The 72,089-nt window shown below is 38.4% G+C and overlaps 3 protein-coding genes and 1 long non-coding RNA gene across 5 annotated transcripts; 3 read left to right on the top strand and 1 right to left on the bottom strand.

The window, feature by feature from the left end:
- Positions 1–16,577: 16,577 nt before the first annotated feature.
- Positions 16,578–17,218, bottom strand: LOC110910138. Of its 2 annotated transcripts, none has more exons than XR_002575889.2 (2): positions 16,850–17,218; positions 16,578–16,743 (listed from the first exon to the last, which is right to left on the bottom strand). It is a non-coding gene; the product is annotated as an uncharacterized LOC110910138 (long non-coding RNA). The 2 variants fall into 2 exon arrangements; XR_002575888.2 differs by having other exon boundaries at positions 16,867–17,218.
- A 14,126-nt stretch (positions 17,219–31,344) lies between these two features.
- LOC118479410 (protein transport protein Sec24-like At4g32640) lies at positions 31,345–32,330 on the top strand. Its single transcript, XM_035984795.1, has 4 exons — positions 31,345–31,488; positions 31,652–31,740; positions 31,850–31,881; positions 32,182–32,330. Exons 1-4 carry the CDS (start codon positions 31,441–31,443, stop codon positions 32,286–32,288), a joined length of 276 nt encoding a protein of 91 aa, XP_035840688.1. The 5' UTR covers positions 31,345–31,440; the 3' UTR covers positions 32,289–32,330.
- Positions 32,331–37,564: 5,234 nt separating this feature from the next.
- On the top strand, positions 37,565–42,980 carry LOC110914070. The gene is made up of 4 exons (XM_022158890.1): positions 37,565–38,294; positions 38,586–40,793; positions 41,188–42,492; positions 42,664–42,980. The coding sequence occupies exons 1-4, from the start codon at positions 37,565–37,567 to the stop codon at positions 42,978–42,980; spliced, it is 4,560 nt and encodes a 1,519-aa protein (XP_022014582.1).
- Positions 42,981–48,870: 5,890 nt separating this feature from the next.
- LOC110912257 lies at positions 48,871–50,208 on the top strand. The gene is made up of 3 exons (XM_022156937.2): positions 48,871–49,079; positions 49,156–49,553; positions 49,640–50,208. Exons 1-3 carry the CDS (start codon positions 49,007–49,009, stop codon positions 50,042–50,044), a joined length of 876 nt encoding a protein of 291 aa, XP_022012629.1. The 5' UTR covers positions 48,871–49,006; the 3' UTR covers positions 50,045–50,208.
- The last annotated feature ends 21,881 nt before the right edge of the window (positions 50,209–72,089 follow it).

Here is a 72,089-nt window from a genome sequence, read left to right as displayed (position 1 = left end):
GGTGAGAAACCCAGATGCAAGTTTTGTAGGAGACACCACTTTGGGAGGTGTCGGTTTGAAACAAAATCCCAGTCTTCGGAGAAGCGATGTGGAATCTGCAAGTCCACCGATCATAAGGCTGTGGATTGCAAGAAGATGAAGGATGCAACGTGTTTTGGTTGCAACGAAAAAGGTCACATTCGGCCCAACTGTCCAAAGTTTGCGAAGAAGGCCGAGGAAGGGAAGAAGACTAATGCGAGAGTCTTCAAAATGGATGCAAAGGAAGCAGTCCTTGATGATAACGTCATTACCGGTACGTTTCTTGTAAACGATATTTTTGCTAGAGTATTGTTTGATTCGGGGGCTGATAAGTCGTTTGTAGATAATAAGTTTTGTAAACTGTTGAACCTTCCTGTTAAAACCTTAAGTGTGAAATATGAGGTGGAATTAGCCGATGGAACCATAGAAACCGCCTCGACTGTTCTAGATGGATGTGTTATATCCATTAGGAATCATTCTTTCCCGTTATCCTTGCTTCCCTATAAGTTAGCTGGATTCGACATAGTAATAGGCATGGATTGGTTGTCGAGTAACCAAGCCCAGATTCTGTGCAACAGAAAGCAAGTAATAGTTAAGACTCCGTCTGGTGAGTCACTTACTATTCAAGGAGATACCCAACATGGATTGCCGGAGCAAGTGTCCATGCTCAAGGCATCCAGATGCATGCAAAAGGGATGTGTCATTTATATGGCACAAGTTACCATTGATGAGCCGAAGCCGAAGATTGAGGATATCCCTGTTATATCAGAATATCCTGAAGTGTTCCCTGAAGAACTACCCGGTTTGCCACCGGATAGGCAAGTAGAGTTTCGGATAGACATCATACCAGGTGCAGCACCTGTAGCAAGAGCACCATACAGATTGGCACCAACGGAGATGAAGGAGTTGAGGACGCAGTTGGATGAGCTTTTAGCCAAAGGTTTTATTAGACCTAGCTCGTCTCCTTGGGGAGCGCCAATCTTGTTCGTTAAGAAAAAGGATGGTTCGATGCGTCTGTGCATCGATTACCGTGAGCTTAATAAGGTCACTATCAAGAATCGGTATCCGTTACCCAGGATCGACGACCTGTTCGATCAGTTGCAAGGAGCAAGCTATTTCTCCAAGATTGACCTAAGGTCAGGATATCATCAGTTGAAGGTCAAGGAGGAAGACGTACACAAGACCGCGTTTAGGACTCGTTATGGACATTACGAGTTCCTAGTGATGCCGTTTGGGCTCACTAACGCACCAGCCGCGTTCATGGATCTCATGAATCGCGTCTGCAAACCCTATTTAGATAAGTTCGTTATCGTCTTTATTGATGACATTCTTATCTACTCGAAGAGCCAAGCTGACCATGAGAAACACCTTCGTTGTATTCTCAAACTTCTGTATCAAGAGAAGCTTTATGCCAAATTTTCAAAGTGTGAATTTTGGCTTCGAGAAGTCCAATTCCTTGGACATGTTGTAAGCGAGCGTGGTATCCAAGTAGATCCCGCTAAAGTAGAAGCAGTCATGAATTGGCAGGAGCCGAAGACTCCTACGGAAATTCGCAGTTTCCTCGGATTGGCAGGATATTATAGAAGATTCATCGAGAACTTCTCAAGGATTGCTGCGCCCCTAACTTCGTTGACCCGTAAGAAGATTAAGTTTGATTGGGGCCCTAAGCAGCAGGAATCCTTTGACATTCTGAAGCAGAAGCTGAGCAATGCGCCAGTGTTGACATTGCCCGATGGTATAGATGAATTTGTGGTGTATTGTGACGCATCACATACTGGCATGGGTTGCGTACTCATGCAGAAAGGCAAAGTCATTGCCTATGCTTCTCGCCAGCTAAAGGTGCACGAGAAGAACTACACCACCCACGATTTGGAATTGGGTGCGGTTGTATTTGCATTGAAGCTATGGAGACATTACTTGTATGGAACCAAGTGTATCATTTATTCGGATCACAAGAGTCTTCAGCATCTGTTCAATCAGAAGGAATTGAACATGCGTCAAAGGCGATGGATGGAAACTCTCAATGATTATGACTGTGAGATACGATACCATCCAGGCAAGGCAAATGTGGTTGCCGACGCCTTAAGCAGAAAAGAAAGGGTTAAACCGATCAGAATCAATGCCAAGCGCATTGAAATAAGGAATAATTTGAATGAAAGGGTGTTAGCTGCACAGAAGGAAGCTGTGCTGGAAGCTAACTATCCTGCAGAAAAGTTGGGAGTAACTGAGGAGCAGTTATCCCACGACAAAGATGGAATGCTACGTCTAAACGGACGAATATGGGTTCCGGTATATGGAGGACTTCGGGATGTTATCCTCCAGGAAGCCCACAGCTCTAAATATTCCGTTCATCCTGGAGCTGATAAGATGTACCAGGATTTGAAATCAAACTACTGGTGGATTGGTTTGAAAAAGTCCGTGGCCGAGTATGTGGCCAAATGTTTGACTTGTGCGCAAGTCAAGGCTGAGCATCAGAAGCCGTCAGGTTTGCTTCAACAACCTGAAATTCCCGAGTGGAAATGGGAAATGGTGACAATGGATTTTATCACCAAGTTGCCGAAGACGAAAAAGGGAAATGATACAATATGGGTCATAGTTGACAGACTGACTAAGTCAGCTCATTTTCTACCCATCAAAGAGACGTATAGCTCAGATATGTTAGCTCAATTATACGTCGATAAGATAGTAGCGCTACATGGTATACCTATATCTATTATCTCGGATAGAGATACTAGATATACGTCACATTTTTGGAAGAGTTTCCAACAGTCGTTGGGCACTCGTTTGAATTTTAGTACGGCTTACCATCCTCAGACTGATGGTCAGAGTGAGCGTACTATTCAAACCCTGGAAGACATGCTTCGTGCATGTGCGATCGACTTAGGTGGTAGTTGGGATAAGCACCTACCACTGATTGAATTCTCCTACAACAATAGCTACCATTCCAGCATAAAAGCTGCGCCTTTTGAGGCCCTATACGGTAGGAAGTGTAGATCGCCCATTTGTTGGGCAGAAGTTGGAGATGTCCAGTTGTCTGGACCGGACATCGTCTTCGAGACGACAGACAAGATCGTTCAGATCCGTGATCGTTTGAAAGCTGCCAGGGATAGGCAGAAAAGTTATGCGGATCCTAAGCGCAAAGATTTTCACTTCGATGTGGGTGAAAAAGTGTTGCTCAAGGTATCACCTTGGAAAGGTGTGATGAGATTTGGAAAGAAAGGCAAGCTGAGCCCGCGATATATTGGACCTTTCGAGATAATCGAACGTGTCGGGGCAGTCGCTTACAAGTTAAAATAGCCTGAAGAGCTTAGTGCTATTCATAATGTGTTCCATATCTGTAACTTGAAGAAGTGTTTCGCTGACGATTCACTGGTTATACCGCATACAGATATACACATAGACGAAAGTCTAAAGTTTGTCGAAAAACCTTTGTCGATCGAGGATCGACAGGTAAAGAAGCTTCGAAGGAAGCAAGTGCCTATTGTTAAGGTCAAATGGGATGCCCGTAGAGGTCCCGAATACACGTGGGAAGTGGAATCCACGATGAAAGAAAAATATCCCCAATTGTTTGAATAAATCTCGGGGTCGAGATTTCTTTTAAGGGGGTGAGGATGTAACACCTCGAAAAATTTCGTCCAATAATGTCTTGACACGTGTCATAAGGTTCCGTTATGTGAAAACATACTTTAGAGGGACTAAAAGTGACAAACAGTGAAAACTATGGAACGTAAGGGTCCAAAGTGTCAACAATGGATAAATAGGCTCCAAGATAACCCCACATAATGTTTATAACCTTTAACGGATGGTTCATGGATCATACGACGCGGAAATTGCCCAAAAGTGAAGTATTGTAAACTATAGGGGCCAAAAGTGTCAACATGTTTAATTTATACCTCTGAGTGAACTTTTGGCAGACCCGAAGCTTTGTATAGCTAAAATATACTCACTAGAATATGTGGTAAAAATTTCATGAAGTTTCGTCAACGTATGAGAAAGTTATGGCCAAAACCGTACTTAAGGGACTAAAAGCGTCAACGTCGAATTCAGGGCTTTTCGGTTGAGCGCAAAGTTATCCGAGGGCATTACCATGTTGGTAAAAGTCCTAAGGTTCATAAAAACCAAATTTGGGGGTTTACGGATCAAGATAAGTAGCCAAACCATCGCATCTAAAGTTCAAGGACCAAACGTGCAACAAATGAGCCAAGTTTGACCAGCTGACCCCCAGGCGCCCCGCCTGAGGTGCCACGCGGGCCGCGACCCAGTGCCCAGCGACAACAGTCGCGAATTGGGCTGTTTTGGCTCCGATTTTGAGTGGAATCCAGCTCACTTGCACCTCCAATCGACCCAATAGCATGCCTTGCATGCCTACAACTACAGGAAGCTCGAAAATACTGATTTAAAACAAGAATTGATCTCATTTTGATCATTTGCAAGTGAAGAACAAGGAGCATTCTCTCAAGAGCTCTCAAGAACACTTCAAGCAAGCTTTCTGGAGGGATTCTGATCAACAAGGCCGACTCCTAGTGACCATTTAACATCTATAGGACTCTTGTAAGCCTTCAATTCGTTATTTAATCCGTTCATGTTGTGTTAATTGCTAAAAGTCAAACTGGGTGTTCATAACCTTTGACTTTCTGATTAAACGGATTTCTTTCAGTAATTTCTCGAATTGAAACTTGTTATAGATTAGTATTTATGTGGGAAACAAACCCTCTAAAGGGTACTAACTGATTCCCACTACATGCATGCTTAATGTCGAGTCAAACCTAATTCTAAAAAGTCAACAGAAGTGATTTTTGCGAAAAATGACATGATTAATGATATAGATGACATGCAACCTGATTGATCATTGAAAATAACTTGTAACATATATATAAATGTGTTTTAATCATCATCAACTCGACGCTCTATAGTATAGCCACGAATCGGAACCGAAAGTCTTGTAAAACGATTATTTCGTAGACTATCGATTCGGATTCATACATGCATGTACAAGATCTGTATTGGAAAGTATTTTTGACCACTTTTATTTTAGTTAAACTTTCTGGAATTTTCGTTGATTGAGTCTATGTTTAGCCTATTCGAATGCTTGTTTCCGGTTTATGCATAAAGTTGACTATTTTGCCCTTTTTGATTTAAAACGGGATTTTTGGAAAAGTGAAAGGATAGAAATCTTTATTTTATTTATATGAACTTGCACCGAAAGTTTCGGATCAGCTGGTGGTCCAGATTGTGAGTTATGGCCATTAGCGTAAACTATGTTATAAATTTACATAAACGGTCCTTTTTGCGTAGAACCCGTTTCTGGCCACATTTTGACACGAAACTTTTTACCAACTGATTATATATAATATTCTGGGAATTTTGGTGATTTTTAATTAATTTTTGGCTGAACGGATCCTAGATCACCTCGTCATTTCGGCTTATGTCGGTTTTGACCGTTTTAGCTATAAAAGGAGTTTTACACATCCGTTTGACCCGAAACCTTTTTCTACTGATTTTGTATGATGAATAAATTATTATAAGACTTCTGGAAATACAAAAATCTCAGATTTTATTTGAAAACCCGAAAACGCCCTTAAATCGTATTTTTAGCGTGTTAAGCGCATAGTAAGCGTTATACTTGTATTAAACCTACAAGACTTATACCTACTGATGTAAATCACATATTTTCATATAATAACAGTAAGTATGATATTTTGAACTCAGGTTTCCAGTTTTGGCATTTTTAGCCCTTGTGAAATTACTAAATTACCCCTATGGTGCATAGTTTGGTTTTAAATGATATATTTGACATATGGGTCATACCCTACTGATATAATATGTTATATTAAGTATATTTACTGTATAAACCAGACCCGAAACTCAGATTTCTAATTTTATCCATTTATTATCTTTTAAATGACCAAAATGCCCTTCTAAGGCATAAATTGGGTTTAAAATTATTCCGGGCAATATAGGACATAACTTACTGATATAATATCATATTCTAAGCATATTAATTCAGGAAACTTGCATTTGAATCTTTTGGCTACCCGTATCGCCCTTATCGCGTTCGGTTCGGTTTACGTAACTAGTTTGCGTAAATTGACCGAAACGGGTCAAACGATATCGTTTTTACTTCAAAATCCAGAATGTATTTAATATACCCATATTATACAAGTATTTGAGCTTGTCGGGTCTAAATCACATTCTATCCGGTCTTTCGCTTAATCGTGCGTAAACCGTATCATTCCTAAAACTAACCGGTCAAAGCTTAAGCTTAAATAAAAGGCCGTTAGGAATCTAATAGGTTAATTATAAACCTTTGTTCCAGATTAGGAAGCCCGGTAAAAGCTACCACCACTTATCGTTTGTGACTTATACTTGCTCAGGTAAATACATTTTGACTTATTTTCCCTATACGGGCTTGGGGTACGGTATTTAAAATACCGCTTGATCGGGCGCACAAGTCCTGCTCCCTATGGGTGTTCAGTCTTGAATAGCTTGTGTGATCTCGTTTAAACAGTTTTGTCTTACTTAAAGGCTTTGGGGGGTTGTTGACCATGTCCCGGATATCCTTGGCATTTTCTTACGAGATGGCCACGACCAGAGCACGGGGTGTAGGCGTACACCCGTCGTGTATAACTCTTTGATGTGGTGTGTCAATTAAATCTCTAGCCCGGACAGTAGATCCCGGGCCACCAGAGATATAAGTGCATGTAATTCGTTCACAAGTTTATATTGAATAAATATCCCAAGTTAATAAAAATATTTATGCCTTGTGCATTTAAATAAATTTTCAATCATTTTCAAAATGAGTCAGTCGATTTGTATTTACCAGTGTAAACTGACGTATTTTCCCAAAAGATTAAGTGCAGGTACTATACGGAAATAGGCTGGCTGTTTCCTAGAGAGCGTCCACAATAGTCTCGCAAACTCGGACGACATTTATCTGTTGAACTATTTATTTCTATTTTTATGTGATCCGCCTGTGGATCCATTTCAACTACTGTGATATTTATTATTACACTTTATTTAAAAGTTGAAATGTTTCTATTCTGCTTCCGCTGTGCATTATTATATTGTGTTGATTGTCTATGACGATGCCAACTACGTCACTGTACCCCACACCGGGCCCACCGGTGACACGTGGAAATGGGGGTGTGACACATTAGCGGTGATGTCGTTTGATAACACTCAAAGGATTTTAAAATTGTTGTCTTTCGTAATATTAAAACTCACCTAAAATCAGTTTTAATATAAACTTTATAAAAGCCAAAAAGATTTTCTTTCTACTTTATTTTCGATCGTACGATGTTGGAGCTCGAGTCTTCGTTACATGAAACCTGAACGAAAACCGAATTGACTACATCTTCATAAACGGTCAAAATTTGCATGTTTTGAAAGTTAAAGACTAAAATTGACAAATTTATTAAACTTTCAAATTGTCGGACGGTGTTTGTTTGTGACATGGTCATTCGTGTGTCATTTGGTTATACTAACTATTCCAAGCAGTTGTTCTCATTACGCGTTTAGATTTCTTGCATGTGCAGATTCTAAAGGCTAGGAGAACATGGTCGATGACAAGCTTTGGAATGAAGACACGACGAGAAGGCGCTCAAAAGATGAAGATGATCGAGTTGCCGCTGGCCATCATCAACACCACAAGGATCTCACTTCATAAAGATAAAGCCCTTTCACGAGCATAACTCAAGGGGGAGCTTATGTTAAGGGGGAGTTTGTCAACACACTTCCTACACGATACGGGTAGTTTGTTGATACACTCTCTGCTTTCAAGACGTGAAGACTTTGAAGATCCTCCGACATTGAAGACTTGAAAGGACATCAGAGTTTTGAGAACTCGAAGACCAAAGACCATCGAAGCTCGAGACAAAGCTACAGCCAAGGGGGAGTTTGTTGGTGCACTTGTGTCTGTACTTTGTCTGTATTCGGTCACGATGTAAACGATGTCCTTGTCAGTCCTGTAAGTTGACCAAGTCAACCGTCCTCCTGGTTTGACTTGGCCAATCTGTTAGAAATATGGTTGTCTATGTCGAAGGATAAGGCATCGAAGGATAGTGTAAATCCTTCGATGCCCACGAAAGATATGCTTCGATGGAAACTAATAGAACTCGAAGGATACACCATCCTTCGAGGTGCTTGTGAATCCTTCGATGGCTTTGACATCGATAGATGATCCTTTGACCATCTATCGAATCCTTCGGACAGACAACCAATGCTGGGTATATATATACCAAGTAGTGTGTGTTCAAAGTAGGACTTGAGAGACTTGTGAGATAAATGCACACCAAGAGATAGAGAGAGTTGAGAGCATTCTGTCCGAAACACACACACATAGTGAGAGTTTGCAATACAGATTTGTAAACATTGTGCTTGTAACCGAACCCTTCATTCGTATTAATACAAGTAGTGTTAATCGGTGAATCTTTGTGTGTTTGTCTTTCTACTTGTTTCATCCCGGTTTGCTTGCTAGCTTGGATTCCGCACTCGCTAGTGGGTTAGTATAACAAGGTTTAGGTTCGTCATCCTCAGATAAGGGACCTACAACATGTTAATCAAAAGTTTTAGTTTTATTGTTTTTTCCTATTTTTTATCCGGTATAATGTTTGGTTTCATACTTTATGCTCATTTAATTTTGGCTGTATTTTTTAGTTACTAATAAATTTGGTATTGTATTAATTTCCGGAAAATTTGTAGTGTTTCTATAAATAAATTCATTTACGTTTTTCGAAACCCCTCCTTTTGTTTGCTTTATATTTTTTCCCTCTCTTATGAGTTTGTTTCTATGTCGGTTGGTTTTGCTTGGCAAGGTTAGGCTTTCATAATAAGTTTGCTTGATTTACGGGATTGGATAATAGTGATTTGATTTTCAGATTTTAAATTTTAAATTTTGAAATCAATCATTATTTTAAATTTAAATTTTGAAGTAAACCATTATTGTGTTTGATTTTAAATTTTCAATTTCGAAGTCAATTATTATTTTAGATTTAAATTTGAAAGTTTGCCATTAATGTGTTTGATTTTAAATTTCGAATCTGTAAATTGAATTTAAATTTGAAAAGTTAGACTTTCCTAATAAGTTTGCTTGATTTACGGGATTGGATATTAGTGATTTGATTTTCAGATTTTAAATTTTGAAGTCAATCATTATTTTAAATTTAAATTTTGAAGTAAACCATTGTTGTGTTTGATTTTAAATTTTGAACGCTTTGAAATCTTGATGTTTTTTTATGAGATGCTTTGACTATATTATTTGTAAATTTAGGGATGCTTCAAGTCTTCTTCGACTATTGTTTTTGTACTCGAGTTGCATATCTAATTCAAATTGTGTTTTGTAATTTTAGGTGATGAGCTTCTTTCAGACTCCTTCCCCTACAAGGAACTCTTGAATGAGATCCTATGAGAAGTTGAAGAAAAGGTATATATCTTACACCTTTCTTTATCTATATCTATATATCTATATATCTTAAATGGGATCCTATGGGAAATTGATCTTATTCGATTCACTGATGTATATTCTTCTCCTCACCATTTTGTTCCATTAACCAACTCATGTGTGCTCTTATGTTTGATACCCGATCTTATTCCAGTGATTAATATCCGCTTGAGTAACCCAATCTGAGTCTGATTTTTTCGTTAACGATTCAGGTAAACTTTCCGATTTGGGTTTTCTGCAAGGCTAATCATCTAAATTAATTTGTTATTTTTATGGTTTACATCCTAAACCCCAGTTTTACAGTATCTCATGATAATTTTTCTTCGTTTTTTAGAATCTGATCAAATAGGGCCATAATTTGAAGAAATGTGTTTAAGCTACGACAAGGTGTGTATAACATTATGATTGATATTATAAAAAAAATAACTATAACAGTTTCTCTTCCTGTAATTTTGTATAGCATTATTTATAAAATGATTACAGGTATGATAAAAAAATATAAAAGCTGCTCTTCCTGTCTTTTGTTCGCTTCACGTATCTTCGCTAAATCAATATGTTGGAAGGTTTGTGTATGTAGAATTAGTCTGCATACGCCCACGAAAAAAAATGTCGATTTATATTGTATTTCTCATGACAGTATGAAGGCTATGTTTAAGGATAAATGATAAGATCTTCAAAGGGGTCGATGCTTTTCAAACTAAAATATTGCAAGACATTAAGGAGGCTACTCTCTGGTGGGTGGTTAACAGATCGATAGGCGTCAATCTCTCAATCTGGTCCACTTTCTCTGGTTTAGACTTTGGTTAGTTTATGTGTATAGAATTTTTTTTTAAAGTGATTGGATGTGTAATGGGGTAAGAGTATTTTGGATGTATCTTAGTGTGTTTTTTTCGAAGCTTAATTGTTGTTTGTATGCCTCTTTTGGTGATTAATTAAGTTTGGTTTACTGAAAAAAAAAAACGCAATTTCAACCGTTTTTACCTAACGGGTGATTTGCTTTATATTTATCTCTAATTGCTCAAGTAGGTAAACTTTGAAAAATTGTTTAAAGACGGACTTATGATTAGTTTGTTTGTATTTATTTTATGTATAGATGTCAAAAGATATTTAGAGGATAACCTGTGATAAACTCGATTAAAACAGGTTGTGATGAAATGAGTCTTTTTTTTTTTTAAATGGGTCTTTTCAAAATTGGTGAGGTTGTGGTATAAATGAAGCTTTTCAAAATCATATTAGATATTACACACTCAGAATAATAATATTGAGGGTTGAATGTATGTGTCCCTATAAATATAGAGGTGTACTTTACTTTAATTTTTTTCTATTATAGAAATTCCAATGTGATGGTATTTTTGTTGTTTCCTCTATTATTTTCTCTATATAATATAGAATAGAGGTTCCAATGTAAATGCTCTAAATATAGACGATTACTTTACATTCTTGCTTTTGTATGTTTTTATGGCTCTTTACAACAAGAAAAAGTTTAAGAAACCAATTAAAAATTTATGATGGAGAAAAGAAAAAGATGATACTTTAGATGTTAAAGTGTTATTTTTATACTTTTATTTGTTATAAATTAAATTTTCCTACCCGGAAAATTTCCGGGTTATAACCTTATTTTTTTCTATAACAGTAAAAGGGATTTATAGCAAATCAAGTGTTGGAGGGTAGCCAAGCAGTTGATATCTCTAAGAACCCGTTTGAGTTGTTCTTACACTTAAGTAAGAATCTATTTTTTCAAATTAATTTCATGTATATAAAACAATAATTAACTCTTTTGAGTTAATTACTGTTTCGTCCTGTGGTTTGTTAAAAATCACTATTTCAGTCCATTAGTTTAAAAATTGCGATTTCAGTCTGTGTGGTTTCACTTCGTGACCATTTTCAGTCCCTGTGGTTTCACTTTCGTAACCATTTCAATCCATTTATTCTGTAAGTACAGGGACTGAAATGGTTACGAGGTGGACTGAAATGGTTACGAAAGTGAAACCACAAGGACTGAAATCGCAATTTTTAAACTAATGGATTGAAATGGTGATTTTTGACAAACCATAGGGACGGAAACAGTAATTAACTCTTTTTAATAATCTAGCAATAGAGCTTTAAATTCTAAGTCGTCCTGATTGGAATTGATAATGTCAGAGGATGAATGCGATAGTGGAGTTAAAGAAGACATCATGAAAACATCATGAAGGTTTAGTTGACAAAAACTTAATTTGTAACGAACATTATGTAGATGTAGATGTACTATTGGGACGTGCTCAACTGTCTCAAAATATTAGGCTTAACAAATCACACTTTAACGCTTCTACGTTTAAATTATTTTATGTGTTTAGTTGGTGTTTAGCCACCCGCGAAGCTCGCGGGGTCTTAGGCTAGTATATATATATATATATATATATATATATATATATATATATATATATATATATATATATATATATATATATATATATATAAAGGGGTTCATCCCCACCCCCTAGGTCCATCCCCTTCAAGCCCCTCCTACGTGGCGCCGACGTGACGGCCTATCCTCTTGGGAATGAGGCTCTCCATACCCACTAGTCTTAGAAAAACATTGTAAATCGACTAATCTCACACCGACAACCACTATATGATGCCCATCATGTGCAAATTGTCTCTGAACACGATGATAGTTCATAAGTAAGATCTATCACCATTCTCATGAGGGTTACTTGGTTGACCAACACATTACGGACTGTATTTGAAAGGAATTGATATTATTTAGGTGACTTTCATGTCTAGATCACCGCCATCGCTAACAGTGGCAAAGCTTGAGATTTCCGACCGGGGGTCGAAAAAGTTTATACCTAAAAAAAGTTATAAAACCGGGGGTCGAAAACGTATATACCTAAAAAATTCTATACGAAAACTACATACCGGACACTACTGAGCTAAAAGCTCGGGGGTTCCCCCCTCCCCCACGGCCCCTACAAAGCTGCGCCCCTGATCGCTAACCAACCTACCAAACATTATCTATCTCTACACTGATACCAAATGAAAACAACTTTGGCTATTTTCTCAAGTTAAAGTCCTTAATAGCAAATGTTTTTCTATAAAAAAGAGAAAAATTACACGACTAAAGTTGTGTTAGCCCTATTTCATGAATTTATACTTGAATACATCTACTAGCCCAAAAAGTTGTATTGTCCCAGTGAAAAAAACTAGAGGGTACGTGACAAAAGTTTACGTAATACTTAATTTTTTTGAGTTTAACGTTAAAGAGACGTTTTACGATGATACGTGAGTAGAAAGTTGGTATTAGGCTTGAGGGTGTGGTTGGAGTCCCCTAGGGGCTTTATCAGGCCACGTCAGCGCCACCTAGTATCCACTTCAGCCATGGAGCCTCCTTTAGACCATGGGGTATGGTGGGGCTTGGGTTGGACATTGGTTGACACGTGGACTTTCAAAACTCAAGGCTTCAACCCACTTTTGAAGGGGTATGGTGGGCGTGGCTTGGCTTGGCTGGCGTGGCCAAGCCACATCAGCTTTTATATATATATATATATATATATACTAGGTTTGAACCCCGTGTATTACACGGGCTGCATAAAAATAATTTTATATAATAAATAATAAAAAATATATATTTAAAAAAAAACTCGTGTTGAATAAAATATAATGTCATATGTTAACACATACAATCGTCAAAATTTATCTTTTAAAAATGAACTTTGATGTTCTATTTACTTATTATAACATTTTTGTTTGTTTTTTTATTTATTATTAGGTAAAAAAACACATGTATTACATGGGGTTGAATCCCGTTTTATGATACATTCAAATTATGAGATACAATGATTTTAGTTAGTTTTATGCACCTTTATGCTTATTTGTTTATTTTATTCATAAAACACTCGTCCCAAATTTGTATTCAATAGGGTTTACGGTAAAAAAAAGGTGGAGATCGATCCCAATGTTTTTAAATATTTCATCATTTTTATGAATTATACCGTAAAATCGAGAATTAAGTTCTCTTTAAATAATACAATTATATTTAGTATATACCAAACGGGAACCTTTGATTCCCAATCTACTCATAATACTCGGAATTTAACTTTATAATTATATAAAAACAAACTTTTATCTTTATTTAAATATTTGTTTGAAATTATTTATAGAAAAACAAATATTCATTCTTATCTAATTTTTGCTTTAAATTATTAATATTTAATATAAGAGATAAATAGGAAAATAAGGTGAGAAAGCACCAGAGTGTGACACGTGTCCAAAAAAGATTTTCATTTCCCGAAATCATATACTCGTTTACCCGAACTACATACCCAAAAGATATACAGCAAAAAATTATTTACCTCTACCAAAGTCTAGTAAAGGTTCATTCTATTCGTTTCATTATGAGAAAAAAAAAGTTTTTTTTATACAAAATATGTATTTGATAATACTATTTATATATTTTTTATTTATTAAGTATGAGTTTATATCATCATCAAAATTTACATAATTCAAATATTTTAAACTTTTTATAGGGCTGATAATATGTACGTAATTTATCATATTTTAATAGAATTACCACCTGTTGCAATGCGGCGGTGATTCATTAGTTATATATCATGTTAGATGAAAGGAAAATGTTTCTCACATGACCACGCGCCTGTGTGTAAAACCGAGAAAAAAATAACTAAGTCGATCTCTGACTCGCACGTTGCGATAGACCTATCAAACGGGGGAAAATAGACGCGATGCAATGGACATGTCAAACTGGAAAAAATATATGGAAAAACGTTGAACCCCACACACACGTTGCGGCGTGTTAACTCGGAAATTTAGAACAACACGTTAAACGGAGAACTTATGAAAGATGAAAAGTATATAAGAGACTAAAATTGAAAGTAAAAAAATGTTGAGATTAAATTGCAAAATATGAAAAGTTTTGGGTTAAAACTAAAAAAAACTAAAGGGGTTAAATTGCAAAAGATGAAAACTTTTGAATTAGAAGTGAAAAATCAAATAAATCAAAGGGGTTAAAATATTAAAGATTGAAACTTTAGACTTAAATTGCCAAAGATTGAAACTTTAGAGTTAAAAAAGAAATCAATTTTAGATTATGAAAACAAAAGAGATAAATAGATATAGTTAAATTGATGTTTATTATTATTATTATTATTATTATTATTATTTAATAAAAGAGATAAATAAAAAAATAAGATTGAGAAATTACCAGAGAATGACACGTGTCCAAAAACGATTTTTGTTTATTAGTATAGAAAGATATATATATATATATATAGGGGGCTGCTAGAATGAAAACCACCCCGAGTTGTAAGAACCGCGAGAACTACACCCCACGGAGCGCCGTTCGCCATGATTTTTTTTTACAAGTAGATGTGTGTATTATAAACACAGCCGTAAAAAATCATGGTGAACGGCGCTCCGTGGGGTGTAGTTTTTTACACCACAAGTTTGATGTTTTTTAATTTTTTTTCTTTTTTCTTTTTTTTTCACCAAACTTGTGGTGTAAAAAACTACACCCCACGGAGCGCCGTTCGCCATGATTTTTTACGGCTGTATTTATAATATACACATCTACTTGTAAAAAAAAAATCATGGCGAACGGCGCTCCGTGGGGTGTAGTTCTCGCGGTTCTTACAACTCGAGGTGGTTTTCATTCTAGCGGCTTCCTATATATATATATATATATATATATATATATATATATATATATATATATAGGGCAAGGATAAATCGAAAACCCACTCCAGTTGACTAAACCCTTAAAACTCATTAATAACCATTGATTAGAAGAGATGGATGGTTGTGATGTGTTTGAGTATTATCTCTCTTACTTTTTATTAAATTAATCATTAAATAGTACATGTAAGGGTAAAATGGGAATGGAGAGTTACAAATATATTCTTGGGAAGATGCAACTGCATCTGACTTGACTTCTGACTTCCTTTTAATGTAACACATAATTCAAAATACATATTAAAAAAAAGTAAAACAAAATAGTTATGACAAATCCTCCCTAGTTTCTCGTGCATCTTTTTCTTATTAAAAAAACACTACAATCTGTATATCACCCTAATATTCATTCATGAGATGATGGCTTTTTTTTTAATTCATATGTAACATTTTACAAAAAAAAAATACAAAAAATAACGTTACATTTTCTGTATAAATTCAAAAAATGTAAATACCCAGTAAACAAGAAAATGCTTGTTTTTTTTACCATTTAAAGGATATCCACATACAAAAAATGTAACACTTTGTTTCTGTAACATACACTTTATTTTTACAATAATCTAAAAACGTGTAACAATTCACTTTATTTTTTGTAACGGGCATTATTTCTATAACACAAAAAAATGTAACATGCATTTTTGTTTTGATTGATTGTTACATTTCTAACACACAAAAAAAATGTAACAACACACTTTGTTTCTGTAACAGTCACTTTATTTTTACAATAATCTGAAAAAAAAAATGTAAAAACACACTTTATTTTTACAACAATCTAAAATAGTGTAACAATACTCTTTATTTTCAGTAACATACATTATTTATGTAACACGAAAAAATGTAACATGCATTATTTATTTGATTGTTACATTTCGTAACTAAAACACAAAGAATTGTTATGAGAATTGTTACATCGAAAATAAACTTCATTAACAATATTCCAACATAAGTAATGTAACTTGCAATGTTACAAAATGTATATAAAAAATCTAACTTCATTAACAAGAATCCAATAACAACAGATTTTTTAGATTCAATCATCATAACAGTAAACAAAGAAAGGTAACATTATATTATAATCCAATACATAAGAACTTAAAATCAAATTGTTTCCATTTTTCAGATATGAAAACAAAATTTACACAAAAATTGATAAAATCGGTAATAAAAAACAACATATACAGAAAATAAAAAATTAAAAACATTCATCTTCTTAAACAAAAAAATAAAAAAAGTTGTAGATCTACAAAACACAAAAAAAAAGATCTACAAAACACAAAAAATTGCAAATCTAAAAAAAACTGAAAACAAACATACTTAGATCTGGTAGATCTGGTAGCATCTTTTCGGAGCATCTTCAACCGGAGCATCTGAAGCATCATCTTTTGGATCTGGATCATGATTCGAAGCATCTTTTTTGGTTCGGGGCATCTTTTTGGTTTGGAGCATGTGGATGATGATCTTTTGATGTTCATATGTAGCCATGGAACCAAGCCACCATGTGATCCAAGCCACCATGATGTTCATATGTTCATATGTGGATGATGATCTTTTGATGTTCATAACTTCAAAAAAAAAAAAATCAAGATACATAAAAATGATGTTATGGAAAACAAAGATCCGGCCACTAAAAAAATCATCAGATCTACAACAAAAAAAAAAGATAAAGACATTCTTATAACTTTCACCGGATTTGTTGACCACCGCCGGATCTTGAAACCACCATCGGATCTTGAAACCCTTGTCGAGGAACTACCCGAGCCCACCTTACAAATCTATCGAACCACTCAAAGCACTAAATCAACCAAGAAAACCAGTGGTTTTGGTGATGATTTGTGGTGGATCGATGGATATCTCGTATGCCAAGAAACCGGATCTTGAACTACACCGTCACCGAATTGTTAAGATTGTAGATCTAGAGTTTGGGTGGTTGATTATGAAGGGTTTTAATAAGAACAAGAATTTTTTTGTTTCAAACCTTAGATCTGGATGGTTATCCATAGAGAGAGAAAGAGAGAGAAGTGTGTGTGGTTTTGTGGTGATGAGGAGAGAAGAATGAGATGGGGTATAATTAATATGTCAGCACAAAGCTTTTCATGTCTAGTGCAAAATTCCAAAATTACCCTTTATTTCATATTTTACATAAATGTCGTGGAGGCTTCTAGTCCACACAATTGAGTTTTCTAGGTTTAGTCAACTGGAGTGAGTTTTCTCCTTATAATTAGCCTATATATATATATATATATATATATATATATATATATATATATATATATATATATATGGGAAGGTTCTATGCAGAACACTAAATATTGCGAGAACACGCAGAACAAAATGAATCACTCATTTTTTCAATCCTAAAAACCTAAAAAGTAAACGAAAATGTTATAAATGTAAGATTTATTGTTTCTCACACTATAATTTAAAAAAAAATATGAAAAATCTTCAGTTTTTAAATAACCTACACACATGTAGGCTATGTGTAGGCTAAATTACCTACTTGTATGTAGACTACGTGTAGGAAAAAATATATGTTGTTTTATGTATATATAATACACATATGAATGTAAGAAACATAAAATTTACGAAATATGAACTTTAAATCCCAAAATTTAGTGATTTAGAGTTGTTCTTTTTGTTCTCGCAATAATTAGTGTTCTGTAATGATCCTTATCCTATATATATATATATATATATATATATATATAGTGGGGATCCTACGGAAAGTGTGTTTTTCATAAAAAAGTGTAAAAAGTCATAAAACATAATAATTTCAGGCATAAAACACACCTAAAACTCACAAATAATAGAATGAATATTACTAAAACACCATATTCAAACTCTAATAGTCCATAAAAACTTCAAACACACCATCGTAGAACTATGAATATAAAACACACAATGCTAAACAACATAAAATACAATAATATTTGTCATTCCACAATCAGAGCCTTAACATCTAAAACACAACACAAAACCCACATACATAATGTTTTAGTAATCTTCATCATATTATTTGTGGGTTTTTGGTGTGTTTTATGGTTGACATTTTGGTGTTTTATGACTTTTTACACTTTTTAGGAAATTTGGACTTTCTAGCCAACTCCTATCCTATATATATATGGGTAGAAGATCCTGTACAAAGTGGAACTTTTGTGAGAAGTGTGAGAAATAATTTGGGAATGATAAGTGTTCTTTATCCTAATTAATTCAAAATGGGTATATTAGTAATTTGACATTATTATCATTTAATTGATTTCCAAGATAAGTGCCAAAAAAAAAACTAGCGATGAGTTTTTATAGGGATTGATTCGAATTTGAATTTTTTTTGCAAGATCCAATAAGATTATCATCTACGCATCATTCTTCATCAATTATAAATACATGAAATCCCAGATACCTTCCCCAGATATTGTTTACTTTCTGCGCCCTTCTTCGATTTTGGTGTTTTATAGCATTTACAGATGTATAGTGTTTTATCCCCAATCAATAGTGTTATATTCTGTACAGACATCTTAATTTCCTTTCATAGTGTTTTATCCCCAATCAATAGTGTTATATTCTGTACAAACATCTTAATTTTCTGGTTCATAGTGTTTTATTCCCAATCAATAGTATTATATTCTGTACAGACATTTTAATTTTCTGGTTTATAGTGTTTTATCTCCAATCAATAGTGTTATATTCTGTACAGACATCTTGATTTTCTAGTTCATAGTGTTTTATCCCCAATCAATAGTGTTATATTCTGTACAGACATCTTGATTTTTCTGGTTCATAGTGTTATATGTTCATATAGTGTTTTATCAAGGGTTAATAGTGTTATATCTTCATATAGTGTAGGATACGGTTACCATTTTTTATTGGGGAAAGTCGCTGATTTTTAGGAGAATAATGGGGGTTTTGGTTGTGTAGGATACGGTTACCATATTTGAAACATTTGAAAAGACACTATTGCCCTTCAATTTTACATAAGGCCCTTCTAATTAAAACACAATTTATATTTTTATACCCTATTGATCTCAACCATTAGATCAAATATCCAATGGTTTAAAACACTTCTTACCCTTCTCACATTTTAAACACTTTTTACCATATCCCTACCCTATATATATAACCAAAACTACTAAACATACAACATAATTATTAAAAAAACATACAAAATAATTATCAAAATAAAAACCTATCATTCTTCGTCGTCTTCGTCGGTTTCGAACCCAGGAATCGTTGAGACATGTTCCACCAAATCAGCTCGAAGGTTCTGATGTATATCCCTTGACTTTATTAAAAATTCATTTGCCGCTTTATCTTCGTCTGTTACGTTACCTGGTTGGGGGTCATCATCATCATAGTAGGTTACGACCGCTCTACCTTCATCCTCCAAAATCATGTTGTGAAAAATGATACATGTGTACATCACGTTTCCAATTTGATCCTTGTCCCATAGTCGACAAGGCATTGCCAATATTCACCACCTTTTCTTCAAAACACCGAATGCTTTCTCGACGTCTTTACATGCAGCCATCTGGACCCTGTTAAACTTTAATCTCTTTGGATCTGAGGTACCGTGTCTTGTGAACGATTTTACGAAAACCCCCCACTATGGGTAAATCCCATCAACTAGGTAGTACCCGTACACGTACTCAACCCCATTTATAAAGAAAGTTCCTTTGGGTCCTATACCATTTACCCGATCATTGAAAAGAGGCGAGTGGTTTATGATGGTAATATCATTATGTGAACCTGGCATACCGAAGAACGCATGCCATATCCAAAGATCTTGGGACGCAACCGCTTCAAGCATGATGGCTGGCACCCCGTGAAATCCACTAGTGTGAACGCCTTGCCATTGGGTAGGACAAAGTTCCCAAGGCCATTTCATACAATCTAAACTACATAGCATCCCGGGTAGCCCATGATAATCTGCGTGATGTTCCAATATTTGTTGCATGTCACTAAAGGAGGGCTTTCTCAAATATCTTTTCCTATAAAGTTCTAGAATACACGAACAAAAGTTGTGAGGAGTTACTCTAGCTACACGTGCAAACATTTTTAAATAGTCATCCATAATGTCCGAACTATTTCCGTACGCTAACTGCCTAAGTGCGGCCGTGACCTTTTGCCACGTACTAAATCCTAATTGCCCGGTTACATCGGGTTTTTGTTGGAAACAAACATATTTCTCCTCAAGATCTCTAGATATTCTTAAAAATAAATTTCTACTCATACGAAAACGACGGCTAAACATTTTTTCATCATATTTAGGTTCCGCTGAGAAGTAATCGCTTACCAACAAATCGTTAGCGGTGTGTCGTTCACGAGCGATGTACCTTCTCCTCCGTTTAGGTTGTTGAGTCTCTTCCTTATCGTATTCGTATTCCACGATAGCTTTCACCACCGCCGCGATCGTTTGTAGATATATTTCCGCACCATCGTCAGATGATGATGACGATTCACTATAACTTGAAGAACTCATGGCAATATTGTGTTTTATGTGTTTGATATTGTGTGAGAAAAAATGTTAAATGTGGTAAGTATTTATAAAGGAAAAAAGAATTTTTTTTTTTTAAAATAGCCCCCAACGGCTAGTTTGAATGGGCCATTCACAAACCGCCATGTCACCTTGCTCCCCCGCCCCACGCCCGGCTTGAAACCCAATCCCCAAGGGCCACGCCCCCAACCAAAGCCCACCCGGGTTGATGCCTTGGGTGTTTTCCCCCAACCCAAGCCCCATACCCCATGGCTTTAATTTGCATGGTGTGGATAGAGCCCTTATTAAACAAAATTTTAAAATTTTTTTCATTGGTTTAAAACTTGTGGGCCGCACCTTAACCCTTAAATTTTGGTGTTACCATGGTGGCAAAGTGTGTATAGCGCCCCCTCTTAAAGTGGAGGGTGTGGTGATGGAGCCCTATAAGGCGCTATATGTGCTGAGTTGGCGGGGGTGGCGCCCCCACACCCTCCAGCCTTAATAAAATGGATACATAAAAGGAGATAACTATAAAAATGATTTGTTTCTAATATTGCTACATGAATATAACCCATGCTTACAAAATTTGACTACTTTCATTTTCTCTTTCAACATAGCCACCTAGTTTATCTTGAAAGTAGGTATCTTTGAAGAAAGAATTACTACCTACCTATTTGTTGATTAATCAAAGCAATCTCATACAAATTACGCCATATTTATGTTCTTTCGAAAACACCACTGTGTTAATAATCACCATTCGGGATGTGATCGATACCCAAATTGAAGACAAGTGGGCTTCTAATACCTTTCCGAATGTATGATACGGTAGCGATTTGCTACTTTTGCTTTAGTGTTTTCCTTTTTTTTTTTTAATCTAATGCATGTGTTTATGATTTTGACTCCAATATTGTTGGCTTCATCTTTCACCTAACAAAGTATGGCAAGCAAAATTTGTTGGTTCAGTTTTGTTTAGACATAATGGAAAACATGAAAATATACCTTTGATTGCATCAGTACAGGCCAGCAGAGAATCCAGATGTAGATGCAGCAATAGTGTTTGACATAGTTGTCAGTTTTGGTCTGGTTCCTCCTTAGGGTGCAATCTAATGATGGTGGCGATGAGAACCGAACAAGGGAATTCGGTTAGGAGAGGAGGTCGAAAATTATGATGTTATGGCTAATAGGGTGTCTGATTGTGTAACTGAGTAACCCCTTAACCTCCACATAATTCTCCTTATATAAGCACCCATGAGGAAACCTAATTAGTTAATAAGGGTAATATGGTTCATCAACAATTACCAACTAATTATTAATAGGTTGTTATATATTTTGATCCATATAATGTAAATGATTATAATGGCTACTAGATTAAATATTAAATCATAATATATTTAATCTTACATTCTCCCACTTAGCCGAGTAATCATTTACTATGAGTATTAGATAAGCCTGATCAGGAGTTAACACTCATTTTAGCCTTAAACAAGTACTATAGCAGAAAAATACAGCCGTTGAATCATTATGCGACTCAGGACCCCCATTAATCATACTATAGCCTTAATTTAAAACCTAATCGTTATGATCAAAATACGCGTAAGCCCTTTGTTTGATTTGTAACATATTTGTCTATATGCCATTATGCTAGCTTGACATATTCTTAGAGACATACAAAATCAAACTGGTGAGGAAAATCAACTAATACTTAGTCATTCATAGTACGATATGCAATTGCGCACGACTATTAATTAATACCCGTCTATGAGCTCTTTTAATAAGACTTATGGGTAATAGCCCTTCAATTATAGGATCCTTAAGCATATCATGAATGTATTCGATACAAAACTTAGTTTCCTCAATTCGTTCATAAACGAATAATTAATTGCGTATCGAAACTTAATGCAGCACCTCTTGAACTGTTACTGTTCAAGGAGTTATGGTAGCTGACTTTATCACACTAATTCTTCAAAACATTAATTATATGGAGTTAATAAACTTATGAGTCCACTGATAAATTTTCCAACAACATTTAGTGACTATATTATGTCGTTATAACTTAGGTTGTTAATATCAGTGCATTACGACTCCTCCATGAAATAGGTTTTTGTCTGCTGACATAAAGATATACCCGAAATTACATTTTATAATCTTTGAATATCACAAAGTTAGAGTAATAAACCGGTTTTAATTCTCACTTCTTCTTTAAATTGTAGTCTCTCGTTTCTTTTAAAGATATTGTAATACTCCATTAGATGCTACACATTAATCTAGACATATCTAGTGTGTTGCAATGTGAGTAATATCTAAACGAGTATAAACTTAAACTTACATAAGGCTTCCAATTAATGAAGCATAAGGAAATAATCTCATTTATCCTATTATCCTCTAAAGGAGAGCAATATTTTGTTACATATGTAAAGACCCATTTAATGTTAAACTTATGGAACGGAACTAATATCCCAATGGGTCTATCTCAGTATGTTATGATATCAATCACGTAAGAGATATCTCTAAGGTTTATTATATCAAAGTTTGTGTTAACAATGCTTTGACTTATGTAACATATACTTGTCAAGAGAATATCATCTATATAGACAAGTTTATCTTAGTTGCTCCCACTCATCTTGAGGTAGGTACATTAATCCACTTGATTCTTGATGAAAATAATTACGTTAGCTTTTCATCACATTATGATGTTTGCATTAACCCATACATGGATATTACTGGCTTACAAATAAAGTGTTCTTTAACCTTTAGTTTGAAACTTTAGGTTGTTTTATGAACATGTAAATATATCAGCCATTTGTTAGGGAAAATTGTTTTTAATGTTCATCTAATGTAGCTTTAAACTATTATAAGTTACTAGAACAGTGATGATCCTCAAAGAAATCTTTTGTTAGATATGTAATAAAGATTCTTTAATAACTTATCTCTTCCTGAGTACAACCTTTGACAATCAATCATGCTTCTTAATGTCTTAACGCTTATATTAGGATTTGATTTATTTATGAACACTCTTAGGTAATTCAATCAAATCCCAAATGTTACACGAACACATAAAATCAGTTTTACTAGAAAACTGTTTTATTCCATTCAGATGATTGATTTACGATAATGGCTTGATTTTAAGAGATAGGATCATTAAACATTTCCAAAATCCATTTCAACTTCATTAGGGAGGTTATGTAATCATCAAACTTAGTAGGCTTTTAAACCTAGATGGCCTTCTGAGTTGATTATTGGGTTCATTAGAAGTTTCAGTTTTTATGGATTAGCTCTTGGTTAGGTTGCTATCATTTTCAGGATTCTAAGTTTGTAAGAGTTGGTGCAGTGTGGTGTACAAGAGGTGTAATGGGAGTTAAATTCGGAGTGAAACTTAATGACACTCTTCCCCCCGCCTCTTGTATTCCTTGCAAGTCATGATAGGGACTTTGACTGCTCCTACTGACCTTAGAAATCTTTAGGAACTCAGCATGCTTAGGGTCAGTATTTAACGACCAACAAATTCTAATAGAGAAAACAAATTAATGACGTTAGTCGTTGTGATTTATCTTGTTGAGGATTATGTTAGTTTAGGTAAGAAATCTAAGTGTGCCCACAATTAAGCAACAATAAACCTTTTTGTAAGAGTAGCATTAGAGTTTAAGGAGACAAGTATTGATAGAATAGTGTCATGATGGAGCAGTGTCTTGTACAAGAGGTGCAGATTTAGGTAATGTAAAATTTTCACTCCCCCACCTCTTGCAACTATTGCAAGTTATTATTAAGACACTTAATGCTCCCACTGATCTTTAATATCTCTAGAATGCTACAAGAGAAGTTTCAATGAGCTACGTGACGTGAGAACCTATCATATATACGTTAGACTTTATTTGATTTCTTTAATGTCCAGATATCATAAGAAACTTTAGGGACATATTTAATAGAAATCTTATTAAGTACATATATGAATAGAGTTCTTCTAAGACAGTGGGCCATATGTGACAAAATTTAGATACAAGTTGATAGTCTGTTAAATGATAAATGAATTATGTCTGAATATTCCATTTGGAATAAGTTCCACGAATGTCAATGAATGACTTATGATGGACCCATGCTTATTCCTTAAGCCAAGTCATATTTTAGGGCTTTAACGTCATGATTTAAAATCACTTAAAATGAGATTAGATGAAAAAATCATCCTCATTAACCATGTTATGATTTCTCATGAATTTTGGTTCTAATGGATGAAATTTATAAGTCTCATTTTCCTTTTGTCAAATTCTCATTTGCATGATGACAAAAGTTGTGAAAAAGTAAGGTATCATCTAGTTTCATCTTAGTAATGTTTCTATCCAGATATTTAGAACAAATAAGAGGAGAGTTTAAGATAAGTGTGACTTTATGATGACCATGCAAACCTCACAACCTTCATAACATTGCTTAATCATGATACTATATTCTGATTAATCTTCAGAATATATAAGGTGTCGAAAGGCGTTGTTAGAAGACTGCTTATTATGGTTCTTATAGCCTTAACAATTAGTTTTGTCACTAACTCTCATATTAGTTATTTGTTGAATTCTGGTAAGGAAACGTATGGAACTAGAGTCAACTAATCATGTGTTAATTGAAATATTAAAAATTATCAGACTTAAATATCATTAGGAAATGACTACATAATTAACTTATCCAACTGTTCTTTAGAATAATGGATAGTCTCGTTGCTTATGCCTAGTCTAATGGCATAATTATGCAGTGAGATTTTTCCCTTGAAGAACCTTAACGTTGGGATTAGCACTTGTAATTTGTCTATGGACCTTAGAACAAACCTCTTGTAAAGTTTTAGTGGTTGTAAGGTGAATAACATCTTATTTTCCAGTTTCAAACATTTATTTCTATGTACATATGTTGCTTATCAACACACTCGTTATACTTTGGTACTTTTCAGTGTTATAGCTGATTTATAATGCATCAAATTGTACAAATGAAAAAAACTTAGTATGTAATGTACTGGAAAATGTACTTGTACTTATTTCCATGCGTAAGCCCTTAACTTTATGGGTCATGGTATTGTACATTATAATATATTCACATATGCCACTTAACCTTATAATTTATAATTTTAAATGAAGACAAGCACCTTAGGAGTTCTTGTGATTATTCCACAATTGTAGATTAGTCTTAGGAAAAACTTAATCTGGAATAACTTTAGTGATAGCAATTATGTTAGAGAGTTATTGATTATCATAAGAGACATCATGTTCGATTTACCCTAATCATCATGCTCTACTTTTCTTCTGTAGTGCCTTATCAGAAGAGAGCAATAGGGTTATCGTGTCTTAAGAGATAATCAAGGATTTAATTTAAGAGCTAATTCTTATAGAAACTTTAAATAAAGCAAAACATTTTAGGCTTAGGAATTAGAGTGGATGAGATATAGATTTATAGAAGAAAATTATAGTGAGTAAAAATTATGGGTACTAAGAATAAGGCAGACGAAATGATCATAAAATAAAAAAAATAAAGGATCATTAATCTAAGGATCATTATGTGAAGATCTTGTGATATGTCTATTACTAACATCAAAATAATAGACTTAGCTAAAATTCTACTTAAACGAAGACAAAACAGCTTTGGCCAGAAGTGTAATCATTTAAGCATATGTGCAAAATGGTTGTAACAAATCAGCTTTGGCCAGAAATTGAGACAATCACTTTAGTTATGCACTCGTTGAGTATGCCATCTATGAATGAATTAAATCAGCTTTGGCCAGAAATTAAGACATTCATGCTTATGATGCACACACAACATAGCTTTCGTAATACTTGAACGATAAGTAGACGCATCAAATCAGCTTTGGCCAGAATTGATACATCAGAAGCTCATTCAAGTTAAGCCATTTTGGTTTTGAAAAACATTATTTGATCCTTATTAATTAACTAAGTGATTACAAAACCAATTATTTAATAGCAAACCACTCGTTAGCGCGGATCGAGTCAGCGCGGTGAGTTCGCTGGGGTTGCGGGGGACAGCGTGCCCCCGCCCGGGGTTCGGGGCGGAGCCCCGAAAAAAATTTTAGTTCACATTTAAACAGCCTAAAATAATGAGGTTTCGAGTCAGGTCTCGACTGAGTTATGAGATCTGGAGTCAGTTATGAGGTCTCGAGTCGCAACCTTGTTGTCACGAGTCGGAACCATGGTCTCGACTACTATATCTTATGAGATCTCGAGTCATGATGAGGTCTTGAGTCGCAACCACGGTCTCGAGTCGCAACCTTATGGTCTCGAGTTATGACGTTATGGTCTCGAGTCGAGACCTTATGTCTCGAGTAGAGACCTTTGTCTCGAGTTGTAGACCTTTAAGCCCTTATGATTTTGAGTCGAGACCTTATGGTCTCGAGTCGAGACTGATGGTCTCTAGTTGTAATCTGATGATCTTGAAGTTTCCTTTTAACAGCTGTTTATTGTGATAACATAACTGAAAATTCGAAAATTAAGAATTGTGATAGAGTTTCTTATCATAACATTGATCTAATTTTATCACAAAATTTCGAAAATCATAATCTGTTTATCTCATTAACAGATTTCGAAAAAAACTTATTAGATAAAATAAGATCAAAAATTAGGAAAACATTCCACAATTCAAATCACATTCCAAAACATAAAGGAAGTTTCGAATTTCATCTAAGAACATGATGAACCCTAAAATTAACCTTAACCTTATATCCGAAATCTGGAAAATTTATCAATCATTTAATCAATTCTAGAACATTATGATTTCGGAACAGTAATATTTGATGAAAACATATGATCCGATATAGTTTGAACAGATCCGAGATGGGGTTTCGGATGAAAAATCCGAAATTTATTTAGGGTTTTCAAATTCCGTTTTCCAGTTTTATTCCAGATTTATGGATACAAAACAGAACTGACTAATCAACATATGCTCTAATACCACATGTTGGTTCAGTTCTGTTTAGACATAATGGAAAACATGTAAACATACCTTTGATTGCATCAGTACAGGCCAACAGAGAATCCAGATGTAGATGCAGCAATAGTGTTTGACATAGTTGTCAGTTTTGGTCTGGTTCCTCCTTAGGGTGCAATCTAATGATGGTGGCGATGAGAACCGAACAAGGGAATTCGGTTAGGAGAGGAGGTCGAAAATTATGATGTTATGGCTAATAGGGTGTCTGATTGTGTAACTGAGTAACCCCTTAACCTCCACATAATCTATATATATATATATAAACATGATAAATAAGGGCTGATGTGTCATATGATATAAGGGCTTGGAAAATGATGTGGCATCACCATAGGCACTCTAGAATTTGGTTTTGGCTCCAAAATTGGGGTCATAAAAATTTGTGTATATGGGTTAACGCGGGATCCATTTCCTTTAATTTTGACCCGACTTCCATTTGTACGATATCTGTGTTTCTTTTCCAAAACCCTAGAGAGCCTCCATCTCCATTCTCCTCCTGCCGCTCTCATCTTTTCCCGTTCCATTTTCACAACCCTAACCAGTTTTCAACGCCGTTCGTCCCTGATTCTTCATCAGACTTCCATCATCAACCTCTTAATTCAAAAAATATGTTCGTGTAATATGTTCGATGAACGTGTTTACGAGATTAAGCGTTTGATTCTGATTGTTTTCTGGTTTTACAACATGAAACAGTGGAGATTGGAGGAAGTTTGGGGGTTTGAGAAGCTAGGGTTTGTGGATTTGGTAAGTTTTTTGATCTATAATCTAATCCATGTATGTTTTTTCGTATAGAGATGGGTACAAAACCTGAGGTGATTGATTAATTTAGGGTTTCACGATACACAATCATCCATCCTTGATGACAATTTATTATTTACATTTATATTAGTTTGGTGTTTTTTTTCTTTGTATGATCTGTGTAGGATTGTTTTCGAAGCCTTAAATATCGATATACATTTTCCTTCTGGTTGAAGCCTCTTAAATCCAAACATTCAAGCATCAGGTACAAACATCTTATAAGAAAATTCGTTGCAGTTTGAAGGTCTATTGTACAGCTCATACGAAGATTTGTCAGGTACTTTCATTTGTTTGGGTTGAATCCATTCCTACTCAATGTTATTGGGTTGTTTACACTTTACATATGTAGCATCTGTTATACTGCAGGAGAACTATTGCATTCTATTCTATTTTATAAAATCTAAGTTTTGTATGTAGATTGGTAATTTCATTTTTTGTGCACTGTTATTGTTTCTAAATCTTAGATGTCAAGGAATACTACATGTTTTTTTTTTATTTCCTCTACTAATTTGGATCCGATTTGGTTTTAATTGTGGTTTAATAGTTGTTTCGATGAGTTAGCGTTTGAAGAGCATCAACAATGGTGCCTTTACTCGAATTCTCCACACTCTATTTCATTGTTTATTTTTTCTGTTATGGTGGTTCGTATTCTACTATAGAAGAAAGATTGGCAAGGAATGAAGGAAAACAGGAATCATCATCATTGCACTGTATTTGGTGACAATGTAAGGTCTATTCATTTTACATTCAAATGCATTTAAGTTTTGTGATTGATTTTACATAATTAATTGTACGTGGTTTGCTATTTTGTGTTATTGTTTATGGACCAGTAAGAAGAATACGAGGCTGGCATCTTCAATTTCCATTTCTAAGATACGGAAACCAAAAGCAGCCCTTCATGGTTCGAGAAGATTCAAAGAACTGTGAGAATATTCTGCAGACCGTTAACCCCTTTTAGACGCCCGTAGATATCTGGTAAAACTGGCCTCTTTTAAATTTTAATAATTAACTAGAATTACGACCCGCTGCAATGCGGCGGGGATTCTTTAGTTATAAATAAGTCGATTTAGGACGCGCACGTTATGTTGAACCTGTCAAACGGGAAAAAATAGACGATGTAAAAACGTTCACCCACACACGCACATTGCGTCATGTTAACTCGCAAAATTTAGAACGAAACGTAAAAACGCTAAACCAAAGACGCACGTTGCGATGTGTTAAGTCACAAAGTTTAGAACGAAGCATAAAGCGAAAAATTTGAGGAAAATGAAAACTATAAAGGACCAAAGTTGAAAGTAAAAAAAGTTGTGAGGATAGATTGCAAAAGATAAAAAGTTTTGTGTTAAAAGTAAAAAAACAAATAGTTTTGGGTTAAAAGTAATTTATGAAATACTTTTGGGTGAAAAGTAAAAATATCAATTTTTTTTTTGTAAAACCCCCAAAGCCAAGGTTATAACAACCATATGCATAACCATTTTTTCTTTGGAAAACCCCTAAAGCTAAGATTACAACACATAAGTAAAAAAAAAAAAAAAACAAAGTGGTTAGATCGCAAAAGATTGAAACTTTTGAATTAGAAGTAAAAAATCAAATTAATCAAGGGGTTAAATTACCAAAGATTAAAACTTTAAACTTAAATTGTCAAAGATTAAAACTTTAAGGTTAAAAAGGAAACAAAGACTAAAAATTTTAAACTTAAATTGTCAAAGAATAAAACTTTATGGTAAATTGTTAAAGATTAAAACTTTAGGGTTAAAAGGAAAGAAAGATTAGAAGTTTAAACTTAAATTGTCAAATATTAAAACTTAAGGGTTGAAAAGGAAAATTTTAATTTTTTTTTTTTTGAAAAATTCCCAAAGCTTACATTACAACACATATATGCATAGTTAGGTTGCTTCTTTATATAGTGTTTAATATGTAAAGATACAATAAAAAAGTTCTTTTAAAACATTTCTACTGCATGTGCCTGTTCTCAACATTTTTTTCTAATTGGGTATCTGCATTTGAGCATGCTAAATTTGTTCATGGGTTGAATTCATGGCCTTTGTTTATGTACTCATGAAAATACCACTCATTAAAGCCTTGGATCATTTGGATACTTTGTTGGGCTGTTGAATGACCCGTATGAAAAAAAAATAACTTTTTAATAACCAAATATCTTCCTTCCATGACATGTTGATGCGACAATGTCTCAAGTTAGGTAGTTGGAGGCGAGAAAAAAATATGGTCGCTATGAGTAATCGTTTAAGTATGTGATGCAGGTTTGGGGTATGAATACATAAATTTTACGTGCGTTGAATCCTGGTGAGAATTTTAAATTTTACATGCATCGTGCCCTTTGAAATTGGAATTGGAACTGTTCGTTTTCAATTCATCTATGCATCTTCCTTTAGTACAATTGCATGTTTAAAAAGAGATTTTTAAGTTTCTTATGTTGTCGTAGTGTCGGATTCTTTCTGAGTAATTTATGTCTTCTTCATTTACGGCTGCTTAGATAGAAGTAATGATGTCTTTGATCTATGCCAAATCTCCGAGGTGACCAAAAGGTCTGGTTGGGCAACCTGGGTAACGGGACAAAATAGGTTAGGTTTAAACGTGTCATTTTTGTATGGGTAAAAACGGATTGGCTGAGTTGGGTTTTTTTTTTTTTTTTGCTAACATGCCTTTTCTTTTTTACTTAGTGTGTTAATAATATGAGATTACTGTTGCATTAGGCTTTAATGATTGGCTGGTATATATAAACATTGTATGCCTAGAGGTTAAACTTATAGATTTCCACTTGCGTACCCCAGAATGAGTAGTATTCATGATCTTGATTTAAAGGTAAAGATTTTGTGGTTTTCCCTGTAATATTCTCTGTATGGTGTCTCAGTTGGTTTTTTGTTTGAGGTTACAGGAAACAGAGGGCTCTGTTATTCATCCTGTTATTCCTCTGTCAAGTGAAAAAGTAAATGAGCATGAAATCTATCTTCTTGAAAATGGTGAGGATTGTTTGATATATATCGGAAGCACTGCGGATCCTGATACAATGAGGAAACTGTTTGGCATTTCTTCTGTTGATGAAATTCCCAGTCAGGTACGCTCTTTAAATGATTGAAAGTCGCCAAAGTCTATTTTAATGCATTTAAACTTCTGCTTAAAGAAAGAAGTTAGTCTTGGTATATTATATTCTTGATTGTGTTGAAACTATACAACATATGTGTAAGGCAATTATTGATAACTTCTACTTTTCTATTAAGTTTGTAATGCAGCAATATGATAATCCTTTATCCAAGAAGCTAAATGAAGTCATAAACGAGATTCGGAGCCAAAGATGCAACTACCTGCGGTAAATATGATGTTTCTTTGCATTTCTTGACCAGTTTGTCTTTGTTAATTAAATAATTTAATTAATATACAACATATATTCGTTTTTGATATTGATTTACCTCTTGCAGCTTAAAATTATGTAGGAAAGGAGACCCATCAGGTAACATAACCATCAAAAGTTGTTTATTTTATTTTGTTCTCTTTTTTCCCCTTTTTGGGCTATGTTTCACGACTGGTAATTGTTTTTTTAAAAATTATATATTTACTTTTTTACTCGAAGATGATCAACTTTGTACAACCCTATTAAGTGAATTTAACATACCATCCCCAAACCTGCTTATTTTCGAGTTGTGTTATGGGTTGTGTCACCTTATCTATACTTTATAACGAAAAGTTAGACACGACATCTTGAGAAGGCTAATCACTTATTTTCTTTTCGCCCGTTTTTTTTTTAATTTAGGAGCTCTGTTTTTCTCATATATTGTGGAAGACAAGTCTCCAGGTGGCCTCTCCTATGTAGAGTTCTTAGTACATGTTCTTCGACAAATTCAAAGCAAAATGACATGATCCACAGGTTGTGATGATGGTCAAGTCATTCTTTTTGTCGAACAATAGCATTATCCTGATAATATAATTCTTGTAATCACATATAACGCCTTAATTATCTATAAAATAAAATAAAATAAAATACCAAGTTTTTGTGGTCTACATAACCCGAACCATAATAAATAGTTACCACTTTGACCGGTTGTCCATCTCGCCTGACCCCTAAATTACTACATGTGAATGAATTTAGTGAAACAAACAAGGTAGCATCATCATTATTGTAACTTATGTTTAATATAGGTGGGCGAAGTATGATGCTAAAGGGTGGATAGAGAAAGGAGCACACAAGTATGGTAGACTAAAGGAGCAGTCGTGGTGGGAAAGTGAGGAGAGCATTATGATGGAAGAGGTTCTGTTCTAAAGTGGTATGTTTTCAGAACTGAGTCACGCTTTATTTCAGGAGCCTTTGGATCTCTTGATGTTAGGCAGATCAACAAATCATAATTGCTCAGGGGCTTTCTTTAATAGAAAATGTTGATTTTATACCCGTACACCTTGAATACGATGATACATATAAAATAGGAAGATTGTGAATATTTATTAAAGAAATGTGTTTAATTTTGAATATTTATCTAATTAGCAAACTTTAGCTACTGTGAACATACCAAATGGAGACATGGTTGTGCATACTTGATGTATATTTAAAGTTAGATATTGGTAAATATGGGAATTTTAGGAGTTTTTTTACCAACTGGGATGCATGCCTTTGGATAGATGGGTAGTTCACACCATTGATTAACCTTAAATTTTACTTTTTTTTGGGAGATCAGGATGAGCCCAGGGTTTAATATACTAAAAATACTAGAGTCAACGTCCCACATGGTCAATGTATAGGTGTTGTAACAAGTTCAAGACTTATTGATGCCTTGGAGTTAACTTCATCAACAGTTGGGGAAAAGTCATCTATAGTCAAAGTAATAGAATGCAGTACTCCTTATTTTTGTTTGTGGCATCCTCGTTGGTTAGATGATATTTGCACTCTTGGTACTTTTCTTTTTCCCTTTTTTTTATATAAGGCACTCTAGGTTATCTATGATTCTTCTTTCAGGTGGGTTGATAAATTATCTTATATTTTGTTCATATTAGCTTTGATCAAATGCGTTGGATTGCGAACCGATGCGCGCATTGATGATCGGTCATTTTGGATCAACTATGTTTTCCCTCTTTCTACAATGAACAAAATATATGGGGCAACTATTTATCACTATTTATCAATGCGATAAATAGTTGATCCAAAGTGATAAATAGTTGATCCAATACAAGCTCCATTAGAAAGTAAATTAAATTTTCTTAGCCCGGGATGATTGGTCATTTTGGGGCAAAAGTGAACGCACTAATTTTAACTTTATTTTACTTATTTCGTGAAAATAACAAAAAAACGGGGGACGGTTAATCATGCGTCGTGTTGTGGCGTTGATAGCCGAAAGACTAGGGGGTACGTGCACTAATCAGCCTTTGTCTCAATTGCTGAGTGTTAGGTGCCTTATGTCCAAGACTTGATGCAAAACCAGTATCGAGCCGGGGGTCTCACTGGAAGCAACATCTCTATTCCTACCTTAGCCTTGCTATTTGTGAGATTTACTGAGTATGATGATGATGATGATCTGTTGGTTTAGACTTTTAAGCTAATGAACCATTAAAGTTTTGGAAGTGGTCAGTTATTTAAGTTGGCATACTTTTAGTTTGACTTGGAATAAATGCCGAGTGATGATGTTTTAAGTGTATGATTTTTGTTCTATGTTAGTTTTAGAATAACTTGCCTTATATTCATTAGAATTTCCAAGTGGGGAATTATAATGATATATCCAGTGATGATGTTAAAGGTATCATTTTCTATGTATGTTTGCTTTACAACCGGCTCCTTTATGTTTCTTTGATTTTAGTACATAGCAGAATCACTTATAGATTTGACTTTAAAATTGACCAACTATTGGTGGATTTCTCAAAATTTGATATTGCCTTTATTGTATATCCCAAAGATGATGTCTTTAAGTCTGTGATTGAGATTTTTGGATAAGAGCATAGGTTGTTTCGTTTATTTTGTTGTATATAATGACAATAAAGAAAAAAAAAACCAAGATATTTGTTACCGGAATGGCAATTTTTGTTGGTTTTAAGAATTCTAATAATTTATAGGAACGCACGCATTTATGGATAAAATAGGAACTGTAATCTAAAACTTTATAAATATAATGCATAATTCTTTCTAGAAGGATATGCATCTTCAAAGGGACTCGACTATCTTTAAATTGTGTATCCACTGTATCACTAATTTATGTAACATGAGACTTTGTATTTTATTTTATTTGTACACTTAATATTTATCTTAATAGTTTTCTCCAACCCGGGTAGCACCCGGGTGATAACCTAGTTCTCCTTATATAAGCACCCAGGAGGAAACCTAATTAGTTAATAAGGGTAATATGGTCCATCAACAATTACCAACTAATTATTAATAGGTTGTTATATATTTTGATCCATATAATCTAAATGATTATAATGGCTACTAGATTAAATATTAAATCATAATATATTTAATCTTACAAAATTTTCCCGTTCTATGGGGCTAGCACATTTGGTTTATACTTGGGAGGTCATAGGTTTAAACTTGGGCAATAGAAATATTTGTCTTTCGGGAAAAAAAAATCTCGTTCAATTTAGCTGCATAATAAAAAATTCACATTCCTTCCCTTAAATTCTGTGAGGGTCGTTTTTTATATTATAAAAAGTAGTTGTAAGTGGAGGAGAGAAAAAATGTTAACCCTCTATACTTTTTTTAATATATTTTGAAAGTGGTTGTGAGTGGATAAAAGAAAAAAAAGTAATGATGAAAGTATAAAAACTATTATTTAATTGAAATAAAAGAGAAAATATAATTGTTTTTTAGTGTAATTATAGAGTAAATTTAACGGAAGGATTAGTATTTAACTCGAACCTTTATCACCTGAAACAAATTCAAACAATTTAGAAATCACGGAGGCCACATTTAAGTAGTTTTAGCATATACAAAACCACTACGGCTAAAGGAGGAGAAATAAAAAGAATATTCATTTTTGAATGTCCAAAAAGTTAAATTTTGAATGATTATAAAACTCTTCAAGGAAAAAAAAAAAGAACACTTCTTGTTGAAACAATGGTTAACACAAGGATAACCAAGAGGGTCGTTTCACTTATGGGTTCAACCTCTTCTCTTGCTCGTATCGGTGGCCTGAGATCTGCAAAACAGTAAACACCGTTAGTCTCGTTAAGAAGGGGGAAGGGGGTTTTCCCTCTTAACCAGGCTCCGGCGTGAGAATAAGTACTGCTCTGAGATAAATAAAACAGTGTGTGTATAGAGTGAGTAAAGAGAGCCAAGATCCTCAACCTGAATGATGAAGGGTCCTATTTATAGCCGGAGGGTAAAGAAGGAGGAAGCAGCTGTGCCAGCTGTGGGTGCGCGCCAGCTGTCCGACCAAGGGGAATATCCTCTTGGTCTGCTCTGTCGCGAAGGGTGTAGTGGTACACGTGGCGTCCTTGTATTCGCTTGTGCTGGGTACCTCGTACTGGTCGCGTCAGCCCTGTTCCCTGGATTGTCGCAGGCCTATGTGGCCTTCTGTCAATGGTGACACGTGTCGTCCTTTATGTTGGGCAAAGCATCTTTGATGCCAGCTGTGAACCGCCTAGATGTCTTCTGGAAGTTTCTAGAAGGTTCTGGTGACATGGGTGCCTTGTGTGCACAAAAGTGGTGTGGTCCCTGCCATGTAGGTATGGTCCCAATTCCCTGCCTACATGGCAGGGACCTCTTTGTCGTTCATGGTGCGTAGTTTTAGGACCCTTCATCATTCAGGTTGAGGATCTTGGCTCTCTTTACTCACTCTATACACACACTGTAGGTATGGTCCCAATTCCCTGCCTACATGGCAGGGACCACACCACTTTTGTGCACACAAGGCACCCATGTCACCAGAACCTTCTAGAAACTTCCAGAAGACATCTAGGCGGTTCACAGCTGGCATCAAAGATGCTTTGCCCAACATAAAGGACGACACGTGTCACCATTGACAGAAGGCCACATAGGCCTGCGACAATCCAGGGAACAGGGCTGACGCGACCAGAACGAGGTACCCAGCACAAGCGAATACAAGGACGCCACGTGTACCACTACACCCTTCGCGACAGAGCAGACCAAGAGGATATTCCCCTTGGTCGGACAGCTGTCGCGCACCCACAGCTGGCACAGCTGCTTCCTCCTTCTTCACCCTCCGGCTATAAATAGGACCCTTCATCATTCAGGTTGAGGATCTTGGCTCTCTTTACTCACTCTATACACACACTGTTTTATTCATCTCAGAGCAGTACTTATTCTCATGCCGGAGCCTGGTTAAGAGGGAAAACCCCCTTCCCCCCTCTTAACGAGACTAATGGTGTTTACTATTTTGCAGATCTCAGGCCACCGATACGAGCAAGAGAAGAGGTTGAACCCATAAGTGAAACGACCCTCTTGGTTATCCTTGTGTTAACCATTGTTTCAACATTGGCGCCATCCGCTTTTTTGCACGACCACTCCCACCTCTTTTTCTCTTCTAAAAAACACTCGTGAAAATGGCAGACCAGAATCATTCACACCCAGCTGACGGAGAAGTTTCTTCCTTTGAACTCGTTTCGGACACGGCACACGTCCAACGAGGTCAAAGGAACGAGACCATCCAAGAAGGTCAGCTGAACAACGAGTTTCCATCCATTTTTGGAAGTGCGTCCAGGGCCGTTAGCCAAACCACAACTGGACCCATCTTCCAAACACCAGCAAGAATCATCACTCAAACCACAAACGGAGCTGCTCTCCAATCTCCAACGGGGATATTACACCAAACACCTCCGCCGATGCAGACCGCAAGCCATGGACCAGGCCCTTCTGTTCTATCGGAACAAGCACAACTCAACTACTCTGCACTTTTAGGGCTACCCGACAAATCGCGTCCATAAACCTCATTTATACGCAGCTCAGCGCACAACAAGCCTTGCTCCAAGCACAGGCTAACCAATCAGCATTCGTAACTCCACAACCAAGGTCTCTGAGTACACACACGGCTCAGCAGACAAACGCGTGGAACTTACGACCAGAAAGAGAACCAGTGCAACATGTCAGAAGACCCAGCATACAAGACACGCGCGATACTTATGCTGAAACAGAAAGCAACTTCGTTCAAACCTCCAATTTACAACGAAGGCCGATCCAAACACGATTGGGCGCGCGCAACATGAACACGGAATGGGAAGAGGAGGCAGACGACCCAACTTACAAAGGGGAGTCCACAGTGTTTAGCAGACTTCCTCCGGAACACGAAGCATACAAACCAACCAAGCGCGCGGGGTACAACCGCAAAGCAGAGCATGATTACACCTTGAGCTATCGTCCTGAGGACATGGCTGAAAATTCCAAATTCATTCGAGAAATCGCGTGCGCGGCCATCGACAAAACGAAATTACCACACAACGTGGGTAAATACAACGGGTTGACGGACCCAGACGATCACCTCCAGGTGTTTAAAGGTGCAGGAGCAACAGGCGGATGGAACCTACCAACATGGTGCCACCTGTTTGCTCAGACATTCGTTGGCGCGGCGCGCATTTGGTTCGACAACTTACCGGCTGGCAAAATCAAATCATGGGTCGATTTCCGAGAGAAGTTCCTGGCACACTTCTCTCAGCAGCGAAGACAAGCCAGAGATCCGGGTGATTGTCTGAACATATGGAGAAAAGACTATGAAAGCGTAGAAGATTTCATTACAAGGTATAACAAAGAATGTCTAGAGATCGGAGACATACCAGAGAAAATGATGCGCGCACACTTCATGCGAGCGGTCAAGTGCGACGATCTGGTTAAAAGAATCAAAGGGCGAGATGGAGGACCCAAAGACTGGGAAACCTTCATTGAAGCGGCCAAGACTATTGCGCAGACAGACAGGCAACTGACCGGTGACGATCACCGTCAGCGCGCACACAACCATAACGATCGAAACAACAGAAGGGGCAGAAATCAACCCTGGAGGGCTTCTGGGAACAGAGAAAGAAGCCCCCCACGGGACGATGCACGCCATACGATCAATCAGATAGCCCATCGAAAAGAAGTAAAGCGCGAAAATAGAGAAAAGCAGTGGACTCCACTAACCAAAACACCTTCTGAAGTTTTAGCCACAGAGAACCATCAGTTCAAACCACCCTTGCAGATGCGCAACAAAAGGGGTCAAGACCCAAATCTCTTCTGTGAATTCCACAAAGATACGGGCCACTTGACCGATGACTGCTTTAGCTTAAAGCAAGAAATCGAAAGAGCCCTACGAGACGGAAAGCTCGGTCACTTAGTCAAGGGAGGAAAGCGCGATTACCGCCAGATACAACGAAGAGATGAAGGTCCAGACAACAAGAAGCTCAGAAAGCTAGAAACCCATATGGTGCAAGGAGGTCCACGGCGAACAAGAAAAAACTACAACAAGCGCGCGCAGGATGATTCATGGCGCGAGAAGCAAGTGGTGTTCCCAGTTGTCAGGGGAGGCCCAAGAGAAAAGCGGCCAATAGTCATCCCAGGGGTGATCGGCCACTACCAAACAGATTACATCTTTATCGATCCCGGGAGCACCGCGGACATCATATATGAACAGTGCTTCAATCAATTTGACCAAGAGGATAAGGCGCGCCTAGAACCAGTCGATTACCCACTAACTGGTTTCTGCAACGAGGCCGTCTTTCCCCTAGGACAAATATCATTCCCAGTGTTGCTTTCCGATGGAAGAAATTCGAGAACCGAAGAAGTCACATTCATGGTACTACCGGCACATTCAAGACATGACATCCTCCTAGGAAGAGAATCCCAAGGAGATTTCAGCATGATCTGTTCCGCACCACATTCTGCCATAGGTTTTCCAACCGAAACAGGCATCGCGTTGATATACGCAAGCAAAGAAGTGCTAGCAACAGATGAAATCAGACCGGCAAAAGCAAGCAAGCCTGCACCGCGCATAGAGGCAGAAAAATGGGTATTGAATAGCGCGTACCCAGAACAAACAGTCACTCTGGGGCCCGCAATGTCTGATCTAACGCGCGCGGCGCTAAAGAAATTACTGCATGACAACATGGACGTGTTCGCCTGGACACCGGCTGATATGGTTGGCGTTCCACGGCATATAGCAGAACACCGTCTAAACGTCTCCGAAGATGCCAAGCCAGTGGTACACGCCAAACGCCACCTAGGCGATATCAAACATGATGCAATGAAAGAACAAGTGTTGGAACTGCTAAACGCAGGAATCATCAGGGAAGTCCGGTACCAAACATGGGTAGCAAGCCCAGTAATGGTAAAGAAACCGAATGGTAGTTGGAGAATGTGTGTCGACTACAAGGATCTGAACAAAGCATGTCCCCGTGACTGCTACGCTTTACCAGACATAGACGAGAAGATAGATTCTTTGGCAACGTTTCGGTGGAAATGTTTTCTGGATTGCTACAAAGGATACCACCAGGTCCAGATGGCTGTTCAAGACGAAGATAAAACCGCATTCCGCACACCAACGGGGTTATACTGCTACACCAAGATGTCGTTCGGCTTAAAGAATGCAGGTGCTACGTACCAACGGTTGATGAACGAAACATTCAGTGACGCCATTGGTAAATACATCGAAGTGTACATGGATGATCTGGTAATCATGAGCAAGGAGGAGAGCGCGATGCTGGCAAATATCCAGAAGACCTTCAACACGCTGCGCAGCGTAAGCATCAAACTGAATCCAGCAAAGTGCTCATTCGGAATGGAAGAAGGAAAGTTTTTGGGCTTCATAGTCACTAAAGATGGTTTTAAGGTGAACCCAGAAAAGGTCCAGGCCATAGAAAGGATGCCTTCACCAGCAAACGTCAAAGACATGCAAAAGCTTGCAGGACGATTGGCAGCACTCAATCGGTTCCTAGCTAACCATGCTGCAAAATCCTTCCCATTCATCAAGACCTTGCGCAACTGCATGAAGAAAAACCAGTTCCAATGGACTCCGGAAGCAGAAAATGCGTTCCGCGAGATGAAAGACTGTCTAATCAAGCTGCCAACTCTAACCGCACCACACAAAGGAGAACCTTTGGTCCTGTACCTCTCAGCTTCCGACAAGGCAGTCGGAGCCGTACTACTTGTTGATCGTCAAGGTGTCCAAACGCCTGTGTATTATGTATCTAGAACCTTGACCGACCCAGAAACCAGATACGCAATCATGGAAAAGCTTGTCCTTGCACTGATTCACGCGTCAAGAAGGCTGCGCAGATATTTCGCCAATCACGTCATTCACGTGCTAACAAACTACAATATTGGGAATATCCTAGCAAGGCCAGAAGTATCAGGAAGGTTGGCCAAATGGGCGATAGAGTTGGGGGGACACAACGTCGTTTTCAGACCACGTCCATCGATCAAGGGCCAAGTATTGGCAGATTTTAGAGTTAATAGCCAAAATGGTCCTTGAGGTTTGCTCACTTTTGCCACTTTAGTCCAAAATCCAAAATTTTTAAATCTGGGTCCCTGAGGTTTGCATTTTGTTGCCATTTTAGTCCAAATTTCAAGAACTCCATTTTTTGACTGTTGCAACCAGCCTATTTTGTCCTTTTATGCAGGGGTATTTTGGTCATTTTATGAGTTATTATAACAAACTCAGATCAAGAACCCAGAATACCCCTGCGCAAAAGGACAAAATAGGCTGGTTGCAACTGTCAAACAAGGGGGGTTTTGAAATTTGGACTAAAATGGCAACAAAATGCAAACCTCAGGGACCCAGATTTAAAAATTTTGGATTTTGGACTAAAGTGGCAAAAGTGAGCAAACCTCAGGGACCATTTTGGCTATTAACTCCAGATTTTATGACAGAAGTCCCAGACGACAAAGACAGAGAATGCAAGGCGATGGAGAAAGCTGAGAAAAAGCAAACAGAAGAGCCATGGCTGCTGTATACAGACGGTGCATCCAACGAAGATGGGGCAGGCGCGGGGCTACGGCTAATAAGCCCTGACAAACACGAGTTCACTTACGCCATACGCCTAGACTTCAAGAGCACAAATAACGAAGCAGAGTACGAAGCCTTTCTGGCCGGCTTGCGTTTGGCAATCAAAATGGGGGTCCGACACATCGAAGCACATGTGGACTCCATGTTAGTAGCAGGCCAAATCAATGGTCAATACGAAGCCAAGGGCGACATAATGGCACTCTATCTCAACCAAGCAAAGACGTTGCTGCAAACCTTCTATTCTTACAAGGTGCACCACATAAACCGCAGTGAAAACAAGCCGGCAGACGCCTTAAGCAAGCTTGCGTCAACAAGCTTCCAGCACCTAGCCAAAGACGTGCGCATAGAAGTTTTGAACAACCCATCTGTTCCACTCAGAGAAGTCAGCGTCATCCAAACAGGAACCACGTCCTGGATGACACCCATAATCATGTACTTACAGTCCGGGGTACTTCCAGAAAATAAAGCTGAGGCGCGGAAAATCCAGTATAAATCAGAACATTATCAGATGGCAGACGGGATACTATACCGAAAGTCATATCTCGGCCCGCTGCTAAGATGTGTTGATGCCGACGACGCAAATTATCTGATCCGGGAAGTACATGAAGGCATTTGTGGTATCCACGCCGGGCCGCGTATGGTAGTGGCAAAAGTAATGAACGCCGGTTACTACTGGCCCGGAATGCATCTAGATGCCGTGAAGGAATTAAGGAAGTGCAGCGGCTGCCAGCGGCATGCACCAAAAACCATGCGCCCAAAAAACGAACTGGTACCAGTAACAACCGTATGGCCCTTTCAGCAATGGGGCATAGACATGGTGGGCCCCTTCCCAGAAGCTCCGGGGGCAGTCAAGTTCATCATAGTCGCGTTAGATTACTTCACCAAGTGGGTGGAAGCCAAGGCACTCGCATCAACCACGTCGGCAGTTGTTAAACGATTCATTTGGGAACAAATCATATGCCGATTCGGCCTACCACTCCGAATCATCACCGACAATGGAACAAACTTTGCAGGAGATGATCTCGAACGATGGTTCAAGGAACTAAATATCGAACATACCTTCTCGTCGGTCGCACATCCGCAAGGGAATGGTCAAGTTGAGGCAGTCAACAAGAGCATCGTCGATGGCATAAAGGCAAGGCTCGGTGAAAAAAGACGTGGGTGGGTCGATGAATTACCAAGCATATTATGGGCACATAGAACAATGCCAAAAACAAGCAACGGAGAAACACCATTTAGCTTGGTCTATGGGTCCGAGGCTGTGATCCCAGCAGAAATCGGGCTTCCATCTCCGAGAATGCTCTCCATGAATCTGATCAATAACGAAGAAGAAAGGAGGATCGACCTGGATCTCCTAGAGGAACGGAGGGAGATGGCAGCAATCAATGAAGCCAAATACAAATCAAAGCTTGAAAAGTATTACAACTCCCGAGTCCGGATCTGCACCTTCAACCCAGGTGATTATGTCTTAAGGGACAATGAAGCATCCAACGCAGAAAAACCGGGAAAACTGGCTCCCAAATGGGAAGGCCCGTACATCATTGATGAGGTCCTCGGCAAGGGGGCATACAAGCTACGCACCATGAACGACAAAGAGGTTCCACGAACCTGGAATGCCCAACAGTTACGAAAATGCTACATATAATGCAAACATGTAATCGTATAGGGCGAATCACCGACACATTTACCTAATACAAGAAGTGTTTGGCTACCTTTATTTCATGCAAATTTTTTGTCACAACTGCATTTATTACTTCGGGCGTACACGAAAACATCAATGGCTCGACCATAGGAAACGTTGTAGACCTCCAAGGCTCGTCACAGCCAAGTGAACAGCCGGGTCAGAAACACAACCAAAGCCTACAAAACGCCAAAAAACATAACTTCGTGCCCACATAAACACGAAAATATCGATAACAAGGTAACTAAACATTGTAATGCTCCCAAGGCTGTGATCCCAGCTGAGCTCTCACAATAACCTGCAACTCGATCACTTCGTATGTCACATACAAGCGCGCATACTTAGACGACAGAATAAAAACGTTGTTGCAACACAACATAACCTGTCATCGCCATCATTCATTCGTGACACCTGATCAAAGTAATTAAACATGCACATATTATGACGATTTCAAAATTTGCATAACCAAAAATCAAAGTGGTAAAATATATGTCAATACACACAACCACAGTCAAGAAAATTAAAATTGTCTTAAAACACCCATTACAAGCCCATCCAGGGCCATACACGGCACGCAGGCCGGAAACAACCTATCAAGTATGGCTAGAGCCAGCACCTCCCGCAGCATCATCGCCATCTTCTCCCAAGGCTTTTTCAACAAAGCCACCCCATTCGCTTTGTGAGCCAACTTCCCAGAGGCCCGAACAACAGCTAAATCAAGCGTCGAGAACTCTTTTCGCTTCTCAGCATAAGCAGCATCACAGTCATCTTTATATAACTCAAAGTGAAAATCCTTCTCATTGTTCGCGGCCGCAAGTTTGCCTTCAGCATACCCAAACTTGCGTCCACTATTATACCCTGCCCTACCCAATTCAAACATATAGCGGGCAAGTTCAGAAGAATGCAAAATACGATCAGCAAGCTGCATGAGAACGAGATCGAGTAAGAACAAGAATATACAAAGGCAAAAACGAAATGAGAAAACCAAAAACGTTACCAAAGGAACGCCGCGGGAAAGCAACCACCTACTATCAGCTGAGGCCTCCTCAGCAAGAAGCTCAGAAGCACGACACTCAGCCGCCTTCTCATCAAGAAGGCGCTGAGCAGTTTCACACTCCGCAGCTTTCTCCTGAGCAAGAAGCTCCAGCTTGTCGATCCGCGCAACATACTCCTTTTCTTTCTTCTCCGCAGCAAGACGCGCCTGATGAGCCTCATCCGCAAGGGCCGTCTTCTCACCAGACAGCCGCACAATAGCATCACGCTGCGACTGCATCTCCGAGTTCGTACGAGCACATGCAGATTCCCAATCCTTCTGTTTTTGCTCGTTCAACTGCTTCTGCTCTTCAAGCTTCCGCTCAGCCTCAGCAACCCGCCATTGCAAGCCTTTTTTCTCCGCATTAAACTTCTCTTTCTCTTCGGAAAACGACTTCTTCGCCTCCTCAAACTCAAGAGTTTCTTCCCCCATCGACCTCTATTCGCGAAGAATCTCTTGCGATGTGGCAAAGAAGTGAACCCCAGCGCTAACATGGTCGTCTATAAGGGCAAAGCGGTTGCGATTCTTCTGTAACATCCTCTCCGCGGGCGGAAGTGACAAAGAGAAAAACTCATGACAATTCTGTAAGTCAGTCATTCGAGAGCCCTGAGTAAGGCTCCAACGGGGGACGTGAGGCAAATCATCACAAGCTGGGTTACCCCAGGAAATATCAGGATTATGTTCAAAGTGCTGGCTTCGCACAAAACCAGAAGTGGCTCCACCCCCACCAGGAGGACGTTTTGTGTAAATGGTTTGTTGCGGAGTAGTCTCACTAGACTCCATCTCCGCTTCAACACCTTTACCCTTATCGCCCCCAGCAACATCACCTCCGGCACCGTCGCCTCCAGCAGCATCGCCTCCAACATCACCTCCAGCAGCATCACCTCCCTCAAACATACCTTCAACAAACCCTTCACCACCCTCCATATTCGCACCAACACTATCACGTGGAGGGGTCAAGCCAACAGTCCTCGAGGGAGGAGAAGTAGGTGGAGTAACCCGAGAAATATCCGCCGACCGAGGCTTCTTGCTAGTCTTGGATACTGCCATAAGACAACAATTAAAGAGCAATCCAAGGAAAGATACGACAAGCGTACAATGAAAGAAAATTACCAGGAAGAGGAGCAGAGGCAGCATATATCTCCTCCAACAAATTCCCACGACCTCCACTAAACACGCCCAAATCAATCTCAGACTCTGAGGGCGCTGGGGGGACCTCTTTCTGAAGCTTTGCCTTCTTGGCAGCAAAAGCAGCAGCAGCCTGCTCATCAAGGCGACGTTTGTGATCATCGAGAGCTTTCTTCTTCATATGCTCAGTCAAAGTGGCCTTATCGTCAGGATCCGGCCCCTGACGCACCTCCCCAGGGCCTAGGCCAGACAATGTATCAGACCCTACCACATAATCTAGATAAGGAAGAGTAGAAGGTTGCTTACGAGAAGATGCAGCAGCTCCGCCCTCCTTCTTCTCTTCCCTCCTTCCAGATCTATCAGTCCGTGCCTTCTTCCTCGTCTCCAACTGGGCAGACGGATCAACAGACGCCTCCGCATCATCATCATCCTCAACAAATTCATGTACCGGCTCCACAACACCACCAGGCGCGGTACCTGCACGCGCGGAATGAGATATTAGATCTTCAACATCCCAGTCATAACTTCCACTAGAAAGGATGATGACTTCCTCTCGACCAGAATCGACAAAGTCATCCCAATCATCCTCACCAAGAACTTCATTCGCGTATCTGCTCAAACTAGCGTCGGTAGGATGCAGAAAACGGTCCCGTATCTGATCCAACCATGTCGGATTCCCATCAGCCTGGATAGCTTCAACCATGGCACCCGCTGATTTAGGGTCCAAGGCATTCAACAAACTATAACCAACTGCAAAATGGCAACAAAAATAAGGACACATAGTAAACATAAAGGGAAATAATCAAGTGGTAAGACACTAAAGAACAATACATTTGCCCTTATGGCTATACGCAGGCTGACCCAGCGGATGTTTAGGAACCCACAGCAAACTCATCCCTGCACCAACTAAAGCCATCTCATCCAGTTGAGAAATAGCAGTCGGCTTCGCAGTTATCTTCTTATACCAGTCTTGATCACCATAGTTGGGAAGAACATCCACCTTAGGGATCCCTTGACTCACTTGCCGATATAAACATGTCTGTTGGAATCACACCACGACGGATGTAAAAAAACTTTTGTTTCCAGTCATGGATGCCCTTTAACGGCACAGAACACACTGGAGCAACCCCTGACCTAGCTTGAAAAGAGTAAAAGCCGCTGGTATACGAAACGCTGTAGAAAGCGTTGAACATCTCAAACGTCGGCTCAACGCGGTAAGACCTACAGACAAATTCGAAATGGGTAATCCGAGGGAGCCCAATCGCATTTATCTGAGAAATATGGAGCCCATAACCCCTCAAAACAGCAACAGTGAATTTCGTAATCGGCAACCTAAAATTGCCTTCCCGGAAAAAAGCAGCGTACAACGTGATAAAACCCGGAGGGGCATCCAATGCAGTGGATCCAGAGGGAGGGTACCGAGCCCCCCACTCAGGACGAAAGTTATGCCCCCTCACAAGCATCTGAAATTCCTCCTCCTTCTAGTTAATAACGGCTTGGTCTGGACCAGGAGGCGCCCTACCTCTATGCTTCCTTTTCTTCTGAGTTGGATTCTTCTCAGCCATGATAAAGGTCAAGAAGAAGATGATTTGAACTCAAGAAAATATAAACAATGAGAAAAAACAAGAGTAAGGTAGAGAGAAAGTCACACTTAGAATTCAAGAATGAAGGAAGAAAGGGATAACCGCCCCCTATTTATACCCATCGCATTTAATGCGATGGATAGTGGACCGTCAGGAAACAGGAAAAGCACCCAATAGATGACTGACACGTCACAGGAGAGAGAAGACGTCGGCTCGTTTTTCGGGAAGCATGGGCGACAGGGTCTGCTGATGTGACAGAAAGTCACTGCAAAAGCAACTGTTCGCCTCCGAAAAGACAGGGACGTCTGACGGTCACACCAAACACTTCCCCATAACCACCAAACTTCCAACAGAAGGAAACACAAGAGAGCCAAAACCCATGCGGCATGCGTCCATTTGGCTCACTTTTTTCAAAGGGCCAAAACCCATGCGGCATGCGTCCGAATGGCTCACTTTTTTCAAAGGGCCAAAACCCATGCGACATGCGTCCATTTGGCTCACCTTTTTCAAAAGACCAAAACCCATGCGGCATGCGTCCATTTGGCTCACTTTTTCAAAAGGCCAAAACCCATGCGGCATGCGTCCATTTGGCTCACTTTTTCAAAAGCCCAAAACCCATGCGGCATGCGTCCATTTGGCTCACTTTTTCAAAGGGCCAGTAACCATACGGCATGCGTCCACTTGGCTCACTTTATATTCACCAACTTCAACGCGATGCATAGAAATCACAACTCTCATAAGTCCAGAATCCCTCCTAGACGATCAACTCAACTAGAAGGCACACTGGACTGGGGGGACTTGAAGAGGTATGGTCCCAATTCCCTGCCTACATGGCAGGGACCACACCACTTTTGTGCACACAAGGCACCCATGTCACCAGAACCTTCTAGAAACTTCCAGAAGACATCTAGGCGGTTCACAGCTGGCATCAAAGATGCTTTGCCCAACATAAAGGACGACACGTGTCACCATTGACAGAAGGCCACATAGGCCTGCGACAATCCAGGGAACAGGGCTGACGCGACCAGTACGAGGTACCCAGCACAAGCGAATACAAGGACGCCACGTGTACCACTACACCCTTCGCGACAGAGCAGACCAAGAGGATATTCCCCTTGGTCGGACAGCTGGCGCGCACCCACAGCTGGCACAGCTGCTTCCTCCTTCTTCACCCTCCGGCTATAAATAGGACCCTTCATCATTCAGGTTGAGGATCTTGGCTCTCTTTACTCACTCTATACACACACTGTTTTATTCATCTCAGAGCAGTACTTATTCTCACGCCGGAGCCTGGTTAAGAGGGAAAACCCCCTTCCCCCCTCTTAACGAGACTAACGGTGTTTACTGTTTTGCAGATCTCAGGCCACCGATACGAGCAAGAGAAGAGGTTGAACCCATAAGTGAAACGACCCTCTTGGTTATCCTTGTGTTAACCATTGTTTCAACACTTCTGATTTTGAATGATTGAAAAACTCTTCAAGAAAAACAACTTTGAATGATTAAAGACACCACAATTGAGGTTTTAATTATTGAATCGCCGATGAAGATCAAAATAAAATAAGTTAGACTAATATCAAAATCAATAAATTCTAATACAATTACCGGTACTTACTGACTATTCCTTTGGAGAAAAAAAATCCCATCGTTCGATGGTTAGACCTTAATCACCATTCAAAAGAAGTTAGTTTCTTTTGAGAGATGCAACTTCAACTCTCACGAGTGAGACAATGGTGGGCAATGATAGGAGACCTAGGGAAACCTATGTTCGATCCTTGAGGCAAACGGGTTTTATCGGTAATTTCACCGTTGTGCCTACGGGCGGGTGGGTTACCGGGTTTTCCCCGGAATTGGTGATGGATTCGGGTTACTGTCGGAGTACTCCGTTTGATCCAGTAGGTGTCCTGAGAGTTCGAGATTGATTCTGTTGGCCGTTTAAAAAAAAAAAAAAAAAAAAAAAAACTTAGTTTACCAATTAGTTTGGGCCTAGACCTTACAAGCCTATAGTGTAAGCCCAAACTTAAACCCACCCACCACAATACAACGGAAACTAATCCAGTGGCGCAACGGCTAGTATGAAACGCTCCCAATCCCCAACGGTCATATATTCCCCCAATCATTAAACCCTAAATCCTCAAATTCCCTTCAATCTCAATTAACAGAACAATCTCTCTATTTCCCCAATCAAATCATTCAGTATTCCCTTCTCTTCTCACAGTATTCTTCTAAAAAAAGCATTAAAAGTTACAATGGAGACTCCACTGCCTACAAGAAGGATAACAAGATCACAAGCTTCGATTTTAGCCGTCAAGAATCACAACGGTAACAACAATACTCTGTTTTTTTAACAATTCATCATCTGGGTATTTGTTTTTTATCATAAAGTTTGTATCTTTAGGGTTAAAGAATGAAGAATCCAACAATGGTGTCATGAAATCAAGACAGAAAAAGAATCAAGAAAAAGAAAAATCAGCATTGATTGATATAACAAATGGGTCACCTATTGTTGGGCTTGCAATGGGTAGTTTAAGGACTCCATCATCCAGGTGTTTGAAGAAACGAATGGTGGTTTCGAATAGCGAATTGAAGAGTGTTATGATGACTCCGGGCTCTGGTGAGTCTTTGTTGAGGGGTCAGGTGAAGACCCTCTTGCAGAAAGTGGAAGAAGAAAGTTTAGCTTCAAATACTTGTTTTGATCATAATGTTTGGTGCCGTAATCCCACTAATACCCCTCAAGTTTTCGGCTTTTCGAATAGTATTGTCTCTCCTGTTGATGGAAATTACAGTTTTAATCAGGTTTGATTCATTCTTTGTGGATGTATGTTATACCGTTATAAATTGGTTGATTATAATTTGGTTGTTTATGTAATGGTTGTGTGTAGATGCTTGATGAGGTAATTGCTGTACCGAATCAAGAAGACAAGGCTGAAAATGTTGAGAAGAATGTGATAACGAGGTCGTTGTTTTCGGATTTTTCGGAGAAGTCCCATGATTCTGATGCATCCGAGTGTAAGTCTCTTATGACAAGCCAAGATTCGAATGAATCGCAGTGGTCGGTTCAGGTAAATGCGAGCACGAGTGATGAGTGTAAAGAGTATGAAGATGTGGTGGTGGATGAGTTGTGTGAAGGGATGAGTAAGATGAGTGTCAACAAGGGTGTTAAGTTCACCGGGAAACATATACGGTTTGTTTACAACAGCGATGGGGAAATCGAAGGAGAGGTGTTATCAGCGTCAACGACGGTGGATACGCGAATGGAATCGTTTGAAGTTTGCAGTGGAATTTGAAGAAGAAGAAGAAAGGGGGGTTTGAATGTTTTGAACTTGTATAATAAGATGTTGATTGTTTTTGGTCGTCTTTACTTGTGACACCAATGATTTTTGAGGTTTTTAAGTTGTGAATTGTGTTTGGTTTTTTGGAGGTTTTTAAGATGTGAATTCTTGTTGGGTCACTTTGTGTATTTCAGTTATATATGTGTTGCCTTTGACCTAATTTTCAACTATGAGTATGAAGCCAACTTGACATTGTTGAGTGCCAAGCCACTTGACAACTTGATCAAGCTGTGGTCAGAAAGCAGGATAAGAGGATGATTGATATCCACAGGGTTATCTAATCTTCCTGTGATCCAGATTTTACGGATCTTGTCTTTCTCTTTCCTCTATCATTCAATCTTATATATATGATTGTATTGTATCTGTAAATTCTTGTACCAAGCTTAATAACAAATACTCCTAGTTACCACAGTGGAGTGGATGTAGGTCAGAATCGACCGAACCACTATAAATCTTTGTGTTATTCAACAGAAAATTGTGTGTGTGTGTGAGTTCTGTGTTCGTGAGTGCAACCTGATCCTAACATGTTTTCCTAATTTTCACATATTGATATTTTTGTTTGTTGAGTTCTAACATTCGAATGTCTTCTCTAACACGGGCAGTAAGGTTTTTCAACTTACTATTTTTCAACTATGATCTAATATTTTTGTTTGTTTGTTTTCCTAATTTTCAACTTTCAGAATATTTCCAGCCAAAAACGTTTTTCCGGCGACCAGAGACTAACGACATTAAGGTTCTTTTAGTAAGGGTCCATTGAAGGCCAATATGTGAAAAGATGAGACCGTCAGTGGGAATTTTTAAAGTTGGGACCGTTGTCGGCCAACGGACAACAGTTGGGATTATTAAAATCCATTCTTCCTTAGTTTTATTAGTTATAGTTATTATTTACTTTTTACTCTTTAGAATCAGGTTTAATAACGACAACATCAACCAATGAGGTGGTGGTAGAGTGGTAAGGGAGAGACTTGGTGTTCTAAGGGACCCAAGTTCGACTCCTGCTCATTATTTTCGGCGGCACATGGTGATGATGGGAGACTAGGCGAATATGTGGAGATCGCTAGTTCGATCCTTGAACTGAGCGGATTTTACCTCACCGCATTGTCGTGCCTTCGGGTGAGTGTTCACAGGCTTCGGCCCAAGGTAAGGGTTTTCTCTGGTTCGGAGGTGAGCGTATCCCGATGTGGTGAATTTCGCAAGTAGCCTATTTAGAGAATTCGTTGACCGTTTAAAAAAAATAACGACAGCATCATCGAATTTAACCTTCCTTATCAATAGTTGATTTCCTTAACTCCTTATGACTTAATATTCCAAACTTGTATAATTCAAGTTTATTATGGACATGACTGAGTTAACCTCTTTAAAGGCCTAAAACGAACTCTAAAATGATGACCGCCTTTTCTACGTTTCATTATTATGAACCCCTAGACCTGTACCCAAAGTTCAATCTTAACATAAGCAAGATCTCAGAATACTACAAACAAAATCAAAGGAAAAATATTTTAAAATGTCAATATATGGTTATTCACATAAGAAATTCAAATAAGGATGCAATTATTCTCCAAGTTCATATAACACTAATCAATTTATTAGCATAAGCAAACCAATAGCATTCAAAACAATTTGTTCCTCAACAAATAGTCTGTACAAAAAGAACTCTAAGGCTAACAATTCTCTATGAACGTGAAGTACGCACAAAGAAACAAATAAAAACATACCCACTTAAAAAAACTTGTTATTTTATAAAGCCTTCTTACATTTGGTTCTTGGGGGTGGATGTTTTAGGTTTTGAGTGGTGGTGTAGTGGGTTTAGGTTTCTTGGACACTTGTCATTTTATAAAGCCTTCTTACATTTAAAAGCCTTTATAGAATAACTTAACCCGATAAAATGCAATTTGAATTTTAAAAATTAATTATTGAGACAATCAAGTGGCTATGAAAGGATTTTAGTAGTATGAATTTAAAGAAACTTAAGATTTAGTCTGAATACTTTAATCCCTAAAATAATAATTAGGTACAATTCACGGGACAAGGGCTTTCTATCCTTGTACTTAAAAAGAAGAGTAAAATACCCGGATGGTCCCTATGGTTTTGTGAAATAACACCTATAGTCTCTAACTTTTGAAAATTACACCCGTGGTCCTTGTGGTTTGACAGTTTGTTACTCGGATAGTCCCTGGAGTGGATGAGGTTAGTTTTCTCTGTTAAGTCCATCTGAAATTACTTATTTACCCCTCCCTATAAAGAATAAAAAACCAATATAGATTATTAGAAGTGTGGGACCACTTTATTCACCCCTCACTTATAAACAACCTGCCACCATCACCATAGCCACCCACCTCCACCTCCACCATAGCTACCTACCTCCAATGCCACCCTGAACCCACCGTCGCTGCACCACCTCCAACCTGATCCCACCATCGCCGCACCACCTCCAACCTAAACCTACCACTGCATTCACTCAAAAACAGAGAGTAGAGAGAGACTTTAAACGATCAACAACTTACAAACACACATACACATACACAGACCCTAAAACAACAAAACATATACATATGATATATACTTAAGAGAAAGAGTTAGTATCAATAAATACGAATGAATTGTTCTAAGAAGCTACAGATGGCTTGGAGGAAGATGGGGCCGGCCACATGTGTCACCGGTGGAACCACAACTCACCTTCCCACCGTTCATATATAACAATAATCGTCCATCATCACTCTTATTGATCAAATCTCGTTGTTCTCCCCATCAGCCACTTTTCCGATCCCCTTTTTATTATCTATCTAATCAAACCCTAGCTCCTTCAATTAACAGATCACGAACCTCCGTAACCGCCTCAACTGTTCCAGATCGAGATTCAAACAGCCAAAAGTTCAATTAATCGATCGATAACCGAACGGATCTTTGGAATATGGGGGAATTAGGGTTTTTTTGATTGGGGAATTGGGGGTGGGTGGAATTGGGGGGATTAGGGTGGTGGTGGCGGGTAGTGGTGCTGGTGACGGTAGGTGGTGGTGGTTTTCCTGAGAAAGAGAGAGAGTAGTGAGAGTCACAGTGTGTGTATGTGTTTATTATATATGTGTGTAATTTTTTTTATATTTTAATAAAGCAAGGGGTAAATAAGTAATTTCAGATAGATTTAACAGAGAAAACTAACCTCCATCCACTCCAGGGACTATCCGAGTAACAAACTATCAAACCACAGGGACCACCGGTGTAATTTCTAAAAGTTGGGGACTATAGATGTTATTTTACAAAACCACAGGGACTATCCAGGCATTTTACTCTAAAAAGAACGAAAAATCCTTAGTAGCCAGAGTGTCGAAACTCTTGATCCAATATTAAATTGGCATGTAAGCTAACATTTTTTTTTGAAAAATAAACTTCATTAAAACAACCTCCGACCCAAACGGGCAAAAGGCCAAACACACAACAAAACCTCCGACCCAAACGGGCAAAGGGCAAAGAAATTACAGCATATACATAGGGTATTTACACCATTCCGCCCATCTAATATAGTTATATTTTGATCTATTTTTAAACCAAGCGAAACTTCTCGATTTTAACTCCCCTATGATATCTTGCGGACTACATCTTTTCTGTTTAAAAACCACTTCATTCCTTTCTTTCCATATGCACCAAGACGTTATCAAAGCCAACCCATAGATGATCTTCTCCTCCTTCTTACTGCGCTTAATGAATATGGGGATATCAAGAATATCTTTAAACTCAAAAAGGTAAAGAGGCGGGATTTTGCACCAGTCACTGAAAGCCGACCACACCCTCAAAGCCACCGAGCAGACAGTGAACCAATGCTCAGCCGATTCCTCAACGTCTTCACAGAAAGGGCACATAGATGAAGATATGATCACATTCCTTCTTCTTAAATTTATTCTAGTAGGCAGCCTATCCAAATTGCCTCTCCAATTCATAATATTACATTTAATTGGAACCCATTTACACCAGACAAAATTTGGAAGGTGACAGATACCTCTATCCTAAATCAAAGCTGATTTGACTGCCTTCACCGAGAAACCGTTCTGACTATCACCATTCCATAACCAGGCATCCTTACCATTGGACAGACTCACCATACTAAGCACCTCGGAACATTCCTTCCATTCCTTAAGCTCATCTTCAGACAAGGCTGACAAGACCACTGCCAGTTGAACGCTCCATTTCCTCTTACTGTTTCCATTCTCTCTGCAACCCTGCACGACTTAAACAACTCCAAGTGAAATAAATGTGGCCACCTTTCCAGGAAGGGGCGATCACCTACCCACGTATCGATCCAAAACCGCATAACAGACCCGTTCCCGACTTTACCCTTAATCAGATGATTTATACCTTTCCCATTAGTTTTCATTTTGGAAATCAGTTTCACTATGTTTTTCCAACATCCTGATATGTTCTCATTGATAGGGAGGAAGCTCCTTTGGTTAAACTTACAGTGACACGCTTCCACCAATTTACACCATATATTATGATTTTCCGCCCTATATCTCCACCCCCATTTGACAAGGAGGGCTTCATTGACTTCTTTTAACCTGTTAATACCCAACCCGCCTTTGGTCTTGGGCCAAGTGACCCAATCCTAAGCCACCCACGCACCAGCCCATAAGAACTTCCTCATCTTGGCCTCGAGGGTCTTTAAAACCCCCACCGGGGCTTTATATAAAGATAAATAATAAATAGGCAAGCTTTCCAAAACAGAATTTATCAAAGTAAGCCTCCCCCCCCCCCCCCATTGATAAGGATTTAACTTTCCACAACGACAATCTTTTATCAAATAACTCAATAATAGGAGACCAATTGTTAATTCTGTTCATATTCGACCCCACCTTAATTCCCAAGTATGTAAGAGGAATATCATCCGGTTTACATCCAATCACTTTAGCCATTTCAGACACAGCCCCACTATCGACCCCCAACCCGAAAAGGTTAGATTTTTGAAGATTAATTTTTAAACCCGAACACAAATAAAAAATTCTCAGACACCTAGCCACATTCTTGACATTATCCCTATCCCACTCTCCCAACATAAGAGCATCATCAGCATAGAAAAGGTGAGAGATTACCGGACCGTTATTGGGAGTTTGAATACCTTTGAAAAGACCTTCCAACCTAGCTTTGCACAAAATGTTAGATAGGGCTTCCATGACCAGAAGGAACAGAAACGGGGAAAGCGGGTCGCCCTGTCTGATCCCTTTGGAGCAATTAAATAAGGGATAAATGAATTTTCTCTCTTTAAATGTAAGCTAACATATAATTTAGAGCTAATTACGTTTTTCGTCTTTCTGGTTTATTGAAAATAACCATCATACTACATGTACTTTGACTTTTATAACAATTACAATCCACCTCCGTTAACCTCATTCACTTATTCCGTTAAGTATATGTGAAATGAACATACCCCCCCCCCCCGGCACAGTTTAATTAAAATATAAAGAGTTAAATGCCATTTTAGTCTGTTCCCATTTTAGTCCACTGGGTTAACTTCATCCATTTTTTCTGTTAATGAGAAGGACAATTTGGTCATTTTATATATAATTCTGTTAACTAGAAAGCAAGTGTAACGCCTCGCTTTTTGTAACTTTCCTTATTTAGAAAGTTTGCTTGTATTTCTATTTATGAAAACTTGTATTCTCTTTGTATTTCGTATTTCATTTTCAATCATTGTAATCCGAGACTTGAATCATAATAAAACTCGATCTTTTTATACATTTTGCTACTCATAATTCATAAATACTTGTTATACATTCATTATACGTGCAAGCTTGATACAATTATACGCAAACTCATACTTATTATACATACAAATTCACTTTATACATTCATTTATTCATACCTTACACTTATACATTGCACTTACACGTTTAAAAAACTCAAAACCGGCTAATTACGTGAAAAACAACAAACTAGAGGCTTCGTGCAACAGGGCCAGACCTTTCGCACGAAAGGCCATGTGCATTAAAGGGTTGTACACTTGTACTTATGTGTAAAATGACTAAAATATCTTTGTACTTAACTAACTTGGTTAACAGAGTTAAAAGAATTGGACTCAAATAGTTACAAATTTACCAACTAGGTACTTAGACTGTAGGGTGTGGGGCGTGTGTTGGGGCGGCGGTTAGTCTTTAACAATGGCTAGACCACACCGGGCTAGCGTTGGCCATGGCGTTGCCCCACTGGCGTGGGGCGCGGGGGGGGGGGGGCATGGCTGGCTTTGGTTGGCTGGTCCAGTATAGCCGTTGGGCTTGAGTATTAGCTTGTGGATCCCATATGGCTGGCAACGCCTAGCTAAGCGACGCCCCACCACACCCTTAGTTTTTGAGTATTAGCTTGTGGATCTCACCCTCGCCATGTGTCGAGCAATGCCCCCAAACCAAATCCTTCCACACCCCATGGTTGGGTTAAAAGAATATAATTTTGGATTAAGGTAGTTAAAATCATAAAAAAAAATGGATTAAGGTAGTTAAAATCATCAAAAATCACAAGGATTCAAAAATTTTTATTACTCTAATTTAAAATTTACTAGCTAAAATAATTTACATATATACGAATTGTTCATTTTTTTTCTTTTTTAAAGAATTGGGTTACTACTCATATAGCCGAGTGGAAATCCAAAACCATTGCTTGAGTTTATTCACTCTTGAGTTAGCCCATTATGAATTAAACCAAGTTCAAGTTTTATTATTTTACGAGTTAAATGTCATTTTAGTCTCTGTGGTTTGGGTCATTTTGCTAGTTTAGTCTAAAGGTTTCATTTTTAACCCATGGGTCCAAAAAGGTTTCACAGTTGCCATTTTAGTCTACTGGGTTAACTTCATCCATTTTTTCTGTTAACGAGAAGGCCAATTCGGTCATTTTATATGGCTGAATTGCCCTTTCAGTTAACAGAATTACATACAAAATGATCGAATTGGCCTTCTCGTTAACAGAAAAAATGGATGAAGTTATCCAAGTGGACTAAAATGGCAACTGTGAAACCTTTTTGGACCCACAGGTTAAAAATGAAGGCAAAAGATCAAATACAAATAATCTTAACATACTAAACATACAAATTGAAGGAAAACCCAAAAAAGACAAGGTGACATTTTTGTAATTACCACCAACTATCAAAGTTACAACCAAAACTACCTAAAAAAACACAATTTTTTTTTAACATTTTTTATTAAAAAATCGCTGCATTTCGTTAGCAAAAAAAAAAAAAAAAAAAAAAAAATTTTTTTTGGCTGCTACTAAAAGTAGCGATTTTTTAATAAAAAATGTTAAAAAAATAAAATAAAATAATTTGTGTGTTTTTTTTTATTTTTTTAGGTTTTTTGGGGGTTTAGTTTTTAGCATTTTAGCTTGGGTGGGGGGGAGGGGGGGGTTAGGTTTTTTTTTAGGTTTTTGGGGGGTGGGGGGGGGGGGTTAGGTTTTTTTAGGTTTTTGGGGGGTGGGGGGGGGGTAGGTTTTTTTTAGGTTTTTTTGTGGGTGGGGGGGGGGGGTGGGGGGTTTAGGTTTTTTTTTTGGGTGGGGGGAGTGGTTAGGTTTTTTAGGTATATTTGTAGAGTAACTTTGATAGTTATTGATAATTACAAAAATGCCACCTTGTCTTTTTAAGTTTTCCTTCAATTTGTATGTTTAGTATGTTAAGATTATTTGTACAAGAACTTTACCCTAAAAATGAAACATTTGGACTAAAATGGCAAAATGACCCAAACCACATGGACTAAAATGGCATTTAACTCTTATTTTACTGATAAGATCTTTTAGTTTTATTTGTACTTTTTTTTATATCTAAAACAAAACATACATGAACAAATTATTAAACGACATCCTATTCTCCATCGCAACCCCATCACATTCCCAAAATAAAGATTAAATATAAGGGCTCCCTATTTATTTTGTAAAAACTAAATGGCCACTACTCACGGTTTGATATGTTTAACACTTTAACCAGTCAAATATCTATTTTGATTTTTTTTTCTTTCTCAAAGAACTGACATCCTATTCTCCATAACAACTCAATCACATTTCCAAAATGAAGCTTGAATATAAGGACTTGCTATTTATTCCTGATTCCTTTTTTCAATATATTTTGTGTGTAGAAGAAAAGGTAACAATTAGGAAAGATATTTTTTAATTAAATAATAGAAATAAAAAAGGAAATGTAAAAGTTTTAGGAAGATGAGATAACATGTAATTCCTTTCATTTCAATTGTTTTAAGCATACCTCCTATTTTGTTTGTATGACAATTTCAGATTCTCACTTGTAGCACTCTTTTGTAACTTGTAATAAAGTTATCATTTAGGAATAAAAATAGTAATTTTACCCGCCGCGCATTACGGCGGCGAAAAAAACGTATAATTCAAATGAAGCATATTATATTTGACTAAACTCGTTTTTAAATAAAATTTACGTCAAAACAGATAAAAGATAAATCCGCCTCTATATTTGTGGATTTACTATAACATCATTTTTTTCTATTCTAAAGATCAGGATGCGAGATTAAAAAAACGAAATAACAATGAGACTTACTCTTTAAAGAACATGAAAGATTTAAAACAAATAAAAAAGTAAACTATAACATTTAGTCTTTTGTTAGTATATCAATGTTTTACACAGGTCGTGTGAGTTGGTGTTGTCAAATTAAGTTATAAAATATTATCATATATTAATCTAAAATATAGGAGAGAGAATTTTTTTTAGTGTTTTTGTTATTCAGTTGATTTTTCTTTACACCCTATACTTTACAGGGTTGTTTTTTAAGTGATTCCCATGTTTTTTAAGTGATTCCCATTTAATGGATTTTTACTTCCATTCCATATACTTTAGTCCTTTGTCATTTAGTGTCATTTAGTGTTTTATCACTTATTGAATTTTTATCTACGCTTCTTGGCCTTGTTATATAATATTTTTTGTTTACACCCTTATACTTTACTTGGTTATCATTTAATGTTTTGTCATATAGTGAATTTTCGGTTACTAGTTAACACACTTTTATGACCCTACCCTGCAACGCTGGTAGTACGGTTTTCGCATGGCTTTGTCATTTAGTGAATTTTTGTTTACACCCCTCTATTTTACTCGGTTATAATTTTGTGCTTTGTTATTTAGTGAATTTTCTTTTACTACTTAGAATGGTTCCTCTCATCCCAACGATGGTAGCACGGTTTACGCTCCCGCCCTGCAACACTGGTAGTTTTAGAATAGTTAATTAGGGTGTAGGAAGTGATTAGACACTTGAAAGTGGTAAACTTCAAAATCAACCAATGAGAGTGTGACATGTCATTCAACCTTAGTTGTTTAAACTATGCTCAAAAGTGTTGGCAATGGTTAGACAATTAATGAATTGGTAAACTATTTAAAAAAAAAGGTGTGATTGGTTGACATGACATGAACCCCACCACACACACCCCCTCTCTCTCCTTCCCTCCTTCTCGGCAACCCATCACCGCATCTCCGATTTTACCGAGCGGCAAAACCCACCGGCAGTGGTGTTACCGCGCGGTAAACCAACCGGCTTTGTCGAATGGGTTTGCCGCCCACTCCGGACACCCTTAGGCTACACGGTATGGGGGTCGGCCCCGGCCCGTCGCGGGTCGGCGACGGTCCAAACACCGTGCCGCCCCCTACCGTCCCCGTCCTCTCCGTCCATATGTTGCCGTTTGCTACGATGCAAAAATAGTGGGTCCACCTCAATTTTTTGACCGTTACAAAATAAAAAATGTGACAACCCGAATTCCCGAGGACCCAAGATCCTTCGACTGGAGATCTTTCGACTGGAGTTCAATCTTTCGAATATCCTTCGACCTTAAGACATAGGATCTTTCGATCTAAGACTTTCGACTTGAGTGCAAGTCTTTCGTGATACGACCTCAACTTTCGGCCCAGAGCATGTTAATTTGATTTCCTAATATGACCGGCCCACTAAAGCCCTATAACTAAACCCACGTATCATACACATGTCTCACAAGTTATAACGTAACAAAACACAACTTGATAAAACCCTAGTTTCCTTCTACCCCTCCCTTGAACCGTGACGGCAGGCAACTCTCATCGGATCTCATCATCTTCGAAGCACCATCTCTCGGACTTTAGAATCGATCGGTATGTTAACTTGTTATTCGCAATCATGACTATTGACTGTTCACGTGTTTAACGATAAGGAAACTAAGTTGAGTGTTATTTGTATATGATGTTAAGCAATGAATAAGAATTAGGATTGTGATACGCGTACTGTAGGAATGGATTGCATGATATTAATATCATTCAAGAATCAAATGCATGTTTATTGAATTATGAAAATGGTGTTATGGATATATGCGGAATCGGATATCAATCTAAGATCGTGTTATGAATTGCAGAATCCGAATTGAGTAATGAATATGTGTAACTGTTGATCATGATGAACGGTTTTATGAATCTAATTTAATGAGCATGTTCCTTCGACGTGATATATAATTGATAGGTTTGCGTGATACCATTGATGTACATAACATGGTTCTCTCGGTTAGTATGCCGGTATACGATTACTTATGACCTGATGCAAACTGACTGTTAACCGAAATTGCTTATAATGATGATCGATGATATGCTGAAACTGTTAGGAATTGATGGATTGTTGAAATTAATATTGATATTACGTGATGTCACTCGATGCATTATCTGATTGTTTGAAAAACCCTCATGTTGATCAATCTGAGCCAAACATTGTTTTGACGTTCATTGTTTGATACAATTCAAAGAGTATAGTGAGAGTTTAATGGTATAAAGGATGGGGCCGAGTATAGCAGTGGGCCGTACCCAACCATAAGTCTCGGCTGGACTAGACTTTATTTGGGTCGAAAGATAACATTAGGGCCGAATGATAACTGTTGGGCCGAAAGATATATGTGTGAACCGAAAGATATATGTGTGAACCAAAAGATATATGTGTGAATCGAAAGATATGTGTGAACCGAAAGATATTGAGGGGTTATGAACATACTTTAAATGATGTAGTTTTTGCGTGATTAGTTGGTATACCATGCCTAGTGATGAATGTTAACACTTGTATTCGTGTACACTAGCTGATGATTAAATGTGTAATGATACATGTCGTGCTTGTATGCAAACTGATCGTTATGTGTAACTATCATAGGGCTTGGTAAAACACTGTTGTGAAACGAGTAATTAATTCTACCGAGCAAACCAAGGTGAGTTCACTACATTCGAGCATGCGTCCCAGTGGTTGGGGACAGTCAGTGGGTATCCCATGGGGGGATAAGTCTTTGGGTAAAAACGGGTATATTGGTTAATATTCTCACCTATCATCTTTTGTAAGTCCCTCATCGGGTATTAGTTAGTAGCGCTACTTAGGTTTGGCACCCTCACCCCGTGCCTGTAGAGGACGGAGGTGAACTAATGACCCAGTCTGGCCCAGTACTAGATAGGAGTACGTGGGAAGGGCAGTCATGTATTTCAGGAGCCGTCCGTGTTTGGAAATGAGATATTAACAATATTACTTGCATTGGTTATTGAACTGTTTTACATACAACGGGTAACAAACGTTTTTCTAAAACTGTGAACTCGCCAGCTTTGTCTGATACACGTGTTACATGCTCGCAGGTCGTTAGGTATCTTGGAAATTGGGAAGCTTGCTATCTGGGAGTGCTGGTGTGGTCATGGATCGAGGCTCTTGGATTAAAATACATTTAATACATTGGTTTTAAGCGTTATTACGAAACAATTGCTAAACAACTTATTACATGCTTCCGCTACACAACTTTTCAGAATTAATATTATGTTGGCAACTTATTCTGGTAAAATAATGTCATGACTTATTTAGATATTTATCATTGGTTCAATGTGATTGGTGGCTCGAACTCTGATGCGTAACACGTCTCGCGGGGTTTCCGCAGGTGAAATTTTTGGGGGTGTTACAGTTGGTATCAGAGCCACTGGTTATAGTGAACTAGGTTTTAAAACGTTTTATAAAACCAGACTATAACCGAACAACTTCGAAAATCGATCATGACACTCAGCTCCAGATTGCAAGGTTCGTTTCTCTCTAACTTTATACATTACTTGTTTAACAGTCACACACTCCCAACGTATATGAACTGAAACAATTAGCACCATAGTGACTTGATAGCGTGACCCCACACATCGACTCATGCGAGCCATAGACCTGTGATAACATCTGTTGTGTTGTTTGAACGGGGGAACTTTGAGCGCGAGCTAAGAAGCACTGAGATAAGCATGCAAATTGCCTTATTATTATGGGTGCACACTTAATAATAACGCGGGGTGCATGCAAGTCCCAGTGAGACTTATCGAGCGTGAGGAGGGTTCTGCCCTACTATGTGTGAACTTGGTAGTACGTAAATATCAGTATGATACTTGACTCTCATCTCGTTTCGACCTCTAAATCGGTTTATTCCCAACTATGGAAACATGAGTGGACGAGGACACGGACGTGGCAACATCACCATGAATCAGGCTGGGTTGACTGACCTAATCAACACCCGCGTGGCTGAGGCTTTAGCCGCCTATCAAGCTGGTACGGAATGTACCAAGTATTCTTACCCTCATATTGTGTACACGGCTTTTCACTTCTATAATGCGAGTCCCAGCGAGGCTTTTCACTTATAATGTGTACACGGCATTTCACTTCTGTTATTTGATTAATGTGACACACAACAGCCTATAGGAGGCATAGCAGTGAGTGACTCTTACATGAACACAAACTTTTTGAAACACGAACTTTTCACTTCTCATCAAACTTTTACGAACCTCGATGTTAACAAACATTGCCTGAACACTCATCAGAACGCCTAGCAAACTGTGTAGAATGCTAAGTGCTTGTGCGAACGTCCCTGAGTTGGATGTGGTAGCGTCGAATGAATGGTTATTACCTTCCTCACTTATCTTCATTTGTTTGGACCCAACACACTAACGCCCTAAACCTCGAAGTGCGATCACTTTTGCAACACTCTTGAAACACACTGGGAATAATTCGAATCACTTGCTGGAATGATGGACAAAAGGATGAGTGTAGTATCCTACCGACTTCAGTATTTGGACGACCCCGATTACCAGCAACGAACACCAGCGAACTGACTTCAATCTAAAGTTTTTAACACTGGACAGCGACTCGTGGGGGGTCAACTGTTACAAACCAATCTGGACTTTAGCAATGACAACAGATCTTAGTGTGGGATGTGTAAATTCCAACACAACGAGTAGTACCTTGGAACTCGGCACGAAGTGTGAAGAGAGGGACATTGTGGTGAAAGAACGTGGCGTCCGGCTTCAAGCACCAACATCAGAGCAACAGTATTCGTGACACCCAGGTACTTGTAATAGTAGCCTACTGTAAGGGAAATGAAAGTGCCTTCGGCATGCATTGGACGTTGGTAATTCAAAACGACCACAACCAAGAGAGCGATGACGATACGGGAGGAATCCGCGTGATTGTGGCAATTATACCGGAAGTGGTGCTCACGAAAGGGAAGTTAGAATTGATGTGAGCAACGATAAGACAATAACAACATGGTGGTTTGGATGGGTAGTAAATCGCTTCACCCTAATTCTGTTTAACCCTGATGATTCGCAAAACCAAACATGTTATGGGACCGGCTGATGGCAAGTCAACTACGACCACACATGTTAGTTGGGACATAAACTCGACCCTACGGGAGACAGGCATGCGACACCGGTCCTACTCCTACTATCCTGGGTGGTTACGATATAGTAGTCAGTAATGATTCATTAACTAGACAAATCACTCAGACGCACCCTGTGAGAAGAAATTTAGCGTCACTTTATGCATTGAAGTACCAGAGGGGTGAGAAGATTTGCATCGTGTCGGTGATGACAGCCCAGAAAGCGTCTATGAAAGGATGACCTCACTGTAGTAGCAACTAACTCTAACAATCAGACAAGGGCGATAGGAACGAGGATCTATCAATTGTCGTGACTAATCTCAATGAACAACTCGAAGAACTTTCAGGCATATCACCACAACTATTAGTCAGAAACTCGTTGACCTCACGACTAGGGGAAGCTCTGAATACTCGTACCCTTACTGTCTTGCATCAGGAGGGGTGCAAGAGCAGTATAAGCCACTATGAGAACTGTTCGACAAGGAAAGTTGTCAGACCAAGTTTTCGCTTTGGAAAGCCCAGATATATCCGGGAGGATAAGCCTTTTGGTGTGTGTACTGATTATCGGGAACTCATCAAGGCGACAGTCAAGGAACCGTTTGCTATGACCGTGTATTGACGACCCGTTGACTAGTTGCAAGGGACGAGCTTCATCAGATGAAAGTCCAGGGGGAAAAGATTATTAAAAGCGACATATCCGACGCAATTCAGCTATGCGACTTTGTATTCCATGATCTTTGGGGTGGTCATCACCCCCGCAGCTTTACGTATCATGTGAACCAACCATGTTATTCGATGACGTTCCGAATCTTTTCCCAAGAGGAAAGAACATCACAGACATTCTTGCATTTTATTAGAAGAACCCTGAGGGAGGAGCCATACCACATGAAGTCTCGATCAATGTAACTTCTAGATTCGAGAGGTGTCTTTGGTGAGTCATATAATCAATGAAGCAGGGATGCACGTGGATCTCGCTAAGACCCGTTTTGGTTGAAAACTGATCGACACTGAAGAATTCCCCGAGGCTACAACGATTACCTGGTCCCGCTTGATGTTACCGCAGATTAATCGCAAGAATTCCGGAAGTCACAAAACTTGGACTTCTCTAGTACAGCCGAGTGGTGTGATTGCGAAAGGCAGAACAAGAGGACGCCCTTCCAATTTTCGAATCTTAACTCTGCAAGGCGCTGAGCATCGTTTTACCCGAGGATGGGGGTAATACAGTGGTATATCATCACGTTTGAATCAGAGTCCCAGTTACACGCCGACGCAACACAAGAAAGTGACGACGTGCGTAATGGAGTTACGAAGAAGAACAGCACGACACACAACCGGTGGTGGAAATCGTGACCTTTGGATTCACTTGGAGGCATTACTTGGGCGGTACCGAACGCGTTACTTAGACCGATCACAAGGGCCTCCCGTGTACCCTGGCCACGAAAGAAGCTTTGTCAGTTGATGAGAACGCTGGATGGAACTTTTGGATGATTACGACCGTGAGACCTGAACGTGCATGACCTTGCAGTTCGCTATCCACTCTGACACACCTGACCAGACTCACCTTGTTCGAAGTGAAGACCTGTTGGAAGAGAATTCACAGGATGGATTCATGCAAGGCATGGAGGAGCAACTATTGGCAAGGCGGACGCTATTCGCTATCTCATGGAACAAATGTGGACTCCACTATACAGCAACCGTATGGAACTCATACTGAGCGAAGTACACCGACTCCGATGTTCCAGCAGTCTGGACTTGATAGGAGATATTAAGATTTTTAGTCTCGTATGGATAACCGGGCAAGAAGGCCCCATAGCACTACATATGAACGATGTTGGACGTGTGCGAAGGTCAAGGTGGAACACCGGAAACCTACTTGTTTGGGCAGTAACCAGAAACGACCATTGGAAACGAGAACAAACACCATGAATTTGTCATTGGTTTACTTAAAACTCAGAACGGAACCGATATCACCTGGTGATCGCCAATTGTCTCACGAAACCAGCACACTCTCTTGCAATCAAGAAAACTAGCGGGTCTTCACAAGCTGTGGATATTCTTCTGAGAGAGGCGGTCTCAGGCACGAGGTGCCAACTTCTATTACTTCTGATATTGGAGCTATACCTAATCTATGACAGGCAATACACGATACCCTCGGCTTACGTCTAAGCATGGACATTTCGGATCACCGTGGGGCAAACGATCAGAGTATACGAATCATCCCCGCACACGGGGACATGATGTGAGCATGTGTATGGTTAACTTTAGTAGAACTGGAAGGACGCTTATCTTCGGGTGAGTTCTACAGCGGCTGTTACCGTATTAGTATGCATATAACCTTGTTTGAGGCATCGCTTGGACAGTAACACTAATTTCCTTGTTGAATTAAGGTGGGTGATAACCTAATCGCAGATTCAGGACTTGAGCTCAAAACTCTTGAAAATTGTGTAGATTGGAAATTGTTTGTTGGTAACGCGTAACTTCTAGGAAAACTGATAAGCTTAAGAAACTCTGGGAGTTCGTCGTGGACGAACGTGTCATAATCGAAAGTATCACCCTAGGAGGGTGCGGTACGCTATAGTAAACATGGTAATCTTAGCTTCGACGCGTGGGAACATTCGAATTACTAGAATGAAACGGTGACATGGCTCACAAACCCGGACTAATTGATGGAGGGGAATAACTGTCGTAATAGTATGTATGCCATGGATGTAATACTGTGTTGTCCGATGGAACCCTTATGATACCCTTGTCGGAATCTGAAGTCATCGGAACAGTTGTATTTATCAGGGAACCTATCGAAAACACGGGCTAAGGAGTCAAGGTTCGCTAGCATAAGTGGTATGACAATTGTGTGGATTTGTTAAACTTCAATACGTGGACTGGAGTTTACATAGGAATGTAAGGATTTGTTGAAACTTTAATACCCTCAATGGTTCAAGAGATTGAACCAACCATGGTTATCACTGGTGAATTTCGGGACGAAATTCCTCTTCAAGTTGGGGATGATGTAACACCTGAGGAAAATCCGCAGCAATCCTGAATTGCCACTTCACTCTCTCGTACTTACTTGTCAAATTTCGGGACGAAATTTCTTTCAAGTTGGGGATGATGTGACAACCCGAATTCCCGAGGACCCAAGATCCTTCGACTGGAGATCTTTCGACTGGAGTTCAATCTTTCGAATATCCTTCGACCTTAAGACATAGGATCTTTCGATCTAAGACTTTCGACTTGAGTGCAAGTCTTTCGTGATACGACCTCAACTTTCGGCCCAGAGCATGTTAATTTGATTTCCTAATATGACCGGCCCACTAAAGCCCTATAACTAAACCCACGTATCATACACATGTCTCACAAGTTATAACGTAACAAAACACAACTTGATAAAACCCTAGTTTCCTTCTACCCCTCCCTTGAACCGTGACGGCAGGCAACTCTCATCGGATCTCATCATCTTCGAAGCACCATCTCTCGGACTTTAGAATCGATCGGTATGTTAACTTGTTATTCGCAATCATGACTATTGACTGTTCACGTGTTTAACGATAAGGAAACTAAGTTGAGTGTTATTTGTATATGATGTTAAGCAATGAATAAGAATTAGGATTGTGATACGCGTACTGTAGGAATGGATTGCATGATGTTAATATCATTCAAGAATCAAATGCATGTTTATTGAATTATGAAAATGGTGTTATGGATATATGCGGAATCGGATATCAATCTAAGATCGTGTTATGAATTGCAGAATCCGAATTGAGTAATGAATATGTGTAACTGTTGATCATGATGAACGGTTTTATGAATCTAATTTAATGAGCATGTTCCTTCGACGTGATATATAATTGATAGGTTTGCGTGATACCATTGATGTACATAACATGGTTCTCTCGGTTAGTATGCCGGTATACGATTACTTATGACCTGATGCAAACTGACTGTTAACCGAAATTGCTTATAATGATGATCGATGATATGCTGAAACTGTTAGGAATTGATGGATTGTTGAAATTAATATTGATATTACGTGATGTCACTCGATGCATTATCTGATTGTTTGAAAAACCCTCATGTTGATCAATCTGAGCCAAACATTGTTTTGACGTTCATTGTTTGATACAATTCAAAGAGTATAGTGAGAGTTTAATGGTATAAAGGATGGGGCCGAGTATAGCAGTGGGCCGTACCCAACCATAAGTCTCGGCTGGACTAGACTTTATTTGGGTCGAAAGATAACATTAGGGCCGAATGATAACTGTTGGGCCGAAAGATATATGTGTGAACCGAAAGATATATGTGTGAACCAAAAGATATATGTGTGAATCGAAAGATATGTGTGAACCGAAAGATATTGAGGGGTTATGAACATACTTTAAATGATGTAGTTTTTGCGTGATTAGTTGGTATACCATGCCTAGTGATGAATGTTAACACTTGTATTCGTGTACACTAGCTGATGATTAAATGTGTAATGATACATGTCGTGCTTGTATGCAAACTGATCGTTATGTGTAACTATCATAGGGCTTGGTAAAACACTGTTGTGAAACGAGTAATTAATTCTACCGAGCAAACCAAGGTGAGTTCACTACATTCGAGCATGCGTCCCAGTGGTTGGGGACAGTCAGTGGGTATCCCATGGGGGGATAAGTCTTTGGGTAAAAACGGGTATATTGGTTAATATTCTCACCTATCATCTTTTGTAAGTCCCTCATCGGGTATTAGTTAGTAGCGCTACTTAGGTTTGGCACCCTCACCCCGTGCCTGTAGAGGACGGAGGTGAACTAATGACCCAGTCTGGCCCAGTACTAGATAGGAGTACGTGGGAAGGGCAGTCATGTATTTCAGGAGCCGTCCGTGTTTGGAAATGAGATATTAACAATATTACTTGCATTGGTTATTGAACTGTTTTACATACAACGGGTAACAAACGTTTTTCTAAAACTGTGAACTCGCCAGCTTTGTCTGATACACGTGTTACATGCTCGCAGGTCGTTAGGTATCTTGGAAATTGGGAAGCTTGCTATCTGGGAGTGCTGGAGTGGTCATGGATCGAGGCTCTTGGATTAAAATACATTTAATACATTGGTTTTAAGCGTTATTACGAAACAATTGCTAAACAACTTATTACATGCTTCCGCTACACAACTTTTGAGAATTAATATTATGTTGGCAACTTATTCTGGTAAAATAATGTCATGACTTATTTAGATATTTATCATTGGTTCAATGTGATTGGTGGCTCGAACTCTGATGCGTAACACGTCTCGCGGGGTTTCCGCAGGTGAAATTTTTGGGGGTGTTACAAAAAAAAAAACAAAAATACCATAATTGGAAAAATGCCAAACGGTCACTTTTTTAAAATATATAAATATAACTTCCATTTTCACTATCAAACACCAAATTAACCTCAACAATTCACCTCTTTCTCATATAATTTTTACACTCCTTCCACTATTCTCTCAACCTTCTTCCACATAATTTTCATGGATCCGTTCAACAACCCGGAGAACCCGAACACTTCGAACAACCCGAATACTCCCAACAATCCGACCCAACCTAATGTTTTTTCGGTTTCGGGATATTATCCAACGCTAGAACCGAACCAATTCTCGCAATATTCATCGAACGCGTTTGCTTCATTCCAACAATCGCCAAACCAGTTCGCTCAAATCTCCCAAAATCAAGCCCTTCAACAAATGATGATGCGGGGTGCTTGGAACTTCCCACCCGTTCAACCTCAACCGATCCCCACACCCCCCCGTTCAACCTCAACCGATCCCGACCCAATCCGAACCCGAAGACGATGTGGAGATTGTGGCCGAAACCCAACCGCCTAAAGGGAAAGGAAAACGAAACAAAGGCAAACAAGTGGTGGGTGATCAAACGTCGAAACCGAAGGCGATTAAGTGGACCCCAATCGAAGAAGAAGCCTTAGCCAAGGCTTTCATTGGCACTTCCGACAACCCGGTAAAAGGTTCGTACTTTTTTAAAGTTTACATCTTTTTAAAGTTTAATTTTTTAAAGTTTAAATTTTTAAAGTTTAAATTTTTAAAATTTTATTTTTTTTTCTTAACAGTGGGTTTAAATTTTTAAAGTTTATTTTTTGTTTAGGTTTATTAGTTTTTAAGTTTATTTTTTTATTAGGTTTAACAGTTTTAAAGTTTTTATTTTTTTTTCTTAACAGTAAGTTTTTTTTTTTTTCATTTTGTTTGTTTTGTTTTTTTAATTTTTTTGTTTGTTTTTTTATAGGTAATAACCAACCGGGTGACGGATTTTGGTCCAAGGTATTGGCGAAGTTTCTCGCCATGATGGACCAAGGCCCGTATAGAGATATCGACTCGGTTTCCTCGAAGTGGCGAAAATTGAACTCGGCCATTAATCGATTTTGCGAGGAGTATAACAAATTATATACAAGTGACCGTCGTAGCGGGTGGAACGACGAGGATGTGTTCAAAATGGCATTGGAAAAGTATAAGCAAAATCATGGTTCCAACTTTCCTCATGTTCGCGCGTGGATGGTTGTAAAAGACGACCCAAAATGGGCGCCCATTCCTAACGAGGTGGCGATGGCGAAACGCCAAAAAACATCGGAAACGGGTAGTTTAAGCGCCGGTGGATCGGACGCGAGGTGTCACATAAACTTAAATGATGACGCCGACTATGACGAAGACGAGTATAACGTACGTGAACCCGAGCGTCCACCGGGCCGAGACAAAACAAAGAAGGAGCGGGCCAAGGGAAAAGAAAAGGAAAATGTGGACCCGAACATGGTTGAGTTTATGGAACACCTAAAAGTGTACAACGACATCTCGGCCCAAAAGACGAAGGCGAAGGAGCGGGCCGTTGAAGAAAAAAGTCGTGCATCGGACGAAAAGTTAAAAGAGAAGGTCCGATTGTCGAATGAGAAAATCCGAATTTCCGATGAAAAAATTCGGCTTAAGGAATGGGAAATAATGATGATGAATGTCGAGGACGAACCCGAGCCGAAACGTTCGATGTTGAAAAAATTACAACACGACATCATGAAAAAACATCAAATTATTTAACTTTATGTTTATTTTTATTAAGTCTTTTTTTTTTAAGTTTATGTTTTTTTTTTATATTTATGTAATGTGGGTTTAATATTAATGAAAATATTTTATTAGTATATTTGTTAAATGTTAAAAAAAATAGAATACTAAAAAAAATAAAAAAAAAACATAAAAAGTGGTGGAGGACTATGACTAGGATCATCCTACCATGCCTTCTAGTTTTGAAGGATGGACCATCTTAGAGAGAAATGTGACGTGGCGCCTATGTGGCGAATCATCCTCCAAGGATGATCCATCACCATACCATACCATGTAGTCTTATCGAACTTAAATTCAATAAAAAAAACACTTAATGACTAGAAAGTACACTCATTTTACGCGTGAAGTAGATGCAAATACTTTTTTTTCAAACTTTGTTGAAAACAAGGGTACATATATCAGTTTTCACATTACTTTTTTCAGCTTTTGCAGAGTTAGGGGTTAAAATGCTTCAGAACTAACTTCATATTTCTGTAACAACCCTTCATATGAATTTGATACACATTTATGGGTGGCTTTCTAAATAATAAAATGACCCTTCAAGTAATAATTGTTTTTAAACAACAAAATATTAAACGTTAGTGGCACCGATATATCAATTTTCATAATGTGTGTATAAACATACCCTCTTATGACTTATCCTCTAAACATTCTTTCAATTTTTAAAGGCAGGGGATTATTTTATAAAATATACAATACAATTAGCAAGATGAGAACCACAAAGAAACATAATTGAAGCCGAGTTTGACAACCAAAGGCCTTAAATACAATATTCCACCACGAATTTAACTCTAAAGTCTAAACGCTTCATTTTGCCTCAGTTTTTGAGGGAAAATCTACAAAATGTCCCTTTTGGATCTTGTTTTCTTCGATTTATCCGTTTGACTTTTCGTTGCCACAAAATGTCTTCTCTAACACGGGTAGTGTCGCTTCTGTTTTAAAGTCGATCGCCAATGATTAGAACGATTGTTGCATTGCCACGTGTACCAAACCACTCGTATTTGTACATAAATGGCTAGCAAATCTTGACTTGTTTATGATACAATTAAACATGTTTAATAAAAAGTAGACTATGTAAATGTGTAATTTTATATATTTTTTAAAATAGTTAAAATTTAGGAGGTCAGCCTCCATTACTTTCTCTTATTAGTACATAAAACATATAAAAAGTACTACAAGTCGTTTTCCTGTTCGACACTTGTGTTAATCACATCTTATATGACCTGTAGTATAATTAGACATGTTATGCTAGCGGTATTTCTTTTGTTGTGTTCACGTGCGACAACACT

This window comes from Helianthus annuus, chromosome 15, assembly GCF_002127325.2.
Source record: "Helianthus annuus cultivar XRQ/B chromosome 15, HanXRQr2.0-SUNRISE, whole genome shotgun sequence".
NCBI classification, from domain to species: Eukaryota; Viridiplantae; Streptophyta; class Magnoliopsida; order Asterales; family Asteraceae; genus Helianthus; species Helianthus annuus.
Note: the sequence above shows the minus strand (reverse complement) of the source record. Positions and strands in the feature narration are given on the sequence as shown.

Excerpts from the sequence above, each read along its gene's own strand:
- LOC110914070 (XM_022158890.1), top strand. The coding sequence starts at position 37,565 with ATGAACACGGAATGGGAAGAGGAGGCAGACGACCCAACTTACAAAGGG. Across the intron at positions 38,295-38,585 it reads ACTGACCGGTGACGATCACC|ATACGGGCCACTTGACCGAT; the intron begins GTCAGCGCGCAC and ends AATTCCACAAAG. Across the intron at positions 40,794-41,187 it reads TAGAGTTAATAGCCAAAATG|ATTTTATGACAGAAGTCCCA; the intron begins GTCCTTGAGGTT and ends TATTAACTCCAG.
- LOC118479410 (XM_035984795.1), top strand. The coding sequence starts at position 31,441 with ATGAGGAAACTGTTTGGCATTTCTTCTGTTGATGAAATTCCCAGTCAG. Across the intron at positions 31,489-31,651 it reads TTGATGAAATTCCCAGTCAG|TTTGTAATGCAGCAATATGA; the intron begins GTACGCTCTTTA and ends TTTTCTATTAAG. Across the intron at positions 31,741-31,849 it reads CAAAGATGCAACTACCTGCG|CTTAAAATTATGTAGGAAAG; the intron begins GTAAATATGATG and ends TACCTCTTGCAG.
- LOC110912257 (XM_022156937.2), top strand. The coding sequence starts at position 49,007 with ATGGAGACTCCACTGCCTACAAGAAGGATAACAAGATCACAAGCTTCG. Across the intron at positions 49,080-49,155 it reads AGCCGTCAAGAATCACAACG|GGTTAAAGAATGAAGAATCC; the intron begins GTAACAACAATA and ends TTGTATCTTTAG. Across the intron at positions 49,554-49,639 it reads GAAATTACAGTTTTAATCAG|ATGCTTGATGAGGTAATTGC; the intron begins GTTTGATTCATT and ends GGTTGTGTGTAG.